General features: G+C 35.4%; 4 protein-coding genes across 5 annotated transcripts in view; 3 read left to right on the top strand and 1 right to left on the bottom strand.

Moving 5' to 3' along the window:
- LOC110685501 (proteasome subunit alpha type-5-like) overlaps window positions 1–6264 on the bottom strand; it is an 11782-nt gene extending 5518 nt beyond the window's left edge. Inside the window, exons 1-8 of one of the 2 annotated variants that reach the window (XM_021862031.1) lie at window positions 6055–6264; window positions 5863–5908; window positions 5671–5752; window positions 5462–5542; window positions 1826–1939; window positions 1626–1727; window positions 246–304; window positions 1–94 (exon numbers count right to left, since the gene is read on the bottom strand). The exon at window positions 1–94 is cut by the window's left edge and continues 9 nt beyond it. In XM_021862031.1, coding sequence (XP_021717723.1) covers window positions 1–94; window positions 246–304; window positions 1626–1727; window positions 1826–1939; window positions 5462–5542; window positions 5671–5752; window positions 5863–5876 — 546 coding nt within the window. In that variant the 5' untranslated portion in view covers window positions 5877–5908; window positions 6055–6264. The remainder of the gene's footprint in view (window positions 95–245; window positions 305–1625; window positions 1728–1825; window positions 1940–5461; window positions 5543–5670; window positions 5753–5862; window positions 5909–6054) is intronic. The other variant, XM_021862032.1, reaches the window with a different exon arrangement.
- Window positions 6265–37668: 31404 nt separating this feature from the next.
- Window positions 37669–39674, top strand: LOC110685578 (protein FAR1-RELATED SEQUENCE 5-like). The gene is made up of 3 exons (XM_021862133.1): window positions 37669–37792; window positions 38404–39511; window positions 39638–39674. Exons 1-3 carry the CDS (start codon window positions 37669–37671, stop codon window positions 39672–39674), a joined length of 1269 nt encoding a protein of 422 aa, XP_021717825.1.
- A 473-nt stretch (window positions 39675–40147) lies between these two features.
- Window positions 40148–41199, top strand: LOC110685577. Its single transcript, XM_021862132.1, has 2 exons — window positions 40148–40639; window positions 40713–41199. Exons 1-2 carry the CDS (start codon window positions 40148–40150, stop codon window positions 40857–40859), a joined length of 639 nt encoding a protein of 212 aa, XP_021717824.1. The 3' UTR covers window positions 40860–41199.
- An 8823-nt stretch (window positions 41200–50022) lies between these two features.
- Window positions 50023–63748, top strand: LOC110685499 (probable serine/threonine-protein kinase CST). Its single transcript, XM_021862029.1, has 6 exons — window positions 50023–50994; window positions 54190–54503; window positions 56590–56725; window positions 59658–59794; window positions 60935–61058; window positions 63071–63748. The coding sequence occupies exons 1-6, from the start codon at window positions 50931–50933 to the stop codon at window positions 63505–63507; spliced, it is 1212 nt and encodes a 403-aa protein (XP_021717721.1). The 5' UTR covers window positions 50023–50930; the 3' UTR covers window positions 63508–63748.
- The last annotated feature ends 8341 nt before the right edge of the window (window positions 63749–72089 follow it).

Genomic DNA, 72089 nt, shown 5'->3' with positions numbered 1-72089 from the left:
TTGCTCCTGCAAATTGCTGTCTGCACCTTCAGAACCAGAACCAATAGCCTTAGCACTGCACTGCCAAAATGTACCAGATGGATCTGTATGATACCTGTATGAGAAAGAGTTTCATCTTACATAAAAAAAAAAAAAAAAAAAAAAAAAAAAAAAAAAAAAAAAAAACCCTAAAAAACAAGTAGATCACATGCCAAAAACTAAGAGATATCCTCTGCATATACAAGATATCCAATAAGTACACTTACAAGCTGGGTCCATTTTCATCATGACCTGCAATGAGAAGAGATACACCAAAAGGACGGGACTGCAAATACATAAAGTTTTACATTAGAAACAAATGGGACAGAAAGATCCCTACAGTAGAGGAAAAATTGACTCTCTGTAACGCAATTATAGGAGTTCATATCACCATAGAAGGGGGGTGAAAGAAACAAGCTGTAGGGTAATGGGAAAGAAGGAAATCAGCAAATGGGCTTCTATGGAAGTAGTAAGATTATATAGCTATTGTGTAGCTGGAGTCAATTGTTCTACTCAGAATAGCACTTGGCACCAAGAAGATGCAGCTTTTTTTGTTAAAGCTTTTGCTGGAACTGCTCTCTACAAACTCAGAATCAAGAAATGACAGTTCACTAAAGTAAGATTCTAAGTAGGTAACATCTCCTGAGAGAGCACTACCCTGTTGCAAAATCCAGGAGTTTCATAATCTTTTTTTTTTTTTTTTTTTTTGACAAAAGGAGTTTCATAATCTAGTCTTTGCAGTAAATGCACTAGAACATACTCATATCTTCCAACTCCCCCGAACACCAAATTTAAGATGAAAAAAAAAAAAAAAAACTTGATTTGTGTGAATTGTTCAGCAACAAAACTAAAAGATATATAATGATTTATGTGGCATCTAGCATCATTGGGGGAATAAAACCCAATGATTTATGTGGCATCTAGCATCATTGGTGGAATAAAACCCAAGTTCTCCACCGTTTATTTAAATAATTTATGTAGTTTTGGGGCAAGAATGAGAAACAACTACAATTTCTATAGTTACTTCAATTTTTCAATTACTTCCTATCTTTACGTTGGGGAGATAGGGAGAAGTGATCCCAATTCGCACATACCCATGACACCCTGGTAATTGGCTTTTTAATGGCTTTTTGGTTAGCTTTTGGCTTTTGGCTTTTTTAGGTGGTCAAACAGTCAAAAAATGTGTTTGGTAATTGGCTTTTTAGTCAGCGAAAAAGCTAGCTTTTAAGCCAAAATGAAAAAGCTGCTTTGAGTAGCTTTTTTGTTGGCTTTTGGCTTGTTGGCCCACAAATTATATGATAAGCAGCCAACAACCACCAATTAATTTACCAAACACTTTTATAAACAGCCAGCTTAAACAGCCAATTTCAAAAGCCATTATAAACAGTCAAACATTCCAGCCGGTCAAACAAGCCAAGTGAACCAGCCAACAGCCATTTGCCAAACAAGGCCACAATCATTTTGAATGCTCGCTTGAATATTTAATACTTGCACTACATCCTAGTTCCATAGATTTATTCAATAATGAAACAATACAGCCTACCTCCTAGCTGCAAATACAAGGGATGAAAGAAGTCAACTAAAGTTTTAAGGAAAAGGCAATTCACCATTGATTCTTCGTCTCCTTCTCCAAAGCGCAATGCTAGATCACACAAAGCTTGTGTGGTAGATTCAACATTCATTGGCTCACCATAAGAGAATCTGTGATTCTGTTGCAAGGAAATGGAACAAAACAATAATATTTCTGCCCATATTGCACTTATAAAATAAGTTCACAATAAACCAATGACTAAAGATGTTAAATTACCTGGGTCTCCACCCTTGCATGCTCAACAAGTGTGCGAGCATCAGCAATCAATCCACTCATAGCACACCCAATATGCTCATCAATTTCCATGATTTTTTCAACACTGCTAGGCTCCTGAAAGAAATTCAAAGACAGTAACACTAAGAATCAATCTTTCACACAATGAAAAAATTGAATCACCATAATTCACAACGTGAACAAGAAAAAAATAATTAATATCAAATCTTTGCCTCCTAAGTTAATATAATTGGCAGGACTAGCATATTACCTAATTGTTCCATGTCAAGGATACCTAGTGGCATTAAGCAATCAAAATTATAAATGTTTAACCAGAAATTTATGCTGGAATTTCACAAAATTTTCAAGCAACTAGCAATCTCTATGATTTCCTAAATCTTCTTCCAAGATGTAAAGAACCTAGGATATTAATGCTTTACTCTTATTGTGAGAATATGGAAGGTCAAAAGGCTCTCATGATGGTCAAAAGACTCAAAGCCCTCTTTCTGTCACTTAAGAATCTAGAAGATGGCTAACAGAAGCCAACTTACTTTTTTGCTTAGCATTTATAATAGATATTCTTCCATAATTAACCCATGGAACTCAGAATAATTGAAAGGTGTGTAACATCAAACAAAGACAGTGGAGCTGTTATTGTTTTGTATCAACACTCTCTATATCATCGCGCAGCCATTAAGGGAAGGAAAGTCAAAAGGACAACAACCTCACAAGTAGAAGTTAAACCTTCACTATGATGAATCCAACACTGTCCTTCATCCTATTTTAGGTCTATATTCTCTTTGCAAGTTATAGTTGTCTAATAGTGTAGGTAATATTTATTCTGGATTCATGCTTACATGGTGTAGCATACTTGGTGACTAAAAATAAAGCCAGCATATATCCATGAAGAAAACGAAAATATCATGAACTCAAGCATATAGTATTTTATCTACAATTTTGACTAAAGTCAAGTATAGCCAAAACCTAACACTTGTCTTTAGCAACACAATAGACTCAAAAGGAAAAGTTGAACTGTCAGCCAAGCAAGAAACCTCTACCCTCAATAATCTGCTGTTTCTTTCAATCCAAGCCCACCGCCAGACTGCCAACATAAACATTATCCACTCATCAGCCATCAAACCTTTCTTCATCCTTCTTTTCCATTCCTCAAGAACACTTTTCACAGAATGAGACTCAACTCATACCAATCAAAATTAAGGATCAGTGACAAAGAAATAGAATCCAAGAATAGAAAGGGATGAGGTTAAGCAACAGACTCTCCTCTTCATTTAAGAAAACAAAGGCAAGCAAGATTGAACTCCAGAACATTATCTATGGGGTCTTTTAATTTTCTTATTCACTCCTACAGTCCTACTATCCATACATAAAAATTTGAGAAGCCTTCATCTTTCAAATTTCATTGGCAAGAAATTCAAGACAAAAATTTCTTAAAAAAACTTTGCAAAAATTCTTGACAGAAAAGGAACCATTCCCATCATATAGCGAACATAGTTTAATTATTTCCATCAGGTTCTCCCTCAAAAGAAAGTATACAGAATCCTTAAGATTGAATCTTTGAAAATAAACAGCCCAATGCTTTTTGATTAATCTTTTATGTTGCCACCTTGTAAGCAATTGCCTCCTTAAGCAACACAATTTTCAATAGATCTGGAAATTAAACCTCTAAGGGGGTGTTTGGTTCACAGAATTTTGGTATATGGTATGGGTTTAGAATGGCTAAAACTCATACCATGTGTGTGTTTGAGAAATTCGTAAATTTGAACCCATACCTCAAACCCTCAAGGTGTGGGGTTTAGAAACCCAAGGAGGGAAGTGGATTTTGCTCATACCAAACCTTAAAATAAAAAATACATAAATAAATAAAAAAATAAAAAAAAATAAACCATTCCAAAATATATTTACCAAACATTTGGTATTAAGGATCAAGGTCCAAACAAATACCCCCATGGTTTCATTCCTTATTCCAAACAGGTAGCAGCTTGTGGACCAAATGCCTATAAAGGCTATTCTACACCAAATGTCATGCCAAAACCATCTTCCCCTTGAAACTATTTAAGTAAATGAAATTTTTAGCAACAGAAAAATAACCACCCTTATCAATGATCTCTAATGCGTTTACTATTCTGGAAAATTACATTCAATATCAACAACAAACTAAATTCAATTTTGAAATTGCTTTCATTTTCAATTAGACCAAACTTCTTGGAAATAAATACACTACACCAGCAAGTTTTCTCTTCTTGAAAAGATGTTTTACAAATTTTCTACTATCTTTATTTCATATTATGTGCTTTATTAAAAATGGATGTTACACATTAAATGCAACAAATGTTTTATTCCCTTTTTAAGTTATCATTTCACTCTCTCTCTTCATCACATGCATCCCTATCTTTCTCTCTCCATTTAATACTCATAAAAAAAATTGCCTAGGAGTCCGTGTAAAGGACTTTGTTGCACATAATACAAAACGGAGGTAGTATAAGTATGTTGCTTGCATTATTGTCTTGAGCATACTGTTAATGTACAATATCTTGCAGCCCAATTCCAAAAAGAGGCTTTTTTTTAGCCTCTTAATTATTCGATCCCAAATAAATTTGCTTTTGAATGGGACACAAGAGGAAGGCCTAAATATAAAGATGTTTTGCCAGACCCAAAAAAAACTGACAAAGAAAGAAATTTTGGAACTTCAACCATCTGTTAAATCCTAAAATTGATTCACTACTCAGTAGAACTGATGTGAAGTAACCCAAGTTTTATAATAAGCGGCCAGAAAGCAAACAAATAAACAATTAACTATGGGAAGAAAATGTCTTTACTGCATACACTTTTGCTTCCAGAAGACCAACATTATTAATAGTATTCACCAATTTTCTCAACAAAGAAGTGTCACTTGTATATGAAAATATAAACTTCCATCTCTAGAGTCCTAAAGACATCCTACATACACAGTACACACGTTTTCCTTATTATTATTGACCAAGAACCAAGTTCAAGTAGCCGTTTTTAATCAAAAGCTATACACTCACACGCCTTATAATTTCTTTCACTCTGCAAAAACATTTTACCAAAAATAAATAAATATAAACAAAATGAAGTACATTTATTGATTTATGCCTTTATGATGCCCGAAAATTCCTCCAGAGCATCTTCAAGTATAGAGTCCTATCGACACCCTACGTGTATACATCTAACTTGAATTTATTGATCGGGAACTAAGTTCAAGAAGCAATTTTCCAATAGCTACGCATTCACCCTTATAACTTCTTTCATCAAGCAAAAACCAAACTATTCAAATCCTATTTAGTCTATCTGGAGGAGAAGCTAGGAGAACTTGGTTCACTTCGGCTTTTGTTGATGCCATGTGAATCGCTAGAAACATGTAAAGTGTTGGCATTCTTGCTATCTCTTGAATGCTTTGATCCATCTATGAATGCTAGTTCATTACAGCTTATATTCAACAAAAAATCACATAAAGGAAGATCCCTTGCAGCAAAAGTTTCCACTTTCTACTTCAGCAAAAGGGGCATACTGACACAGTCAAAATAAATAGGCATGAAAGAGGGTTTAACATTAACATTGTTCTCGATAAATATTAGTAACCATGTAAGTTGAATATACCAGTAATGGAGAGGTGATACGTTTTTCGACAGCAAGCACAACACCTTCATTAGTCCTTATCCCAATTGCAGTTGAACCCAACTGTATTCAGATGAAGATTAGAGAATATGTTAACACTAAAATCGTATCGCATACACCGGGGATGATCCCGGTCACGCCATCCAACAATAATGACACATTAACACACAAAAAATGAACAAAAAAAATACCTTGATAGCTTCAATTGCATATTCAACTTGAAACAATCTCCCTTCAGGAGAAAAGGTGTTGACTCCTCTGTCATACTCAGTCCTTCATTAGCAACAACATGAACAAATAAGAGAATTTGTCAAAAACCCAGAAATGATTCGAAATGAATTACAACATAAATCAATAAATGTTTCAAAACTCAATTTAATTACCTGGTGAGAAACATCCTTACTCAATTATAGCAGAAAAACAAATGTCCTGTCAATCAATCGAGATTCAGTAGGTAATTAATCAATCGATAAAGTAAGGAACAATTAGGGTTAGGGTTTATCATTTTGAATCAGAAATCAATCGAAAATTCTTCAGAAATTGAATCAATTACAATGAGAAAAACAAGATTATACCTACGAAAGATTAAAGAGGACGAACCGATCTTATTGCGAATTGTAGAGCTGAATTAGTGAGAATCCCCCTCTAGTGTTCTTGAGCTACTAATTTTGAGCTTTTAAAATGTGTCCAAAAACTAAGTAATTGTGGACTTAAGAATAAAATTGAAATCTTGTCATGCAAGAAAAAGGAAAAGGGAAAAGCAACAAATGCTACCTCACTTTTACACAGTTGGGTTCACTCTACGGAGTACTATACTTTTTCAGTTGGCAACCAATAGTCCATGGAGGGTAAGCTGGCTAACACAAGTTAACCAACAATCGATGGTCTGTGCTAAGGTGAGCATGGGTCGGGTATCCAATCCATCGTGATTATCGAGTCAAGTACTCCGTATCTAGTAATCAATAACTCTAACTATCATATCCACATCAATACTCAATGAGTCAATATGTGTGGTATCCAAATATGAAAAGATAGACCATAAAATTTAGTTACTTCATTAATAATTGATAATTTTATATCTTCTATTTCTTTTAATTGACACGTTTTGACTTTTGTGCAGTATTCACGTAACTTACTTTGACTTCTATTTTGTGATTCAGTGTTGAGAAAAACATAATTATGTGGGTCTTGTTAGATTAATATCAACTTCCCAAATGTCAACTTTTTATTATGTTTGCTAATACATAGTTAAATATATTTACAATTAAGTATGCGTTGGAAAACATGCCTATATATAATGTGTCAACTAATATGAATTGAACAAAGTACTATTTATTCAAGGAAATTTTGTCTATAGCTACCCCAAATATAGGATCATTTTTTAACCCTCTTTTTTTTTAATTTTTTTAGAACTACCCGCAAGTTTGGAAACGTTTGGGTAACATTACTCAATAATGTTTTCTGTCCAATTAAGACGTTATCGGGGCCCACTTTTTCACTTTCTCACCTAATTAACTCCCCCCCAAACTACTTTATCTCATCATCTCTCCTCCCTAATTAATTTTCCCTCCATTATCGCCCTAAAAATCCGAGAGAAGATAAACTGTAACACCCCCAAAACTCCCTCTACGTAAATACTATATTTATACGTATACAAATACCGTAGAGATAGACTTGGGCGTATTACCGCCACGTGAAAACGTAAGACTTAATTAATTACTCAAACTGCAGCGGAAAAATAACTAACTTATATTAATAATATGAATAATTATAATAACTGCTTCAAAATAAGCTAATAAAAAACTTGTCCATACATAAATAAAATTAATTCCTATTTATGTGATCCCAATCCCGACTCTAGTATGCGTACGAACAACTTCACACCTGAAATCAAGACTGCTTACCAAAATGGTAAACAGGGCGAACCAAAACAAAAAGGAAAACAGATTAGCAAAAGCGCTAAGTACGTATAAATGCAAGGCATGTAAATACTTTTATTAGGCAAACATGCTTTCGAAATAACCATCTAAATTTAAACCTGTCACGATTCACTTTCCAAAATAAAACTTTCCAAAAATAATTAAACCTTCCAAGGGTAGTAATATCCATCAATAAAAACTTTCCAAACCAATAGATTTCCAATTTATAAACTTCTCAATTTTTAATACATTTCTGAACCAATTTTCCTCACCTAAGTGTGCACACCCCCCAAGCAAGTTATACTACACTCGAGGAAAGACCAGATCATACAAAGCTCATGGTCTTACTTAACCAGTCCCGGGTAGAGGGACAATTAAAATATCAAATACTCAGGCTCACAATGAGCTACAAATTAATTAAACCAAGTGATTTATAAATCAAACAACTTTTATTAAATCGATCAACATTTAGAGATCAAACCTTCAAATCATAAAATTATATACTTTACTTAACATGAAAATTGTTAACTTAAATATTCATACGCAACATTTATTCAAACAATCATTAAAACAAACATTATACAAAACACGCATTCAAAATTGTATCAAGGACCTAGCCACCTATACGTACCTTGATCACGAGAAAAAAAAAGGTACGACTACTAAACTTGACCACGATCGGGAGACTCCTCCTACACAAATAAAATAACCTTAATTAATATAAGGTTAACAAAATAACACAAATCCAAAAACACCATTCTATTGTGCATGAACTACCTAAATATTAACCTTTATCAAAATAGTGCTATTAGTATAGTTGGGTGGTCGTTGGTGGCGGATGAGGTGGTTGTTCGGTGGCAACAACTTGGTTATGGGTTGCAGAGTTTATTTAAGCTAGATAGAGTAAGAAGAAGGGGTGATGAGATAGAGAGTAGAGAAGAGGATTTCTGATTTTTGGTGTGAGGAATTTGTGAAGTGTTGAGGGTCTATTTATAGTGTTTAAGGGTGGAAAAGATAGAGTTCAAGAAGGTATAGGATTAGTATGAAAACTAGATAAGTTTGGTTAGTTAAAGGAACTTGAATGTCATTTGGCCTAGGTTAATTTATGTAGAAAAGAAACTAATGAAAGATATTAGGAAAATAAATAAATAAATAAATAAATAAGATAGGTGTTAATAAGATAGGGAGTAGAATAGATTAAGATACTTAACAAAGGTTGTTGAATGGAATTACTCCAATTCTCACGGCCAACCCTTTTTTTTTTTTTTTTTTACATATATATATATATATATAACGAAAATCATTCTTAAATAAATAAAATAATTAGATTTGATAATTAAATCAAGTTAAAATATATAGATAATATCAAAACTAAGATTTGTTGTAACTTATGAGATAATAATTAAGCTAAAGTTGTTAAGTATTATTAAGATAAAATCCGGAAAATAAAATTAAAAACGGCGTATAACGTTAATTAATAAAAATACGGACCGACCAAGATCATAATTTAGAAATTTTAATTAAAGAAATTACTAATTAAGAAAATATTTTCAAAAATTAGGGGTATTACATAATCAAACAATTGAATACAAATTCTTAGTAATTTAGGTAATGATTCACACTTTTCTTTTAATTCATTGTTTCTTGTATATGTGATAAGTGTTATTTATGTCGCTATTTCTTTTTATGTCGCTCCAAACTGTCTGGATGTTTCTGCCTCCCACTGCTACAGTTAGGAGCGCCCGTGCACTAACTTAGGAGAGCCCACTCCTATGCGGAGCTTCCTAGGCAATTTAGTAAGAGATATAAATAGATTTTTTTGGCTCATTTTAGAGGGAGGAATTCATTTCTTCAATAGTTTTTAGATTAGTTTTAGGTTTTTGTAGAGAGAAACTCTCAAATTTAAGAGAGTGAAAGTGAGAAACACAATAGTTTTCATGGATTTTGGACAATCAAAGGAGGAATTTGATGATTTGAAGATCTCCATCTTATATCAATGAGCATTCTTACTTTCTTTTCTCTTTATGTTTTCTTTAATTGCTTTGTTAATCATGTTTGAGTAGGTTTCCTTCTACTAGGTGTTGAGTGAAGCTTTGTAATGGTTAATTGAGTTATTTGAGATAAATTTGATGATAATTGTGTGATTAAATTGATTGAATTGATGATGGCATGTTGTTTGTTTTAGATTGGATTGATCTCCCATGATAGCAAACTTAATTGCATATTAGTTCTAGTTTGACAAGGGATTGTGAATTAGAATTGTTATATTTGATTGCATATTGGGTAAATTTCTTCTATGCACCTAGTCAATGAGGGATCTAGGCTAGGAATTTGAGAGATTGCTCTTGAGTGTAATTAATTCTCATTTTAATTCTTTCTGTGCATGATTGATTTTCAAATGGATTCTCATTAACTTTTTAATTGTTCAAGTGGATCTTTACCCCTAGTAGACTTTATAATATTTTGTTCTTTATATGTGTGTTAGTGTAGTTGTAGTGTCCACTATCCATAAACCGATTTCGGCGTAGCTTAAGCATTAGATCGAGAACAATCTAACATTACTGTTCCTTGTGGTTCGACTCCGAACTTACCACTAGACTTGTTTAGGGGTTAGTTTAGGATTATAATAAATTTTGTTTAGCCGTGAGGAAGTTAGTCAACGACCTAATTTCCCCGCGCTCAATATGTTACAAGTTTTAATTAAATGCAATTAATATAATTAGGGTTTAAATTTAGTAATTTAGATAGGGTTTATGAGTTCAAATAAATTTGAGGGTTTTGGTTTCTAGGGTTTTGGGGTTCAATTGAGTTCTGGGTTTCAGTTATTTTTGCTTTGAGATTGAATTCAATTGCATTTTAATTACTAATTGCCCATTGTAAATGGTAGGATGTCAATCCACTTTGCAATATCATCAAAACAAGTGCAATTTTGGCATTCCACCAAAATTGGACACATCGTGGATTCTTGGCTTATAAATTCTATGATGTTGCATCTGGTAGAAGAGGATGCAAATTTTTCAAATGGATTGATGAAGATATACATGAGTGACAGTGGGTTGTTAGTTGATGAAGAAAATTATTAATTAGGGAGGAAAGAGGAGGAGATCGAGAAGATAGTTGGGGGGAGTTAATTAGGTGGAAAAAGAGGATCAAAACGCGTTTATTGGACGGAAAACGTTACTGGGTAGTGCTACTCAAACGTTTCATAACTTGCGGGTAGTTCTACAGAAATAAAAATAAAATAAATAAATAAACGAGTAGTTATTCACAAATGACCCTATCTTTATAATAGTTCTAGACTAAATTTCCTTTATTTAAACAATAGAAACTGTATAGGAGTTCACGTTTTGGATAAATGTAATTCAGTGGAAAAAAATGCTTATTGAATTTTTTAATAATAATAACTAGTGTTTGACGCTGGTTTTGCTCCGAGGTAATATTCCGAATACTTTCCTTTTTATATTAGACGCTTTGAAAGAACTATGAGGTTTTTTAAATTTTGAGTACATTAGATTACAATGACAATGATAATTATATTTTGGATTTTTTTTTTCTCTATTCTACATTATAATACTTGAGTGTATATATTTTTATATAAATGTGATTTTCATTCAATAATACATGATCTATTTAATAAAAATAAATGTGATTTTCTTCAATGAGGATTGGTGTTCAAACTTTGTATGCATTTTTAGATTTTGATCTCATGGATAAAGATTGTTGAAAAATGAAGTGGCGTGATGCTAAAGATTGTCGTTTGATTGATGATTTGGCGTGATACTGGTGTGAAAAGGAGTACATATTGGGGTTGTCAGAAAAAGTTGTCACGACACGATGACCCGACACGAATGCGACACGAAATAAGCGGGTTTGGGTCAAGAAATCTCAAACCGTTTAAGTAATTAGGTCGACACGAACCTGACACGAAATTTAATGGGTTGGTTTGGGTTTGAATTTTCAACCCGAAACTGACACGCATAACTTGATTATATTAATGGGTTGAATGTAAACCTGATAACTTGAATCTGACATGCTTAACTCGTCTATTGAAGTAGTCAATATAATTGAATCAATGTAAGTCACTCTTACTAACCCTCCTAAGTCATAACTACATACATAATTTGGTAGTGTATGTGTGTGTGTATATATATATATATATTAGTAAAAAAAAATTGTGGGAATTTTTTTTGGTTTTAAGTGGACAAATTTACTACTGTTCGTTTCACTTTAAAGTCTTCTATAATTAATAACATATAAGTGGGTAAAAAGTTCCTCGGTAATCCGTTTAATAAGCGGGTTAGGTTTGGGTCAAGAGTTTTCAACCCGTTTATTAAATGAGCGAGTTAGGTTTGGGTTGAATTAAGGCTTATCAACCTGTTTAATATCGACACGAACGCGAACCTGACACGACACAACTCGTTTGACAGCCCTAGTACACGTGGCACATAGACATGTTTAAGAAAGGAATTGTACAAATTTGTAATAGAGTTTGGTTTTAAGTAGTCACATAAAAAAATTTAAGTTTAATCATTCTTTAAAAAAAAATTAAGTTTAATTTAATCACATAGTAGCTCATGTTAATGATTTATTAGTTACTAGTTATGATCCAGCTCTCATTGTTCAATTGAAGTAGGCTTAGAATTTGTTATATACACTCAGATGTACCGTATACCCGAGGTCATTTGCTCATTCAATCAACAAATGAGCAATACGATATATTTTACTCATTTATTGATTGAATGAGCAAATGACCTCAGGTGTACATAATAGGCTCTTAAGCAGGCTTTCTAATGCATTTTGCATTTACTATCAAGGATCTTGATCAGATAAAATATGGAAAATTTACGAGAAAGGACCTTTTATAGTAACTTGTTTTAAAGAAATGACCTTAAAGAAAAAAAAAATTGGCAAATTGGGACTTGAAATGAAATGCCATGTTCTCTAAAATATGGAAGCATGCAATTGAACTAAGTGCCATTGTCACTTCTCACAATTTGACAGACACACTAAATTGATGATCAATCATGCAAAGAAAGAACAAAATGCGAAATAAACCTCCGTTTTATTATTTAATAAATAAACCCAAAAACCTATTGAATAATGGTCAACCAAAGTCAAAAAATAATGTGCACCACAAGTAGAGGGAGTTTTATACGACCCCCATAAATCACAATGAATTAATTCAAAAAAATGAGTAGCTTTACTATCACTATTTGGAAAAATATCCCTATGTTGTTTGGCTTGAGGACACACACCATGATATGTCCATTTTATATAGTAATTTACCCCTGTCCCTTGGTCATAATTAGTAGTGTTTTTGGCTCTTTCGAGCCACTTTTATTACTAATTTGTGTTTTCTAGTGTTTTCGTAGTCTTTGTTGAGTTTTGTAGGAAATTGCGCCTTTGGAGCATTTTCTCGGGTTTTTCATGGAGCGACTACGGGAATTAGAAGTGCACGACCATCTTTGAAGCCCAAAGCCGGTTAGAGTCGTCGAGCCGGTGATTAAGGGCTCGGTAATTGGGATCCCGAGGCATTTGGACCGAGTATTCAAGACCCGAAGAGGAAATCCGGATTGGGCCGAGAAATCAAGCCCAATCGAAGTCCGAGCCTCAAAGTGGAGCAAGGGCCCGATTGGGCAAGAGGTTGCACGATCGGGCGCGGCGCGGTGTTGGTGCTGTACGTGCTTATAGCGCGCCCGATCGTGCGAGCATCTAGCACGATCGGGCGATGCTGCGGAGAAGGAGCGCGAAGAAAAAGGTGGGCCCGATCAGGCGGCCCTTCGCCCGATCGGGCGCGTGTTTTTATGAAGCCTGATTAGTTTAGTTTTAATCTTCGTTTTAGGAAACGTTTAAGTACGATTTTTGTACGTAATTTTGGATTACCTTCTTTCTTAGACTTTCTCTCTCTACTTAGATTATTTCTCTCTCTTTAATTCTCTCTCAACTTTTGTTCTTAATTATTTCCATTAATTCCAGATTTCTTTTTGGTAACAATTTCTTCTCTTTAAATTTCAGCTATTTTACTTACTTCTTAGTTTATGCTTTTATTTATTTATTTGATTAGTTTAGTTATGATGATGCGTGAGTAGTTTTATTTCTAGGGTTTATGGGGATCTAATAAATGATATGAAGGGGTAATTGTGATTGTTAATTATCAATGCTTGGTTGATTTCCTATTGATTGATTTAATGCTATGCAATTAGGTTTGGCCAGATTTAATTGTTTGAGTTTAGCAATATTAATTCGAGATTCGACAGATGAGAATTGATGTTTAGGCTTAGTTTCAATAGGCGGATTAATTTTTAAATGGTTAAGTCGAGATTCGACAGATGAGATTTAATACCGGTAAATTAACTCTGTGATTATAATACGTAGCGAAATCCCTTTATAATCTGATTAACCAATGCTTGATGATTGCTTATTATGATTTGCCCTGGAATATTGTTTATTAGTGAACCTATTCCCTAGGCCTTTTAGTATTTGATTTTCTCCTTAATTTATTCCCTTCGACCTTATTCTCCGTAGTTTAGATTTTATTCACAAAAATATTGGTTACTTAGATAATTTAGACTATAATAATTAATTAGTAATAGAAAGACCTGTTTCCCTGTGGAGTTCGACCCTACTTCCCTATCTATTTTAGTTAGAGGACTTAGGTAATTATTTTTTATTAGGGGATACGACTTTACCCTGTCGAAATTTGACGCCGTTGCCGGGGAAACGGTTCTATTTTTGTTTTCTGATTTTATTTTTGTAGTCTAAATTATCCCCTTTTGCCTCAGAGAACGTTAGTTCTTTGAGGCAATTCTCATATTTGTCTTTTAGTTCTTTGTTTATGCCCAGGTGTTCCAGATCAGGTTATATCCCATTCGACCCTGAGATCGAGCGCTCTTTTCATAGGCAAAGGAAACTCTATAGACAAATTCTGGTGGGTTTTGAGGAGGACAACAGTCGAAGAGATCCTCCCTCTGATTCTAGTGATACAGATTTTCCTTCAAATTCAGAATCAGAGATGACGGCCCAGAAGAAACTCAGTGACTACTCGTAACCGAAGCTCACAGATTTGCCGCACCTTACTCCCACTCCGGCTCTAGATGGAGTTCAATTCGAGATCAAGCCCAAATTTATCACTATGATAGAGAGGAAGCAATTCAGTGGAGCTAAGGGTGAAAATCCTAATCTTCACGTCGCAGATTTCTGCCAATATTGTAACACCATTAGACAAGCCGGGGTCACGCAAGACCAAATCAGGGAGATTCTTTTTCCTTTTTTATTATGTGGCAAAGCTAAATTATGGTTTAATGGTTTGAATAGAACTGCACTTGGTATTACTGACTGGAAAACTCTTGCTTTGAATTTCTATAATAAATACTATCCTGCAGAGAGAACAGCGGTGCTAAGGAGTGCTATTCAGAACTTCGCTCAAGAGGCCGACGAAACGTTATATGAGGCTTGGGAGAAGTTCAAGGATCTATAGAGAGAGTGCCCCCACCACAATCTAGCACAATGGCAATTGATCCAAGCATTCTATAATGGTCTTGGAAATTCTTCAAGATCAATGCTAGATTCTGCAGCTAGTGGGAGGTTCATAAATTTAAATGTGGACGATGCAGGACAGGTTATCGAAGACATGGAAATACACAATTCCCAATATGGGAATCCGAGAGGATTTGCAAATAAACGAAAACATAATGTCGATTCTGTATCCTTTTTGCAAGCTTAATTAACGTCTATTTGTCAAAAATTAGATAATCTTACTGCTGCTCCTAACTCTGTAGCTAATGTTTCTGCTGTTGCTAACAATGAAGCTTTTTGTGAAAATTGTGGAATTGTAGGTCTTTGGGAGCAAGATTGTAGGAGCTCTATGGAACAAGTTAATGTCTTTCAAACCTATAGGTAGAATAACCCCTATTCTAATTCTTACAATGCCGGTTATAAAAATCATCCTTATCTTTCATACCGGAGCACCAATGTACAAAACCCTCCACCTCCACAACAACTACAACAGCAAACCCCACCACAGCAAAAATATTATCATCCTAATTCCGGCCAGAAATGCTAAGCATCACCCTCATCATCTTCCGACCCTGCCATGACAGAAATTAGAGCAATACTTGCTAATATGCAAAAGCACATGGAGAGTAGGGACGCGCAAATTGATTCTATCCTAGCCCATAATAAAATCATGGACAATCAAATTGCACAACTTTCATCTACCCTACAATCCCGTCAGCAGGGAGCTCTACCATCACAACCTATCCATCCTACAGATCATGCCAATGCAATCACTCTAAGGAGTGGTTCACACTATGATGGACCTCCTATGACAAAAGAAGATAGACCAGTTCCTGATCTAGATTCCTCTATACCAAACGTTAATCCTGCTAGCCCTATAGGGCTACAAATAGATACTAACCCTACTAATGTTTCTGTGCAGGGTAAATTGCAGGATAAGGGAGGAGATGTGCAGAGCCCGGTTATCAAACTTCCATTCCCTAATAGACAACTGAAGAGTAAGTTTGATAAACAATTCGGTAAGTTTTTAGAGGTTGTGAAAAACCTACAGGTAACGGTTCCTTTACTGACTTAATCACTCAAGTTCCTGCTTATGCTAAATTTATGAAAGACATTCTGACTAGGAAAAGGGCCTTTAATGAATTAGAAACTGTAGCTTTCACAGAGGAGTGTAGCGCTTTATTGTAAAACAAATCCCCTCCTAAATTAAAGGATCCCGGTAGTTTTTCTATCCCTTGTCATATTGGGAATGTTTTTATTGATAAAGCTTTATGTGATTTGGGTGCTAGTGTCAGTGTCATGCCATCGTATGTCTGCGCTAAGCTTAATATGGGAGAATTAAAAGTTACTAATATAACTTTGCAAATGGCAGACCGTTCGGTAAAATACCCCTTAGGTATTTTAGAGGACGTACCTGTCAGAGTTGGTAAATTTTTTATTCCTGTTGATTTTGTTGTTTTAGACATGGCAGAGGACACACAAATACCCATTATATTAGGTAGGCCTTTCCTCCATACTGCAGGAGCAATCATTGATGTTAAAAATGGTAAACTAACCCTTTTTGTAGGTGACGATAATGTTACTTTTAATTTAGGGAAGGTTTTGAAAGGGCCTATGTTAGAGGAAAATTGTTGCTACATTGATATAATTGATATAATGGATGATATTTGTGATGATAACTTGCCACAGGTTCTTGCGAAAGATCCCCTAGAGGAAGTTCTCTGCGGGAATTTATCTAGAGACAATGCAAGCGTTTGGGGTAATGAGGTACAAGATATTGAAAAGGCTTTTTCCTTAAAAGAGTTAAGCCCTAAGGAAACAATGAAGGTAGTAAATTTAGTTCAGGAATCAAAACCTACAGAGGTCAAGAAACCTGAGCTAAAAACTCTCCCTTCTCATTTAAAATATATTTTTCTGGATGAACAGGAACTACACCACGTGATCATCAGTACTGCACTTACTGACCTACAAACTTCCCAACTTCTAGGGGTTCTCAAAACCCATAAGAAGGCTATTGGGTACAGTATTGATGATCTCAAGGGTATTAGCCCTGACTTTTGTATGCACAGGATACATCTAGAGGAAAATTACAAGCCCTGCATTCAACCCCAACGAAGATTAAATCCCAACATACAAGAAGTAGTCAAGAAGGAGGTTATGAAATTACTTGATGCAGGTATTATCTATCCTATTTCTGACTCCAAATGGGTAAGTCCTGTGCAGGTAGTGCCAAAGAAGGGTGGGATGACTGTGATAACAAATGAAAATAATGAATTAATTCCCACTAAAACTGTAACAGGGCGGCGTATGTGCATTAACTATCGTAGATTAAATATCGCCACTAAAAAGGACCACTTACCCCTTCCCTTTATAGATTAAATGCTTGAGAGGTTAGCCAATCATAAAATCTTTTTCTATTTGGATGGGTATTCAGGTTTTTTCCAAATTCCGATTCACCCTAAAGATCAGGAAAAGACCACTTTTACATGCCCTTATGGCACTTTTGCATATCGTAGAATGCCCTTTAGTTTATGTAATGCACCCGCTACCTTTCAACGTTGTATGATGAGCATTTTTTTAGATTTCATAGAGTATATTATGGAGGTCTTTATGGATGATTTTAGCGTATATGATTCTTCATTTGATTCATGCTTAATTAACCTCGCTAAAATTTTGAAAAGATGTGAAGAGTGCAACTTAGCTCTTAATTGGGAAAAATGTCACTTTATGGTGACAAAGGGAGTAGTCCTAGGTCATATCGTATCTGATAAGGGCATACAAGTAGACAAAGCTAAAATATCAGTGATTGAGCAATTACCTCCCCCAGTTAATGTTAAGGGAGTTAGAAGTTTCTTGGATCATGCGGGGTTTTATCGCCGCTTTATCAAAGATTTTTCTAAAATTGCTAAACCACTGACATAGCTTTTGCTCAAGGATACCCCTTTTATTTTTACTGACGAGTGTCTTGCGACTTTCAACAGGATTAAGTAGGCTTTGATATCGACACCCATCATATGTGCTCCCGATTGGAACCTTCCTTCCGAGATCATGTGTGATGCAAGTGACTTTGCGCTAGGAGCCGTGCTCGGACAGAGAAAGAACAAGGTTTTGCATGCTATTTATTATGCAAGCAAAACCTTGGATGAAGCTTAAGTCAACTATGCCACTACGGAAAAGGAGTTCCTTGCTGTTATTTATGCTTTAGAAAAATTTAGATCATATCTTGTTGGTTCTAAAGTTATTGTTTTTACTGATCATGCAACATTGAAGTATTTGATAGCTAAGGCAGAATCAAAGCCAAGGCTACTCCGATGGGTTCTTTTGCTCCAAGACTTCAACATAGAAATAAAAGATAAAAAGGGAGCAGAGAACGTAGTGGCAGATCACTTGTCACGTATCAGGTATGATGAGGGTAAGGATTCTTTACCTATAGATGATTCTTTTCCTGATGACAACCTTTATGCAGTTGTAGAGCAACACCCATGGTATGCGGATTTTGCTAATTATTTAGTGGGTGGTACTCTACCTCTTGACTTGTCCTACCAACAAAAAAAGAAATTCCTTTATGATGTTAAACATTATTTTTGGGATGATCCTTTTTTGTTTCGTGAGTGTGCAGATGGATTATTTCGCAGGTGTGTTCCCGAATGGGAAGTCCACGGTGTGCTTACTAGTTGCCACACCTCACCATATGGAGGACATCATGGCCCCACTAAAACGGTGACCAAGATTAATGAGTCAGGTTTTTATTGGCATACGATGTTTAAGGATGCTAACATTTTTGTCCAGGCTTGTGACTCTTGCCAGAGGACTGGCAACATCTCGCGGAGGCATGAGATGTCCCAAACAGGAATTTTAGAAGTTGAAATTTTTGACGTTTGGGGTGTTGATTACATGGGACCGTCCCCTTCTTCAAAAGGGAACCGTTATATTCTTGTCGCCGTAGATTATGTATCCAAGTGGGTCGAGGCCATCGCCACTCCTACCAATGACGCCAAGGTTGTCCACAAGATTTTCAAGAAGACCATCTTTCCAAGATTTGGTGTACCCAGAGCTATAATAAGTGACGGAGGATCTCACTTTCATGAACGGAAGTTGGACACCCTCCTCAAAAAGTATGGTGTCTACCATATGATAGGTTTAGCCTACCACCCCTAAACTAGTGGCCAAGTTGAGGTTTCCAACCGTGAGATCAAGGCCATTCTAGAGAAGGTGGTGGAAAAATCAAGGAAATATTGGAGCGACAAGTTGGATGACACTCTTTGGGCATACAGAACTGCATTCAAGACCCCTATAGGTACTACTCTGTATAGACTCGTGTACGGAAAATCATGTCATCTCCCGGTCGAATTGGAATATAAGGCATATTGGGCTATAAAGGAGCTCAATCTAGATGCCAAACTAGCAGGAGAAAAGAGGTTACTTCAACTTAATCAACTCGATGAGTTTAGGTTGATGGCCTATGATAGTGCTCGAGTCTACAAAGAGAAGACGAAGAAGTGGCACGACAAGATGATCCTTCCGAGAGAATTCAAGGAGGGTGATAAGGTGTTACTATTCAAATCACGACTTAAACGTTTCCCAGGAAAGTTAAGGTCAAGGTGGTCGAGTCCTTTTATCGTAAAAAAGGCCAACAAATTCGGTTCTGTGGAAGTTTTCAACGAACATGGTAACGAATTCAAGGTTAATGGCCAAAGACTCAAGCTATATCATGAGGGGGCTACAATTGGTGCAGTTGATATACTTCACCTAAGTGGTTCCGATTCACTCTGAGTTTCACTGTGGTAAGAGGGTCGTGCGGGACCTAGATAAACCAGCGCTTTGCGGGAGGCAACCCGTATTTCTTGCTTTCTAGACTAGTTTTCCTTTTTTCTCTAATTTTATTTTTTTTATTTTAGAGAGGCGAGGAGAGTGAAATTTTACCGTTTATAAGAGTTTTTTTTACAGGTATAGGTTTAAGAGGTCAAAAGACTTAGAAAAATTTAAGGACGAAGAAAAAGCTAAGGACATCAGACTGGGCACGGGCCCAATCGGGCGAAGTTCGCCCGATCGGGCGCGCAACCAAGGGAAAATTTCAGCTTTAATTTCGCCCGATCAGGCGTGGGTGCCCGATCGGGCGCGAAAGGAGAGTTGGAAATCGGAGCTAAATTAGCCCGATCGGGCGAGGTTGCCCGATCGAGCGCGCAAGTGCAGTCAGAAACTCGAGCAAATTTCGCCCGATCGGGCGCAAATCGAGTGAAGGAAAAGAAATGTCGGGCGAAGCTCGCCCGACCGGGCGAGTGAACGAGCGAAATTTTCGTCCGTGTTCGCGCCCGATCGGGCGCGCAACTATGGTTCTGGGTTTAAGCATTATCCGCCCGATCGGGCGAGGCTTGCCCGATCGGGCGCGCCTTATTTGGTCGTCCCCTATATTCTTTTCCCCTTCTTTCTTTCCTCACTTTCTTCTTATTTCATCTTCTTCTCCATTACTTTCTCTCTCTAAAACCTCCATTTTTACACCTTCAAACTCACTTATTTTCAAGATCTTCTCCAATCCTTCCATCAAAACTCAAATTTTTTTGCATATTTTTAATCCTTTCATCTTTCTCTACAATCTACACCTAATTTCTACCACTTTCTCTCAATTTTCTCTAAACCCTAAGAGAGAGAAAGTCTTCAATTCCTATCTTTTCTACTCACAAATGGCTCTCAAGAGATCAAGAATTGTAAGGGGGAAAGCTCAAGGCAGCAAGAGGCCAGAGTTGACCTGAATTTGCAAGTTCCAGGATGGGAGAGGGTGGTCATCACCAACCAAGAGCAAAAACAAAGGATGATCAACCTCACCCTAAGGCAGGTAATTTCCACTCGTTTTATTCATCACCCCACCCTTATTAGATTAGGAATTGATAAGCATGTAGAAAAGTTGTTCAAGGGAGTTGGCATGAGTGGTTTCTTTAACATGCATTATGATACCTATGGTTACTTAACCTTATAATTCGTTTATAGTTTTAATGTCATAAAATCTAATGCTTTAATTTCTCATGTTCAATTTCGGTTATTCAATAATGATGTTAGATTGACATTGAAAGAATTTGGTAAACTTTTTGAGTTAAAATCGGATAGGCCACTTGAACCGCCCCAAGACAACATTGTCGTTGTCTATCAATCCCTTACGGGGAATCCTAATTTGAACCTCCAACATGCCAAGGGCACTTGGATACAACATCCCGTGCCAAAGCTTTGGCAACAGTTTGTTGGCCTTACCATTTTTGGAAGGCATGAACCCGCCAATGTTAGGCGGGATGAGCTTGAATTGCTAGGGTCATACATGATCCCTAGGAGTGAAAAGCTCAACATAGTCCACAAAATGGCCAACCACTTCCAACAGGTGACCAATGCGGCCGAGGCGAGTAGGTCTAGGGTACCCATTTATTTTGGTGGCCTAGTTACACACATAGCGGTCAAACACCTTAACTTTGTCCCTAACGATGATAGTAAGGTAGCCGGCCCAACTATTATGGACCTACCCTATTTAGGTGGCCTTAATTGGATTAATGTCATGGGAGGTGAGACTTGGTGGGTGATTCAATGGGAATCGGGTAGGAGGGATAATTCTTTCACATTACCCAACCCCACCTTGACCAAATTTGAGAAGGGGAAGCCTTCTTACACTTTCGAGATTAACGGTCAAGGTTAGGTTCAACCACCTCACCCTTCACCTCAACCCCACCAATCTCCCATAGACCACTCACCTCATCACCATTCACCACACTACCCACCACCTCCACCCTTTACATATGATATTCCCACTTCCTCAACCAACTACAACATTGACCCCAACGCCCCTTATGACTTCTCGGCTTTTAGGAGCCAATTAGATAGGATTGAGAGGGGCAAGGGAGAGTTGAGGGTATGGTTAGGGACTTGGACACTAGAGTAGGGTCTCTAGATAGAAGGGTGGGGTATGTGGAGAGGAACCTAGGGAGGGGTTTATACCCCATGTATGATGATTATGCCCGTCGGGGGGCTATTCCCCCCGATTCACTTGTCCCCGATTGGTTCCAATATTCGCAAGGTGGATATACGAACCCAAGTGCCTACGGTACCTATGTCGACTACTCATCGGTCCATGGTTATGGGACCGATGTACCTTTTGGTGGGCTTGGGGGGAATGTGGACCCTAACTACTTTGCAGGTGGTTCGGGTTATGGAGGTGGTGGCTCTAGCCATGGAGGAGCCGGTTCTAGCCACGGAGGGGGATATTCGAGGATGGATGAGGATGAGGAGTAGGCTACACTCCCAAGTCAATGAGGACATTTCTTGATTTGGCTTGGGGGGGTGTTCTTTCGCTTGGTAATTCTCTTCCTTTTCTCTTTTTATTTGCTTTCTAGTATATTTTTTATTGCTTTCCTAGTGTAGTTTTTATTGCTTTCTTATATATGAAAATACAAAAAAAATTGAAAAATAAAAAAAAATCAAAAATACGTTCCAATGAATTGTAAATCATGCTTCCCTGTGCCCCATACTTGAGAAAATTTGTTTTGATTCTTGGTTATTGATAATGAGCATTATGGATTTGTTGGTTATGATTTGAAGTTTAATTGCTTGGATTCCTAAACATGAGTCAATTTTGCCAACTATTTGTGAATATAGTGCTTGACTAGTTGATTTGGTTAGGAAATATGTGATAGTTCCATAATTCCTGGTATGCCAACGAATTTGAGTATTGATTTGCAACTATGAGTAGTGTTTCATGACTTATTATTATGCACATGAGGAGGACGAAGGCGTTCATTCTTTTAGGTAGCCTTTAGAGTATTAGATACATTTGTTCCCTTCTTGTTACCCATGTTGTTGCTTGTGCCCTTTTATTGTTTATTTAGCCACATTACAAGCCTATATGATCCCCATTGGTTACTAGTCCCAAGCTTGGCTTGGGGGAGCTATTAGTTGGTGAGGTGAGGGAGTTGTGGTGTGCACATTATTTGCACAATGTGGGAATAAAAGAAGAGTTATTGTTCTTTGATTTTTGATTGGAAAATATTGATGTTGTGTTTCAAAGTTGAAATTTCCAATATGAGTTAAAAAGAAAAAAAAGAGCAAAAGAAAAAATTAATGCTCAAATGTTCTATTTGAAGGTTGTTCAAAGAAAAAAAAAAGAAAAAAATTCAAGTTGAAAAAGAAAAAAAAAAAGAAAAAGGAATGAGTTCAAAGTTTGTTTTTCACTCAAAGTTCTACATTATCATATTTTTATGAGTGATTATTGTAAGTGTTGTCAATTGTTTATGATGATTGGAGTTGTATTTGGTGGTTTTTGTTGGAGTTAGTTATGTTGATGGAGATGTATGATCATCATTTATTTTGATCATGGGTTTATTAGGATTTGGCTCCCTTAATGCATAGCTTTTCTCTCACATACTCCCAAATTTATCCTACCCTTTACCCTAGCCTTACATTACAAACTTTAAAGACCTTCCGACCTTGTGCATAGAAGTTATGTAAATGTGAAAGTGTTGTTTATCAATGCAAGTTATGACTTGGCATATTTCGAGTCGACTAGTAGGATGAGCGTACATTGTTTTTATACACACGAGAGTGTGAGTTGGGAGGGCATTGTTCACATTAAAGGGTTTGGTTGGAGAGCGATCGAGTACATCTTTTACTTGCCACATAAATGAGAGTTGAGTGTGTGAGCACTAGTCTTGAATTCTATATGCTCTTGTGGTTTGCTCTACTTGACAATTGTTGGGGAGAAAGGGTGATTAGATGAATAAGATTGATTGATGTTGAAGCATGTTCATTAGATTTTCCTTGAATCGTTGGTGCTTGATTTGTTTATTGGGGTGAAGTATGTTTTATATGTTCATTGATGAGCTCTTTGCTTAGGGACTAGCAAAGGTTTGGCTTGGGGGAGTTTGATATGTCCATTTTATATAGTAATTTACCCTCATCCCTTGGTCATAATTAGTAGTGTTTTTGGCTCTTCCAAGCCACTTTTATTACTAATTTGTGTTTTCTAGTGTTTTCGTAGTCTTTGTTGAGTTTTGTAGGAAATTGCGCCTTTGGAGCATTTTCTCGGGTTTTTCATGGAGCGACTACGGGAATTAGAAGTGCACGACCATCTTTGAACCCCAAGGTCGGTTAGAGTCATCGAGCTTGTTATTAAGGGCTTGGTAATTGGGATCTTGAGGCATTTGGAACGAGTATTCAAGACCCGAAGAGGAAATCCGGATTGGGCCGAGAAATCAAGCCCAATCGAAGTCCGAGCCTCAAAGTGGAGCAAGGGCCCGATCGGGCAAGAGGTTGCACGATCGGGCGCGGCGCGGCGTTGGTGTTGTGCGTGCTTATAGCGCACCCGATCATGCGAGCGTCTAGCACGATCGGGCGATGCTGCGGAGAAAGAGCGCAAAGAAAAAGGCGGGCCCGATCGGGCGCGTGTTTTTATGAAGCCTGATTAGTTTAATTTTAATCTTCGTTTTAGAAAACATTTAAGTATGATTTTTGTACGTAATTTTGGATTACCTTCTTTCTTAGACTTTCTCTCTCTACTTAGAATATTTCTCTCTCTTTAATTCTCTCTCAACTTTTGTTCTTAATTATTTCCATTAATTCCAGATTTCTTTTTGGTAACAATTTCTTCTCTTTTAATTTCAGCTATTTTACTTACTTCTTAGTTTATGCTTTTATTTATTTATTTGATTAGTTTAGTTATGATGATGCGTGAGTAGTTTTATTTCTAGGGTTTTTGGGGATCTAATAAATGATATGAAGGGGTAATTTTGTGATTGTTAATTATCAATGCTTGGTTGATTTCCTATTGATTGATTTAATGCTATGCAATTAGGTTTGGCCAGATTTAATTGTATGAGTTTAGCAATATTAATTCGAGATTCGACAGATGAGAATTGATGTTTAGGCTTAGTTTCAATAGGCAGATTAATGTATAAATGGTTAAGTCGAGATTCGACAAATGAGATTTAATACCGGTAAATTAACTCTGTGATTATAATACGTAGCGAAAGCCCTTTATAATCTGATTAACCAATGCTTGATGATTGCTTATTATGATTTGCCCTAGAATATTGTTTATTAGTGAACCTATGTCCTAGGCCTTTAAGTATTTGATTTTCTCCCTACTTTATTCCTTTCGACCTTATTCTCCGTAGTTTAGATTTTATTCACAAAAATATTGGTTACTTAGATGATTTAGACTATAATAATTAATTAGGAATAGAAAGACCTGTTTCCCAGTGGAGTTCGACCCAACTTCCCAATCTACTTTAGTTAGAGGACTTAGGTAATTATTTTTTATTAGGGTATACGACTTTACCCTGTCACACCACAAGCTTTATTCAAAAATTTATTTGCAGAACTACTACGAAGAGGTGGAATCAACTTAACCACTCTCTCCGACGGATGCCCAAGTCTTCTATGCCACAACTCAAATTCTGACAATGCAGGAATTGCACCGCACATACTGTAGGAATTCGTCGAAAAAAGTAGAGTCCGTCTTCCGTTCACCGGCTCCAATCAGGCTCCCTGAACATTGGTCCTGTATAGCAGACAAAGAATCAGTGAATTGTACAAAACAATTTGAATAATCAATCATTTTAGACACCGATATTAAATTTCATTGTAAATTCGAAACAAATAAAACATGCTCCAAGGTTATGGCGTCTGCCAAAATAACTGACAGGGTATTGTCGCATCACCTAGTCAAAAGTAATTCCTAAATCCTTTAACTAAATCAGATAGGGAGGTAGGGTCGAATCCACAGAGAAACGGATCTTTCTATTCCCAATGAACTAATATAATCTAGATTATGAAGTAACCAATATTTATAATTGAATGATAAACTAAATTACGAAGATCAAGAATAAGGAGAAAATAATATATAAAAGGATCTAGGACATAGGTTCACCAATAAATAATATTCCTGGGTTGAATATAATAATCATTCATCAATGCAAATATTAATCAGATTATAAAGGGCTTTCGCTACGTATTATAATCACCGGTATTAAATCTCATCTTTCGAATCTCGACCTAACCATTTATAAATTAACCTGCCTATTGAAACTAGACCTAAATATTAATTCTCATCTGTCGAATCTCGAATCAATATTGTTAAACTCATGCATAAAAGATCTGCGCAAATCTAGTCACAGAGCATTAAATCAATCAATAGGAAATTAATCTAACATTGACAATTAACAATAATAAATTACCCCTTCATATTATTTACGGATCCCCACAAACCCTAGAAATAAAATTACTCAGACATAATTAAATATAAAATAAACAAAGCAATTAAAGGAGGCATGATTAAAGGAATAGAATGAATAACTAAGATTAAGAGAAGAGAAATAGTTACCAAAGGAAATCTGTATTAATGAAAATAATTAAGAACAAGAGTTGAGAGAAAAGTTAAGAGAGAGAAAAATCCTAAGTAGAGAGAGAAAATCTAAGAAAAGAAGGTAATCCAAAATTACGTACAAATCTCGTACTTAAACGTTCCCTAAAACAAAAATTAAAACTAACTAATCAGGTCTTGAGAAAACACGCGCCTGATCGGGCGAAGGGCCGCCCGATCGGGCCCGCCTTTTTCTTCACACTCTATCTGGGCAGCTGCGCCCGATCGAGCTAACGCTCACCCGATCGGGCGCGCCTTCTTGCTGGTGCTCTTCTATGCGCGCCCGCCCGAACGGGCGCAAGCTTGCCCGATCGGGCCCGGTCTTCTTCTTCGAGGCTCGGATTTCGATTGGGCTCGATTCCTCGGCCGAATCTAAGTTTCCTCATCAGGTCTTGATTAAACGATCCATTAGCCTCGATGTCTCATATCGAGCCCTTAATCATCGGCTCTCACCGATCCTGGGCTTCAAAAGTGGTCGTGTCCTTCTAGCTTCCGTAGTTGATCTATAAAGCCCGGGAAAATGCTCCAAGAATGCAATTTCCTGTAAAATACAACTAAAACTACGAAAACACTAGAAAACAAAAATTAGTAATAAAAGTGGCTTGAAAGAGCCAAAAACACTACTAATTATGACCAAGGGACGGGGGTAAATTACTATTTAAAATGGACATATCAAACTTCCCCAAGCCAAACCTTTGCTTGTCCCTAAGCAAAGATCTCATCAATGAAACAATAAATATGCTTCACCCCAAAAGTAAAAATCAAGCACAAGCGATCAATGTAAATCAAATAAACATGCTTCAAAATCAACCAATCAAATCCATCTAATTACCAATCTTCCCTAACAATTGCCAAACAGAGCAAACCACAAGAGCATATAGAATTCAAGACTAGTGCTCACGCACTCAACTCTCATTTTTGTGCCGAGTAAAAGATGTACTCGATCGCTCTCCAACCAACCCCTTTAATGTGAACAATGCCCTCCCATCTCACACTCTCGTGCGTATAAAACAATGAACGCTCAATCCTACTAGTCGACTCGAAATATGTCAAATCATGACTTGCATTGATAAGCAACACTTTCACATTCATACAATTCTATGCACAAAGGTCGGAAGATCTTTAAAGCTTGTAGTGTAAGGCTAGGGTAAAGGGTAAGAATCATTTGGGAAAAAGTGAGAGAAAAGCTATGCTTAAGGGAGCAAATCCTATCAAAACCCATGCTCAAAATAAATAATGATCAACATCTCCTACATAACCAACTCTAACATCAACCAAATATACTCCAATCATAATAAACAATCCCATCTCTTACATATCACTCATAAGATATAATAATGAAGAAATGGAGTGAATAAACAAACTTTATTTCCAAACTTGAATTTTTTTCATTGAAGCTCTATTATTTTTCTTTTGATCAACCTCCAACTAGAACATTTGAACATTGAACACTTTTCTTTTCTTTTGAAGTTCACTTATTTTTCACACTTATTTTTTTTTCTTGAACTTATTTTTTTTCATAACATCATGCTTTATTTTTTTTCCAAGAAAATATAACTCTCAAACTCATCAAAAAAAAATAAACATGATAAACAACAACACAACTTCTCAAAAGCCCACCCAAGCTGTGCAAATAATAAGCACACTACAAACTCCCTCACCTCACTCACTAATAGCTCCCCCAAGCCAAGATTGGGACTAGTAACCAATAGGGCAAAATAGGCTTGAATGTGGCTAATAAAACAACAAAAAGTCAAGGCAACAACATGGGTAGCAAGAAGGGAACACATGTATCTACAATATCTGGAGACTACCTAAAAGAACAAATGTCTTCGTCCTCCACAATGTGCATAATAATGAATCATATAAATATTACTAATAGTTGCAAACCAATAATCAAATTCATTGAAACACCAGGAACTATGGAACTATCACACATTCCTAACCAAATCAACTAGTCAAGCACTATATTCACAAGTAGTTGGACAAAATTAACGCATGTTAAGGTTTCAAGGCAATCATACATCAAATCATGATTAACTAATCCACAATGCCTATCATCAAATACCGAGAACCAAAACAATTTTCTCAAGTAAGGGGCACAGGGAAGCATAATTTACAATTCATTGGAACGTATTTTTGGATTTTTTTATTTTTCAATTTTTTTTGTATTTTTCATATATAAGAAACCAATAAAAACTACACTAGGAAAGCAATGAAGAAAGAAAAAAGAAACAAAGTTACCATATATACAAGAAATCTCCCCCCAAGCCAAATCAAGCAATGCCCTCATTGACTTGGGAGGGTAGCTAGAAGGAGCTACTCCTCATCGTCATCCATCCTCTCATATCCTCCTCCATGGCTCGAGCTGGCACCACCCTAGCTCGGTCCAGCACCACCATAACCCGAACCACCCGCGAAGTAGTTAGGGTCCACATTCCCCCCATACCCCCAAAAGGAGCATCACCCCCATAACCATGGACTGAAGAGTAGTCCACATAGGTACCATACGCACCGGGGTGAGAATACCCTCCTTGGGGGTATTAGAACCAATCGGGAACAAGTGAATCGGAGGGAATAGCCCCCCGACGTGCATAATCATCATACATGGGGCACAAACCCCTCCCGACGTTCCTCTCCAAATACCCCACCCGCCTATCTAGAGACCCAACCCTAGTGTCCAAGTCCCTAACCATACTCTCGAATCTCCCTTGCCCCATCTCGATCCTATCCAATTGGCTCCTAAAAGCCAAAAAGTCATAAGGGGCGTTGGGGTCAATGTTGTAGTTGGTTGAGGAAGTGGGAATGTCATATGTGAAGGGTGGAGGTGGTGGGTAGTGTGGTGAATGGTGATGAGGTGAGTGGTCTATGGGAGATTGGTGGGGTTGAGGTGAAGGGTGAGGTGGTTGAACCTCACCTTGACCGTTAATCTCGAAAGTATAAGAAGGCTTCCCCTTCTCAAATTTGGTCAAGGCGGGGTTGGGTAAGGTGAAGGCTTGGTCCCTCCTACCCGATTGTCGGTGGACTATCCACCAAGTTTCACCCCCACGGGTTGCACCCAGTTTAGACTCCCTAGATAGGCTAGGTCCATGAGGTTTGATCCTATAACTTTCCTATGCCCATCCAGGTTCCAACCTAGGTGTTTTTTGGCAATGTGGGTCACTAACCCCCCAAAATAAATAGGTGCCCTAGACCTACTAGCCTCGGCCGCATTGGGCGCCCTTTGGAAGTGATTGGCTATCCTATGAGGTATGTTCAATTTTTTGGCGTTAGGAATTACATAGGATGCCAAAAGTTCCAATTCATCTCTCCCAACATTTGTCGGTTAATTCCTCCCAAAAATAGTGAGGCCGGCAAATCTTTGCCAAAATTTTGGGACGGGATGTTGAATCCACGTCCCTTTGGCATGTTGGAGGTTAACCAAATCCTCCCCAGTTAGCCTCTTATAGACCACAGCGGTGTGGTCTTGAGAGGGTTCAATCGGTTTATCCGATTTCAAATCAAACAACTTTCCGAATTCTTTAAGAGTTAGTCTCACATCGTTATTTAATAATCGGAATTGTACATGAGTGATTAGTGCATTCATTTTAATAACATTAAAACTTGAAATAAATTCTAATGTTAAATAGTCATATGTATCATGGCACATTTGAAAGAAACCACTCATGCCTATACCTTTGAACAATTTTTCCACATATTTATCTAAACCTAGTCTAGCTAGTGTGGGATGATGAATAAAACGGGTTGAGATTACTTGTCGATCAATGAGGTTCAACATCCTAGCCCGTTGCTCTTCCGAGGTGATGACAACCTCCTCCCATCCCGGAATTTGAAGGTCCGGGTTGACCGTTGGTTGTGGTGCCCTCTAATTTTCACCCCTTTGAGTCCTTGAAAGTTTTGAAGCCATTATATGTGGAAAAATTTGATGTTTGAAGCTTTCTCTCTCTAAGGGTTTGAAGGAAATATGAGAGAAAGTGGGAGAAAATAGGTGGGAAATGTAGAGGAAGATGTGAGGATTAAGAATATGTAAGAAATTTGAGGTTTTGATGGGTGAAATTGAGGAGATCTTGGATTGAAGGTGTAATTAAAGGTGTGAAAATGGAGGTTTTAGAGAGAGAAAGTGTGAAGGAGAAAGAAGAATTAAGAAAGAAAAAGAAAGGAGAAAGGGAGAAAGGGGTTAACGGATAAAAAAGGCGCGCCCGATCGGGCGAAGGTGTTCAATGCCAATTTGCAAAGTGCGCGCCCGATCGGGCGCGAACTCGAACATGGAAATTGCCCTTTGCTCGCCCGATCGGGCAAACTTCGCCCGATATATCTTTTTGCGGCACTCGATTTCTCAAAAATTCCGCCCGATCGGGCGGATTCGCCTGATCGGGCGAAATTTCCCTTAATTTCTTCCCTCACTTGCGTGCCGATCGGGACTCCTTGCCCGATCGGGCGAAATTAAGCTCCCATAAAATCAATATTGCGCGCCCGATTGGGCGTCTTTGCCCGATCGGGCGAAATTAACTCGATCTCTACCCCTTAGGTGCGCGCCCAATCGGGCGAGCCTTGCCCGATCGGGCCCGTACCCAGACCTGGAGCTTCTCTTTCTTCTCCTAACTTTTCTTCTCTTGAAAACTCCGTGCTATGGGATCTAAACCTGTACAAAAACACTCATGAAAGGTAAAATTCACTCTCCTCGCCTCTCTTAAATAAAAATAAAAGATAGAGAAAAAGGAAAACTAGTCTAGAAAGCAAGAAATATGGGTTGCCTCCCGCAAAGCGCTGGTTTATCTAGGTCCCGCACGACCCTCTTACCACATTATAATAACTAGGATCTGTGGCCTAACGCTTGATCGGGTGGTTTCTCACCCAGTCTAGCGGTGTTTAGGCTAAGACGCGGTTTCCTAACATGCCCTGTGGGACGCCAATTCACCTTATCGGGTGGATCCTCCTTGACTTGGGTAAGGGGTTCTTCAACGCTACGCACCAAAGATCCTTCTTTGATCGAAGGTTGCTTCAAATTGTCATTGCATTCAACACTTGCAACTCGATCTGGCGGAACACTTACCGAGGCTCAAATCGCACAACTTGCTTAATCGGTTCCACCTTTTCATCCTCAAAACCAAGACCAACATTGTAGAGTGCTCTTTCTATTGCATAAACTTCCTTCTGCCATTTGTGTATCTCATCTGAAAGGGATGCAGCACAAGATACCGCCTCCAAGGGATCTTTTTCAAGAGCTTGGGGATTGTTAGAATAATTCTCAACCACATTAACACTGAAACATTTTTCCTCAGTCATTGAGCTTTTAGGGGTATTATTAAGATTGAAAATAACTTTATCATCCCCTACTGATAGTGTTAACTTAACACTTCTTACATCTATGATTGCTCTTGCAGTGTTAAGGAATGGTCTACCCAAAATAATTGGGGTTTGCATATCCTCAGCCATATCAAGAACAACAAAATCTACAGGTATATAAAATTTACCTACTCTAACGGGGACATCCTCTAAAACACCTAAGGGGTATTTGAAAGAACGGTCGGCCATTTGTAGAGTTATATTGGTAGTTTTTAATTTACCCATATTCAACTTAGAACACACAGATAATGGCATGACGCTAACACTAACACCCAAATCACATAATGCATTATCAATCAAGAGATTGCCAATATGACAAGGGATAGAAAAACTACCCGAATCTTTTAATTTAGGTGGAGACTTATTTTGAAGTACGGCACTACACTCTGCAGTGAAAGCTACTGTCTCTACCTCACTAATAGACCTTTTCCTCGTCAATATTTCTTTCATAAATTTTGCATACGAGGGGATTTGTGTGATTAATTTAGTGAAGGGAACTGTTACATTCAAATCTTTTACCACCTCCAAGAACTTACCAAACTGCTTATCCAAGTTTGTCTTCAATTGACGATTGGGGAATGGAAGTTTGATAATTGTCTTTGGAGCATTATTGCTCTTATCTGGAGTATCCACCTTCTCTGGAGTCGTACCCTGCAATGTAGAATTAGATATGTTAGTACTATCCTTTAGCCCTGCAGGGCTATTAACTACATTGTTTGGTTTAACAGAATCAAGATTAACATTATTTAATAAAACAGGTTTATCAACTCTGGGCATAGGGGGCCCTTCATAGTTTGAACCACTCCTTAGAGTAATTGCAAATGCTTGATCCGTAGGCCTGGTCGGCTGTGCCGACAGAGCTCCCTGTTGGCGGGCTTGTAGAGTAGCAGAAAGTTGCGCAATTTGATTATCTACAATTTTATTATGTGCTAGAATTTGATCAATTGTCGCATCTCTACTCTCCATGTGCTTTTGCATATTAACCAACATTGCTCTAATTTCCACCAGAGAAGGGTCAGAAGATGAGGAGGGTTGTTGTGGTTGGTTCTTCTGGCTAGCATTGGGATGGTATTATTTCTGCTGCTGTTGTTGTGGCGCCTGTGGTTTTTGTTAGGGGTGAGCATGGGACGGGTACCCGTACCATTAGTACTAACGATTTGGGTACTCGATAACCAATATCACTAAAAGTGATATCCATAACCCGAACTGATAAGTTCGGGTACCCGGATTTTTGGAACGGTTATCGGGTACCTAATAAAGTATCCAATAGTGATAATTAAACTTAAAAAAATAGTTATTATGATATTTTTTTTAACACTAATTAACAATAATACCACATGATCTTGACCAAATTATTAATAACATTACTAATTATTGATATTATATAGTGATTATGAAGTAACGTAAGAGTTTAAATATTGAAAAGATAGATTTAAGTAGGAAAAAAAACATAATAATTGCTTATCGGAACGGAACAGGTAACCGTTAATTTTAAAATGATACCCAAAAACCATACCCGATAACAAATTATCGGAACGGGTACCCGAACCGTTATGGTTATCGGATCGGGTACCCTAATTTTCGGAACGGTAACGGAACGGGTTTTTGGTTTTCCGGGTAGTTTTGCTCAGCCCTAGTACTTCTTGTGGTGGTGGATTTTGAACATTAGTACTCCGGTAGGAAAGGTACGGATGGTTCCGATACCCAGGATTGTAGGTGTTGGAGTATGGGTTATTCTGCCTATAAGCTTGAAAGGCATTAACTTGCTCCACGGAACTCCTGCAATCTTGTTCCCAATGACCTAAAATATCACAATTTTCACAGAAAGCCTCGTTAGAATTATTATTAATTGCATAAACATTAGCTACATTAGCAGTGCTCAGATTATCTAATTTTTGGCAAATAGAGGTTAGTTGAGCTTGCAAAAAGGATACAGAGTCAACACTATGCTTCCCCTTGTTAGAAAATCCTCTAGGATTCCCATTTTGGGAATTTTGTATCGCCATGTCTTCAATAACCTGACCTGCATCTTCAACATCAAGATTCATAAATCTCCCACTAGCTGCAGAATCTAAAATTATTCGAGAGGAATTTCCAAGGCCATTATAAAAGGCTTGGATTAACTGCCATTGTGCTAAATTATGGTGAGGGCAGTCTCTTTGTAGATCCTTGAACCTCTCCCAAGCCTCATATAAAGATTCATCGGCTTCTTGGGCAAAGTTCTGGATCGCACTCCGTAGTACGGATGTTCTCTCTGCAGGAATACTTGTTATAAAAATTCAAAACAAGAGTTTCCCAGTTAGTTATACCAAGTGCAGTTCTATTTAAGCCATTAAACCACGATTTAGCTTTTCCAGTTAAAGAGAAGGGAAAGAGAATCTCCCTGATTTGGTCTTAAGTGACCCCGGCTTGCCTGATGGTGTTACAATATTGACAATAGTCGGCAATGTGAAGATTTGGGTCTTCACCCTTGGCTCCACTGAATTGCTTCCTCTCTATCATCGTTATAAATTGAGGTTTAATTTTGAATTGAACCCCATCAAGAGCCGGAGTAGGGGTGAGATGTGGAAAATCTGTAAGCTTTGGTTGTGAGTAATCACTAAGCTTCTTTGGAACCGCCATCTCTGATTCTGCGTCTAATGATGTCTCTGAATCGCTATAACCAATTGGAGGATCGCGATGATTATTATTATCACCAGAATCCGCCAGAATTTGCTTGTAGAGATTTTTCTGTCTATGGAAGGAACGTTCGATCTCAGGATCGAATGGGATGTACCCTGATTTGGAACACCTGGGCATAAACAAAAACTAGAAGCAAATATGAGATTTGTTTCAGAGAACTAACGCTCTCTGAGCCAAAAGGAAAATAATCTAGACTACAAAAACAATCAGAAATAAAAATAAAACCATTTCCCTGGCAACGACGCCAAATTTTGATAGGGTTTAGTCGTATCACCTAGTCAAAAGTAATTCCTAAATCCTCTAACTAAAGCAGATATGGAGGTAGGGTCAAATCCACAGAGAAACGGATCTTTCTATTCCCAATTAACTAATATAATCTAGATTATGAAGTAACCAATATTTATAATTGAATGATAAACTAAATTACGGAGATCAAGAATAAGGAGAAAATGATATATAAAAGGATCTAGGGCATAGGTTCACCAATACATAATATTCCAGGGTTGAATATAATAATCATTCATCAATGCAAATATTAATCAGATTATAAAGGGCTTTTGCTACGTATTATAATCACACAATTAATTTACCGGTATTAAATCTCATCTTTCGAATCTCGACCTAACCATTTATAAATTAACCTGCCTATTGAAACTAGACCTAAACATTAATTCTCATATGTCGAATCTCAAATCAATATTGTTAAACTCATGCATAAAAGATCTGTGCAAATCTAGTCACAGAGCATTAAATCAATCAATAGGAAATTAATCTAACATTGACAATTAACAACAATAAATTACCCCTTCATATTATTTATGGATCCCCACAAACCCTAGAAATAAGACTACTCAGACATAATTAAATATAAAATAAACAAAGCAATTAAAGGAGGCATGATTAAAGGAATAGAATGAATAACTAAGATTAAGAGAAGAGAAATAGTTACCAAAGGAAATCTGTATTAATGAAAATAATTAAGAACAAGAGTTGAGAGAAAAGTTAAGAGAGAGAAAAATCCTAAGTAGAGAGAGAAAATCTAAGAAAAGAAGGTAATCCAAAATTACGTACAAATCTCGTACTTAAACGTTCCCTAAAACAAAAATTAAAACTAACTAATCAGGTCTTGAGAAAACACGCGCCCGATCGGGCCCGCCTTTTTCTTCACACACTATTTGGGTAGACGCGCCCGATCAAGCTAACGCTCACCCGATCGGGCGCGCCTTCTTACTGGTGCTCTTCTATGCGCGCCCACCCGATCGGGCGCAAGCTTGCCCGATCGGGCCCGGTCTTCTTCTTCGAGGCTCGGATTTCAATTGGGCTCGATTCCTCGACCCAATCTAAGTTTCCTCATCGGGTCTTGATTAAACGATCCACTAGCCTCGGTGTCTCATACCGAGCCCTTAATCATCGGCTCTCACCGATCCTGGGCTTCAAAAGTGGTCGTGTCCTTCTAGCTTCCGTAGTTAATCCATAAAGCCTGGGAAAATGCTCCAAGAATGCAATTTCCTGTAAAATACAACTAAAACTACGAAAACACTAGAAAACACAAATTAGTAATAAAAGTGGCTTGAAAGAGCCAAAAACACTACTAATTATGACCAAGGGACGGGGGTAAATTACTATATAAAATGGACATATCAATAACTCGTCCCTTCTTCAAGGCAATTGCTTGATCCCCATTCGGAAGTCCAACAGGACACACAGAAATCATACGAACATCCACCAAGCAAGATTCATTTCCGATGATATGATGTGATGCCCCCTTATCAATAATCCAAGAGGACAAGAGCTCACCTTGCATACAGTGTTGTTGAAGAGAAGCCATATTTAAAAAAAACCCAAATGTCCTCGGGTTTGAGATCATTTAGGGAGATATTATCCCCACTTCCAGAGGTTGCCCCTGTCGAAGCATCCACCCCTATCACGGCATTGGCACGAGCACCAGCAGGTGGCTTCCTAGAGCTCGAATTAGATTATGAGGCAGTAGGGGGCGTGGAAGAAGTGCGAGTAGACCCCGTCCAACGCTTGAATTCATGCCACCAGTCAAGGTACCCGTGAAGAACAAAGCATCCCTCTACATCGTGGCCTGTTTTCTTGAAATGCGAGCAAGATAACTTCGATTTATCTCGACGATCCACGGCTCCCTTCGAACGCATGCAGATACGGCAAAAGCATGAGCATCTTTCACTGCCTTGTTGTGAGCCCTGCCTTGAGCAATGCCCCATGATTATTCTTCTTAGAGAAGGGCTTGATAAGCCCGAGTCAAGTCAACTGGAGGCCGCTGGGATAAGAGGTTCGTGCACACAACAACATACTTCGAGTTATCCACGCCAATTAAAAATTGGTGCAGCACTTCCTCCTCCCTATCTTTTTGCGATTTTTCCCGCAACATTGCAAGTGCAAAGCCCACATTCACAACCATGTAAGGGTTTGATTCTCGTGAGATCATCAAACAAGCACATCAAAGTGTTATAATAGTCCTCAATCGACATACTAGCAGTTTTTCGACAATTAGTAAGTTTCGACCTCAGTTGCTGCAACCTTGGTCCATTAGAGACACAAAACCTCTGTTCCAGATAAGTCCACAAGAATTTTTCTTCTTCAAAATAGGGTAGTGATGCCACTAGTTTAGGTTCCATAGACCTCAAAATCCACGAGACGATCATGGAATTAACCGTATTCCAATTCAAGAGCTTCTTCTTTTCAGTCGGTTTCATGATTGTTCCATCAACGAATCCAAATTTCCGACGAGAGCGGAGAGACAACGTGATTGCCCTCAACCAAGCTAAGTAGTTGTCGCCTTTCAAGACCACGTGAGTGATCATGTTTCCCGGTTGATCTCCAGCACCGAGATAGAAAGGAGAGGAAGGATTGAGTATCCCGTCTTCCATGGTTGATGCGTGAGCAACAAAAGAGAGAAATCAATGTTTAGGATTTAATTTTTTAGTTAGGCCTAACACCATGTCAAGAATGCGCATTCTTAGTTTGTATTGAGTGTTAATAAGGTATATATACAACCTAAGCCAAGGGCCTAAACTTATCCTGTTAACCAACTAACTACAACACAATATATACTATATTTTTTTGCCTAGACTCTAGGGTAGCTAGCTTCTCCTACACCCCCATGCTACTACGTCGTTTTATATTGAATCATTCTGCAATTTTGTTTTTTTTTTCTTCATCTTTTATCATTTTTGTTAACTTTCTATTCAAGCAACTATATAATGATTTTCTTAACCTAATTTCTATTTTATTTCTCTCTTTTTTTACTTATTTCATTTTCTCTCTCCTGCATTTTTTATTTTCCCCCCAATTTTTCTCTTTCTTCTTCCATGGAAATTTCTAGCTCAATTGTGTTTGATCGTGACTGTGATTCTAGCTTAATTGCTTTTGATCGTGACTGTGATTCTATTTTTCCTGCTGGAGTTGGTTTAGTCGACTCGTTTTCGAAACAATGTGAGTAATTTTTCCCTCAATCATTCGATTTTGATTATGCTCTGTTTTCGCCTGTAATAGTTCGATTTTGATTTTTGATTTCATAGTTTTGCTAATTGTATGAACTATAGTTTATATAATGCTCAATTATAATTTTTGGTTTTGTAGTTTTGCTTATTGTATGAATTAAAATCAAAATTATGGTCGATTATAATTTTTGATTTCATTTTTATTTATGATTTTTTTAATTTATAGTTTGTGATGTATTGTTGTGATTTTATTGTTTTTCTTTGTAATGTTGTTATTCGATTGATGTTTTTTCCAGTTTTCTGCATTTTAATGATTGGCTATAGTTTTATAAAATTTGACATTCAATTAATGCTCATGTATGTTAGATTATATGTACATTTACGTTAACATAGGTGTAATTACTGTAATTTATATTTATCTATGTAATCATAAATGTTCATTTATATGTTTTATTATCATTTTGATATATGTTCATTTATGTAATGATAAATGATCATTAACAGTTTACATATGGTTATTGTACTGTAATTTATTAAAATCAATATTGTAATTGTACATTATTGCTATTATTTGTGTTTATTTGTTACATTTTAATATTGCAGTGGAAAAAAAGAATGCTATTGTATTTGAGGAAGCAGCTAGTTCTGAATTTTATGGGAAACAATTTCCTTCTGAAGATGTGGCTTATGAAATGTTTAATGAATATACATTTAGAAAGGGCTTTGGAATTAGAATTGGAAAAAGTAAGAGGCGAAGAGATGATTCATTCTCTATGAAAAGATTTGTTTGTACAAATGAGGGTTTTAAAGATGATAAGTGCAGGAATAATAGGCTGTATGAGAGACTTAACATAAGGACTGGTTGCTTTGCTTTTGTGCAGTTTAGTATTGACCGTTCAGGTGTATATACATGTACAAGACATGAGATGGTTCATAATCATGAAATGATTCCTGTTGACAAGAGACATTTAATAAGGTCTCAAAGGGATATTTCTAAGGAACATATTAATTTCATTTCTACACTTAGATTGAGTGGAGTTAAAGTTTCTGATTCTTTGAGAGCTTTGAAGAAGGAGGTTGGAAGGTCTCCTAACCTTTGTTTTACAGCTCCTGATGCTTATAATGCTATTTCTGTTGAAAAGAGAGCTAAACTTGAGGGAGGTGACAGCAATCAACTAATCAAATTTTTTGCTAAGAGACAAATTGATGAAGCAGATTTCTATTTTGATGTTGAACAAGATGAAAATGGTGCATTGGTTAATTTCTTTTGGAGAGATGGAAGGATGATGAGAGATTATCATTACTTTGGTGATTTTTTAGTTTTTTATACTACTTATAGGACTAACAAATATGGTATGATTTGTGCTCCATTTGTGGGTATGAATCTTCATGCAAATAATGTGATGTTTGGCATGGGATTTATACTTAATGAAAGAACAGAATCATTTGAGTGGTTATTTGATACTTTTCTAACTTCTATGGGAAGGAGAAGTCTTATTACTATTATGACTGATCAAGCTCAAGCAATTGCAACAGGGATAAGAAATATTTTCCCCAAAGGTGTTCATCATAGATTATGTGTGTGGCATATTGAACAAAATTCTAAGAAACACATTAGGGCGTTGAGAGCTTTGGATGGTTTCACTGATTTATTTGGTTATTTACTGAAGTATTGTGAAACTCCACCAGAATTTGAGCATTATTGGAAAAGGTACTTCTGCTTTATATTTGTTTAGCTTCTTAAATAATTTTTACAGAAATGAACATTTAGTTTTTTATAAATGTTTATTTCTAATGATCATAACTGTTATGCTTAATGATCATGTTTCATTTACAGAATGTTGTTGAAATATGACTGTGCAAATGTTGATTGATTGAATGATTTGTATAAAATCAAAGAGATGTGGTGTCCAGCTTTTTCAAAGAAATATTGGTCAAGAGGTGTGCTTTCATCTCGACGTAGTGAGACAACTAACAAATCAGTTTCTCAAAGGCTTAACAAGACACAAGGTCTATGTGATTTCTATCAAGTGTTTCTCGATGTGGTTCAAGAGTGGAGAAGCAAAGAAAAAGGGAGAGATTATAATATAATCAGAGGTAATCGTCATTTGGCCTTTGCATACATTGGGATTCTTGTTCATGCTAGATCATTGTATACTATTCAAGCTTATGTGCTTTTTGAGGAAGAGTTCATTAAGGGTACTGCTTGTGATCATAAGGATGCTGTGTGAATTTTCCTGAATATTATTATCATTTGTGGAGACCTGGGAAAGATATGATCAAGCACGAGGTTGTTTTTAATAAAGAAACACATGCAATATGTTGTACATGCATGTTGTTTAGTGAAATGGGTTTGCTTTGGTCTCATGCTCTTCGAATTTATTATATGAATTGTGTTCATAAGATTCCAGATGACTATATATGTAAGAGGTGGACTAAGGCTGCTATGTGTAGTCATGGCCTTGATGAACCTACAATGAAAACCAATGTAGTATCTACAAGTGTTTGGAGGACACAAACACTAAGGAAATTGGTTAAGTTGGTAACAAGTTGTCAACACTCTTTGAATGCTAGAGCAGAGGTTGAATGTTATTTCAATCTTTTAAAAGAAAAGATTGAGAGTGTTACTGGTACTATTGATTTTAATGAACCGGTTGAAGGTATTGAAATTGTTGATCATGAAGTTAAGAATCCGGCAAAATCAAGACCTATTGGAGAGAGGAATTATAGGCCTAAGAGTAATTTAGAGAAGGCTTATAACAAAGCCAGGGGTCAGTGGATGAAGAAAAAGTCAGTATACACTCCTTATAAAAGATCTAAAGGTCAAGCAGTAGTTCAGGTAATAATGCACATTTATGTTTTTGTTATTGATCATTTATGTTCAAGAATTGAACATTTTTGTTTTGCCTTAGGAATTGGACGAGAATGGGTGTCCTATATCTTATGCTAATTCTTTGGCTGATCCTAATGAGTTAATTGTGATTGAAGATCCAAGTGCTCAGGTAAAAACTTATTTTCTTTTTTTTTTATCTGTTTTTATCAAATTCTTTAGAATATAAAACATTTTTACTTTTAATTTTTTTTCAAGGTTGGTAATAAAAAGACTGCCATTGTAGAAGATATCCCTTCAGATTATAGTGTTTCAAATGACTTTGAACAGGTATTATGTAAATGATTATGTATGTAATTTTAGTTGTTCATTTCAGTAGTTTAAGTTCTGATTATAATGTTTTTATAATTTTCATTTTATTATAGGAATATGGATATATCTCTATGCAATCAAACGTTACTGTTGATCCAGACATATCTTCTATTGTTAAGGTGAAATATTAATCATCTACCTTTTAATTTTGTATAAGGTCATTATGAATTTTGAATTTGATCATTAATTATTTTAATTTTGATCATTAGGATAAAACAGCTGCAATTGCTCATGATGTTGATAATGTTCCAACAAGTTCTCAATTGCCACCAAAGAAACCAAGAAATGTACAATTTCCTACAGTTGTGCATGCTCAAATCAATGCTCAAGCTCCTTCTAAAGTTTCTAGCATTGTTCAAAATCCTCCAAAAGCTCCAAGAAATGTTCAAGTTCGTTCTAGTGTTCCGAAGAAAGTTCAAGCTCCTTCTAATGTTCCAAGAAGTACTCAAGGCTGTTCTCGGAATGTTCAAGTTGATCCTAGTATTTCAAGAAATGTGCATGATGTTCCTAATGTTCCAAGAAGTACTCAAGGAAATTCAAGGAATGTGCAAGTTTCTCCTAGTGTTTCAAGGAATGTTCTAGTTTCTCCTAGTGTTTCAAGGAATGTTCAAGGATCTCCTACTGTTTCAAGAAGTACTCAAGGCGGTTCTCCACAGATGTCAACCAAATATGATAGGTTATTAGCGTTTTTTTTATACTAGTGTGGCTAAGAGATTGGCTACAAATGGTAAATAAGATAGTAAATCAATATGCAATTATGTTTTGGTGTTTAACTATCAACATTTTTAGTTGTCTCAACTTTATAGAGATTCAAGTGCTCTAAGTTTTTTATATTTTGATTTATTAAGTAATTTGAATCCTTTTTTTTCAAACTATTCTTAAATGTTCTATAAATGATTATTTTTGCTTTTGGAAGTGATCATTTACTATTTTAAATAGTAAGAACCATTATTAAATTGGAATAATTATATTAGATGATTTAAAACTGGCAATTATAATGTAACACTTTACTATTTGTAAATATTAAAAAGATAATTAATTTTGTCTTTACTTGAACAACAACAAAAACTTATGTCCATACAAATACTGAAAGCAAGTATGATCATATATATGTCTATATATGAACATATTGTATTAAGCTTGTGCAAATCTTCTTGCTGCTCTTCTATTGTTCTGTGACTGCCTGTTTCCTTCATTCAGCATTAGTTGAGCAGTGTATTGTACTCTGAGCTTTCTGATTTGGTTCACCTGTTTCAGGAAAATAATTTATTATAAACATGAACATTAATGGGATATACATGATCATTATGTATTATAAAGTGATCATGAAGTATATTTTTTTTGTTTTGTTGAAATTTACTTACATTGTTTGGTTTTAGGTCACAAACCCATTCTTCATTGGGATCAGCAGTGAAAGTTTCCATATGTTTCATAATGTAAACTCCACAGTTGGTGTAATCTTCGTTGCTCCTCCACTTCATTTTTTGCAAAACCACCTTATATTTCTCAAAAGAATCTTCATCTTCAATTCATACCCCAACCCTTTCAAGTATTCTGCATATCCTTTTAACTGCAACATATACAAAAAAAAAATTCAAAGGATCATATTAATATTGATCATTTTGTATAAACAAACTGATCATTTATATATCTATTAAACAATATACTTACCACCAATTGGGGTTGGTTTTCATACTTTGTTGCAATTGTTTGATGTTTTGGCAGTTTCCTGTTGTCAATTATATGCATTGTCTCATTGACATGATCAATGCATAGAAGATAGAAATGTGCATATATGGCCACTGGAAAAAAAATCTGTACATAGTACACAATATTATTATATATACACATTAATGTAAATGAACATATTATAATTCCATATTGTTCATTAATACCTGTTGATATCCAACTGCACTCTTGATTTTGTATAACCTCAATTCATTTGTTATTCTTTCTCTGAAGTATGCAATTCTAAGCTCCATTGATGATCCTTCAGGACACACTGTATTTGCATACATAATTTGCTGCAAATAATGCACAGGATCATTTTAATATTCATAATGATCATCTAGTATAAGTGAATTGATCATTTTAGTACACCAATGTATACATGTGTAATTTCAATAAAGACTTACATGTGGAAATGTTGAAAAGTATAACTTGTTCTTTGACCTTTTTTGATTCAGAAGTAATGCCCATGAATCGATCACATTGTTAACTACTAATGTATCCCCTTCAAGAGTTTTCATCTCTGCCCTATTGATCAAATTCACTCCATCATAGTATAGTAGCTCACTGCAAAAATATCAATTTTTTAAATTTTATGAGTTTACAACAAACATAATATTAAAGTTTTAATGAAGTAAGTGATGTATACCTTTGATCTGTTCCACTATAAGCATAGTCTGTCACAAGTTTGTTCATTGTGTCTTCATCTTTGAACAAATCCTTGTACTTGACCATGTATGGAGATCGGAAAGCAAGAGGAACATTTGGGATTTCCCTTTGTGGCCTAGTTAATGTGACCATATATTAATACAAATATGAATTTTTTAATAATGAACAATTAATTTATATAAAGAACAAATAGTAATACCTTATCTCTTTTTCCTTTGCAATCTCAGTTTTTGCCTTCTCAGCTTCTCTTGATTTTTTTTCTTTCCAAAGTCTTCTCTCTGTCACTGAATAAATATTGAATTATGAATGATCATTTAGTATATTGATAATGAACGTTATAAATCTATACACATGTAAAGACCATTTACCTTTGTCCTATTGTGTTTTTGGAAATTTGAATCTTCTCTGCTTCAATTTCTTTTGAATCCTTTTTTGTCTCATTGAATATAAATATAGTATAAATGATTATTCAGTTTAATGAAAAAGAACATGTATATGTGGAATGATCATTTACCTTTCCTTCACATTTGAAGCATATAACTGTTTCTTCTTGTCTTCTCTGAAATATTAATCATTGTTAGTAATGAAGAGTAATTAAAATAAAAAAAATATTATTCTCCTTTTTTGAACCATAAACACTTAAAATATTACTAAGACATTTAAATTAAAATACATAATTTACATATCTTAAATTGTGCATTCCTACCCTAAAGTAAAATATTCCCTTCTGATTTTATAATATATATCCATTATTAACTTCATAAACAAAAACTGTCCAAAATAATTACACTTTATAACCAAATTTATTCTACATGTCCATTCAAAATTCTATATTTTCTAACAAGATAGGTCTTCCATGTTTACCCCATGCTTCCTCCTTTCTTGTTTGATTTATCAAGGACATCTTCCATACTTGAACATGCTGGAGATTTCAAGAATGTAGAAATATCTCGAGCAGCTTCCCTATTTTCAGTTGGTGTCTTGGGATCACCAACTTTTGAATCAGATGCTGTAAACAAAATACATGAAAGAAATTTTATATAACTAGAAATGAACATTATACTTAATAATTTGATCATTTATTTGTAATGTGTGAACATTGTACCACTCTTTGAATTTCCTTCAACATTTTCTTCTAATGCTTCAGATTTTGAACCTTCACCTTTGTTTAATGCTTTTTGTATTAATTTGCATTCACACATATATAGACTTAGTATCATTAAAGAAGAATATTTTACAATCACAAATGTTCATTTATTACTATATAAGTGAACATTTTACCTTTTTTGAATTTCCTCCATCTTGTGGTTCTTCAGAATTTGAACCTCCAACTCTTTTTGTTGATTTAAAATATATGAAATTGTTAATGTAAATGAACATTTGTTATTCTGAATATATATTTTTTTGAATATTTAGACTAAACAAACTTATTATTTTATAAATGAACATTATATTTTTCATAATTGTACATAGATATTAAAGCTTTACCCTTTTCTGGCTTATAAGAAACATTTGCATCAGTTGTTGTTGAAGTTGTGGCTGCAACATTAATCTGTGCTTCTGTGTTCAAATAAATTAAAATTTAATTATTTAATTATATTATACTCTTTAAGTAAGGATATTCAAATTAATGACAGTTTTTAATTAAGCATATTTACCAGTTGTTGGAGTTGGGGGAGTTAAGTTGCAACCCAAACTGAATGCCTTCCTTATATCATATTCCTTCTCATTTCTTGTTTTCTTTTTTTCTGCTTCACTTGCCTCCATCAGTTCCTTCTCAATTTGTGCTATGGCATTCAAAAAATCCTCTGATCCAAATATTTCTTCATCTTGGCTGAGAATTGATGGTTCTCTTGCCATCTTTCCCAACACTTCATCTACCTTCTTCACCAACTGATTCTCAGGGAAGAGTTCTTTTGCCTTAACCAATTTGGTAGAAAGTCTTGCCAAAGATGCACCAACTTCTTGTACCATTGATGCAAATTCATTCATAAAGACCTGTCATTTATAGAACATATAAAAAAATCATATAAGACATTATGTGTTTTGATATTGAACATTTCATAATTCATAAATGATCATTTTGTACCTTAGGATTGTCTTCAGCCTTTTCTTCTATTCTTGGAAGGACTTTTCCATATCCATAGTTCAAATCATTTTCTGTTTTTATCCTTTCAAGTGACATATCCCTTGTCCAACAAGAAATTATTGGAATTGTTCTTGGTTGTTTTTTGTTCAATCTTTGAACTCTGTCAAAGTAGAACAGCTGCACCAAAACCCATTATTATAAATGAACATATAATATAATACAAATGAACAATTAATATAAAAGATTAAAATTTTAGACGAAATAGATATTTAACATTTTGTTAATGAACATTCATTGTTACTAAAATGAACATTTTATAATTTACTATTGTGTTTTGTAAACTTACCATCAGAAATTGCAGTGGTCCATTGTAGAATCCTTTTCCTCCACTCTTTCTCCATGTCACATGGCAACTGATGAGAGAGTCAAACACGTGCTGACACCAATTCAAGTTTTTTATTTTTTCTTTGTCCATCATAGAAAACAGAAACTTGAAATGGCATTGGTTGTTTGAAATACACTTCATCAAACAATTCACAGCAACTACCAAAAAGTTGGTGAGAAAATCTTCTTCTGCTGGCCTTTGGTTTTTGAATTTATCACTCGTATATTGAGCAATAATTTGGTTTACAGATGGTGTTTTGCCTTGCCATTTTGACCTCCAATTTTTCATAAATACACAAAAATCTTCACTTGCTCTGTCTGATTTGGCTTCAACAATGGGAATGTCTCCCATTGGCAAACCATAAACAATTCTCTTATCTTCCACCTCAATTTCAATTTTCTCACCTTTAGGCAGCTCAAAACTACAACTACTGACTTCAAAGCTATCTAAAACCCAATGGCTGAATTGTTTGTCAAGCTGAGGAAGTCCTATATCCAACAACGGCCCCAATCCTATTTCATGCACTAATTTCTTCTGTGTATCACTCATTTTCTTAACCCAATGCATGAATTTGACATGGCCTCCTCTTGTCGAACTTTCAACTTCCTCTTCAGTCTTTTCTTCCTCCTCTTCTTTCTTTTTAGCCACTGAAAGTTCAGTTTTCCTCTTCACAATCTTTTTTATTGGTTCCCTCTCATATAGAACCATTCTTTTTTCTTCAGCTTTTGGTTTTTTCAATGTTGTTTTCTTTTCCAGAACTACTTCCACCTCCTCACTTTCTTCATCTTCTTCTTTTTCAGCATCAAAAGCTGGATCCTCACTGTCTGATCCACTATCAGTATCACTTTTCTCATCTTCTTCATTTTCCTCCTCTGATTGTTCTTCAATGATTTTTGTTTTCTTCAAAGGGCCTTTAGCTGATGCAGCAGGCCTCTTCTGGCCACCTAAACATTTGATCAATTATAATATGTAAAATGAACGTATATATGAAAGTGTAAATTGCTAGTTTGTATTTGAACATTTAACTTTATTAATATGTACATTACCTTTTTGTTCTACTTTTTTAAGAATTTTCTTTTCTGCAGTAGCAGAACTTGTTGCAGGGACTTCTTCTTGTTCTTCATCCTCTGATGGTTCAGGCACTTGATCTATGACTTTTCTTTTTTTTGCAGGACCTTTGGCTGATGCAACAGGTCTTTTCTGACCACCTAATTATTTGATCAATTATATTAAGTAAAATAAACATTTTCAAACTGTAAGATTGTAATTGAACATTTATTGTTTTAGATATGTTCTTTTACCTTTTTGGCCTGCTTTCCCAATAACTGCAGCCCTTGTACGCCCTGTTTTCTCAACAGGTTTCTCTGCAACTGCAGCCCTTGGACGCCCAGGTTTTTTGGGTGTTGTTGCTGCTGGTAGGTTTTCAGCAATTGTTGCAGCAGCTGTTGCTATAGCTGATATGCTAGGCAACTTAACATCTGCAAATAAACATTATTATATAAATATTAATATAGTTGTAATATTTTATTTAATATGATCATTGTTATATTAGAAATTGTACATTTTATTTACCTTGTGATTTACTTCTTGTTCTTCTTGCTGGTGATTGTTCATCTTCCTGTTTTTTCTGATTTTCTTCCAATTCTTTTTTCTTTTGATTTTTCCTTGCAACCATTTTCCTTCTTGGTTGCTTTGAATTTTGTGAAGATTCTTCACTCTTTTGAGACAAATTTAACTCTTCAACAGGTTTTATACCTCTCAATATTCTTGCCAACTCCTCATCCCTTTGCAATTCTTCTTGTCTTTGTCTTTCCAATTCTTCTTCTGTTTCATCCTCAATCTCAATTTCTTCACCACCTATACATTTTGATCATTTACAAATTGGTAAATGAACATTTTCAGTATAAGTGTTATTGATAAAAAAAAATTTAATATTTAATTTAACAATTATGTACATTACCTAATAGGATTTTTTTAATTTCAGCAGGGGCCTTCTATTGTGCATTGGCAGAACTTGCTGCATGGGATTTTTCTGCAGCAGAGGACTTTTCAGTAGTTGTAGCTGGGGCCATTTCAGCAGCAGTGGCTTTTCCAGCAGTATCAACAGTTGTAGCAGGGGCCTTTTTAGCAGCAATGGCCTTGCTAACAGGAGCAGTTTTCCAGTTTTTGGTCAATTTTTTTAGTATTCCCTGAGTTGACACTTTTATTTTTTTTCCTGGCAATAGATAATTTATGATCAATAATATTGTAAATGTGGAATATAAACATTTAATAAGTTATATATGTTCATACTTTTGCATTATGTATGAATGTGTTTCTTCAACTGCTGCTGGAGGCTCATCCTCTTTTGGAGGCTCTTCCTCTGCTGGAGGCTCATCCTATTCTATAGCCTTCACTTGTGGTGCAGGCTGATCCTTTGTTGTAGTCTCTTTTGGAGGCTCATCTTCAGTTGATTCATTTCTGAAAATTAAAAATTGAAAATGATTAAAAATGTTTATCAACTAATATGAAAATGAACATTAGTTGATCAAATACCCTGCTGCATCCTTTTTTGGTTGTAGTTGTTCAACCTCTCTTGTGTCTTTCTTAGGTGATTGATTTCTAAAAATCAATTAATTTCAAATGATTAAAAATGTTTATTAAGTAATATGAAAATGAACATTATGGGAATCAAATACCCTGTATTCACTAATTCTGATCCAGCTTTTTCTTGTTGTAGGTGATTAGTTTTTGCTTCCTCTTCAGTTGTTTTTTTTTTTTCTGAGAATGCAAATCATTAGATTATGTATGACAACTAAGAAATAAATTAACATTAAACACATTGAGGTAGAATATACCCTTGATTTGTTGATGCATCATCTATTTTTGAAGTTTCCTTCTCTTGTTCACTGAATTTTTTTTGAATGTTAATACATAAAAGTATGATTATGTAACTGTATAAAAATAAATTATTGAATTTTTATTAAGTATTTATACCTTATTGATTGATTTTTCTCTGGCCTTGATCTTGACATTATAAATTTCACTTTCAACTTTTTTGGTTCACTAAAATTTTACAAATTATGTCAATTATGAGATTAAGTATTGAAAATGATTGTACATTAAATATTACATATATGAATATTTGTAAGTACATCAACTTACTTGGGATGTAGGTTGTCTCCTAATAAATAGGGTTCCCACTTTTTTATAACTTCATTTCTATCCAATTTGTTGTCTATTTCAGAACATTCTTTTCTCTCATGAATTATAGGATAAGGATTGAACATTCCATTGTCAAATTGCATCAAGTGTATCACTTTAAATGGTACATCACTACAATGTAAATTTATATTGTAAATCATAAAAATTGACATGATGTTTCTATGTTAGACAAATGTACAGAATAGTTCATATAAATGATCAATATAGTTGTAGCAATGAACATTTGTATACACATATATGGATATATATAACATAATATGAATTTTGACCACATAGTGTTTTGTAAATGTTCATTTTACTACACAGATGAATAAAGTATATGTTTTCTACTTGTACAAAATAAAATTTAGAAATGAACAATTAATATGTCAGTAAATGTATACACATAAATTTAGAAACAAACAATTTAGAAACAAACATAAATTGCATGTTGTACACATACTATACAAATTTGAACATATGTACACGTATATATATGCACACATATATGCACACAATCCAATTTGAACATATACTATTTTGTATTTGTTCATTATATTTCACAATACTATACGTTATATTTTTTTTTCCACAGTTCGTTTTTTTTGTATATTTTATATAGTTTTTGGTTGATCATTTAATCAAAATTATGCATACATTCCAATATTAACAGTAACTTGTTTAAATTTTTATTATCGTATCAGAAATAGAGGAAAATTATGTTTATATTGAAATTAAACAATAACTTGTTTAAATATGAGCAAATTTAAATAAAATTATGCTTATAATTCCAAAAAAATTAGTAATAATTACTTTGATCGTTCTGGAACTCCAGGATTTTCAATTTTTATCCTGAAACATCATCAAAAAGAAAAAATACCAAAAAATTAGGGTTTGTTTCGCAATTTTCAATTAATTTTACACTAAACATGTAAAACATACTTACTCATTAGATTTTTGGTTTGTTCTTGTTGAAATTTGTCGAGATTGTGCAATTTCGTCTCTTATGTCGGACATTTTAGACGATTTTACTTGCTAATTGCATGTACGAAAATGGAGTAGAGAGAGAAAATGGAGGTTGAGTGAGAAATTGGAGAAAGAGGATGAGAGAGAAAATGCAGAGTAAATGTGATCATTTGAAAAGTTTTTTTTTTTTTAATTATATATATATATGGGTGGGGTAGTGGGAAGTTACTGGCGGTTTTAGAGGGAAGTTACTGTGGGGTAGGTTGGGATGTGTGGGGGTAGTGGTACGCGTCGTTTAGGGGGGTGTAGGGATAAATGGCTAAACTAGAGTCTAGCCATAAATAATTAAATATATACCGGCTTAACTAAGGCCAAATCACTCACTAAAGGGAACCGCTATTTATTTAATAAATATATTTAATAAATAGCGGTTCCCTTTAGACCCCCATAAACAAAGGCTATTTATTTACCAAAAATGGCTAACCAAATTCGTTGACTTAGTAATTGTTCTTCTCCTTCTTCTCCAACAACACTTAAACTGTTTATATTCCACGTCTTCTCCTTAATTTTTTTTCAAGTCCCCAATATTTTCTTTCTCCCTTCATAATCTAAACCCAAAACAAGTCCATATATAAAATAAAGCTTGTTCTTGTTTTATTTGTAAATTAAAGAAAATTATAAAGAAGACTTTATCAATATTAGGAAAGAACCTCGAATATTCAAAACGTAAAGTTTTCTCATTTTTGCTGCTTCTTTTCTGCTTCCTTTTTTTTTTTTGTTTGTTTAAGTATTAGTATCAGATTTTGGGGGAGCATTACTCTTGTATTATTATAGGAAAATAATTACAAGAAGTCGATATTTTGGTTAATTTAAGTTGCTATTTTCGCCGTAACTTTGAAGAGACAAAGATGGGGAATTGCTTATGGGGGTCTAATGAAGAAGTTAGCAATCCCATTATTAATAATCCTCGAGGTTAGTATATACATTAATTAATACATATATTACTTTAAATATCTTTTTCTTTAACTGGAGTAGCCCACGCGCGCGTGGAGTGGCTAGTTGTTGTAGTGAATCTTTTAGCTTGTGTTACAGTGGCCACACAAAAGCAATGGATTGGTAATCATTTTGTTTCTGACAAAGATTGGTAATCAATTTAGAAATTAGAACATTTTAACTTGAGAAGCATATAATTTGTTTTCAGTGCTCGTGAACTAATTGCTTGTGATTTAGAAATAAGAACATCTTCACTTGAGAAGCATATAATTAGAATTGTACATGCAATATCATGCTTTCCTCACTTTTAATTTGACATCATCAATCGATATAATCCCCTAATCTATCAAAAGATCAGCAAATAAGCGAAATCAGACAACTCAAAGTTAGATAATTCATATATTGAAGTTCTTATTCCTCACATACAGAGTACCTTGTAAACAGCATCTCGGCAAATCAAAATAAAGCAAAGGAGAGAGATGAATCTTGAGTCTAGCATATACACAAAAGGCAAGTGAAATATTGAAATTTTTTATTGAATTTTTTGATCCTTTTAATAAACAGCAGAAAATTAATGCATTCACAAATCTAAGTGAAGCTATCCCATTAAACTTCCTAGAATCCTAGATGTTAAAGGAATACATTAACCCATCTCTAATACCAAATAATTAGTAATTGAAACAGTTTATTAATTCTATTTACATCAATTATAAAAGAACTACCAAACATGCTAATAGTGAACTTGATATCCTTTGTTAGCACAATATAATCACCAATGAGAACTGAAATTGATAGTAAATAATGCTAAAGATGCCCCTCACCTCAGAAATTTGAACTTGTCTATACCTCTTTGAAGGTAAAAATACAATTCATCCATAAATGCCTCTGGAAGAAGTAGCATTAAAAAAATAATAATAAACAGCCATATAGCATAAATTACAGTATACATAATTACTCCATAAGGATTTTGGTTGCAGTATGGTAATATACACTTCCATATGAAGTATATACCTGAAATTTCGTAAAGGTAAAAAACTAAAAGTCATACCAATTTCATCATACATTTCAAACATTATTATTCCATTTAATTTCAAATTAATTGAGTAGATGTTTCAAATTCATCCACCTAATTTCTCTTTTGTCTAAGGGTGTTTTGGCATTAAAAAAAAGTAAAAATAAAATATGGGGTAAAAACGTAAATAAACATTTTGAAGGTTATAACCGTTCATGCACTATTCATAAGTGTAATCTTACACTTTTTATAAGGTAGGGATAGGGATTTGGTTATTTGTATTCCTTTTTTTTTTTTTCTCTGGTTTCAATTGTTAGTACATTTTTTTTAGATCATCAAGAAAGATGATTTATATATTAACATGTTGATAAAATGATATAAGTGGTAGTTTAATCCTTAGTTTCTAAACCATTAAAAGGAATTAAAACAAATTTATCAATAAATTAAGTAACTTTTGAGCTTTGATTATGTAAATATATGAATATTAAAATGTTGTGCATATGTTCATAAAATCATAAAGTATGGGCTTTGTCAAAAGGAAAAATTGCCCGCAATAATCCGACCTTTTGACCGTCCGCTGAAAATAATCCCACCTATGGATTATTTTTAAATAATCCCACCTTTATACCCACTCCGCTATAAATGGTCCCAACCGGTCATGCATGTAACCTGTTATATCAAGTTACTTGACACGTGGCGGCCTGTGATTGGTCTAAAAAATAAAAATAAAATAAAATAAAATAAATTTATAACAAAATATTAATATTAAAATTAATATTTTTTATAAAAACAAAAAAAAAACCCACCCCAGCACCGCCTGAGTCCCCACCTCCGCGGCTCCGGTCACCAGAACCCACCCCAGCGCCGGCATCGGGGTCCAACCCCAACCCACTCCAGCGCGGCTCCAACCCCCGACTCCAGCCCCAACCCAAACCCAACCCCAGCACGACTCCAATCCCACCGCAGCGCCGGCGACCTCCTTCCCCCTCCCCCGAACCACAACCCACTCCAGCGCGACTCCAACCCCAGCACCGACTCCGAACCCAACACCTTGCAAACTCTCTAAAACCCTCGATCTCAGCCCCTTTGCCCTTTTCCGTCCCTTTTCCGGCTACCTCCCTTCCCCACGCCCCAATTTCGACCCTCAATTTATGGTTTGTGGTGGATTAGTGGCGATGGAAAGGGGTAGGGAGGGTCGGAGAATGGCGCGCGAGGGTCTTCGGTGTGGCTGGCTTCTCCGGGCCTCGTCTGGTAGGGTTGGCGAGGTGGCTGGTTTTTTTTTATAATTTTATTTATTTTAAATTGTTAATTAATGTTAATTAACTGTTAATTATTAATCAATTCTTAAAATCAAAGTTAAAATTAAAACTTTTTTTTGACCAATCACGTTGTGACACGTGTAAATAAAACTTAAAAAAAAAATTACCTCCTCAACCGGTCACAGGTCACTTGGGACCATTGAGAACGGATTAGCTATAAAGGTTGGATTATTTAAAAATAATCCAAAGGTGGGATTATTTTGGGAGGACGGCCCAAAGGTGGGATTATTCCGGACAATTTTTCCTTGTCAAAAATGGTGGCTTACCTTTTTCCAATGATTGGAAATAACTATTTTTTTTTATTTCGATCTTGCTAACGAACGCCCCGGGACGTTAGATAAGGATAAATTATATTGGTTGAAATGGTATTAAGTTAGGAATTCATGACAAAATCACGCGTCGTTCGGTGTAATTAATGTTAATTTTACTCTAATATTTGCACTTTAATTCTCTTATCTAACGTCCTGGGGGCGCTCATTAGCTTTTGCCTTTTTATTTTTATGATTTGGTTTGCCTTGAAGTTTTTGTGGACGTTGGTATTTTAAAATAAGATATTTTGTAGGTGGAAGCATTAATGTTTTTCCTGTGCTCATACATGTTAAATTTTTATAATTTTCTACATTTGGTGATTATTGTTATGAATTTTGTTTCACAAGACAATTTTTCATAATAATCATAGTGAATCTTTTGGTGAAAAAAAAAAAAACCTTGAATGACCTTTTTTAATTGAAACATTTTACACTAAACTATCCCTATAATATTTATATGATAAAATACTCACATATATAGTTTAACCGTATCTAAAACTTACATGAACTTTACTTTGTATATGTGATTATGTAGAGTTCAACAACTTTAACCAGCCAGGTATGATGCGTAACAACGTTAATGGTGTTGGAGGTGGAGCAAGAGTACATGGACCGGTGGTAGGACGAATAATAAAACCAGACTTGAAAATATACACATTTATAGAATTAAAAAGCGCAACAAGAAACTTTAGACCGGATTCCGTGTTAAGTGAAGGAGGGTTTGGGAGGGTGTACAAAGGATGGATTGATAAAACAACATTGGCACCTTCTAAAGTTGGTGTTGGTATTCCTGTTGCAATCAAGAAATGCAATGCTGATAGTGAACAACAAGGTCTAAAAGAATGGAAGGTAAGTTTTCATTTCTTCTTTTTGTCCCTTTTTTTTAAAGTGTGGAAATTTTAAATCAAAATGGAAAAAAAAAAACACTCTTCTACTACTATAGTCTATAAAAGTACTAAATCGACTTCCCATTACTTGCATTAGTTTGAATTTTAACATTATTCAAATACCTTTTATCAATTTTGACCGTATTTTCTTATTTACAAGTAAAATCAAATGTTGTACTACTATAAGCATTAGTTCTATATACCTATTTAACTTATTTAATTTAAACTTATCTTACCTTGTTTTTAACTTCAAAATATATTACACCTTATTAGTAAAAATTATTTTAGTTGTAAATTGAACTTGAATAGCCCTTAACAAATCTTACCTTGTTTTTAACTTCACATTAGTGCAAACAAGATGAACTAAAAAGTGTCTAAGTGGAATACTTATTGGATTATTCTCAACTTGTATTTTACAATAAATACTGTTACTACTCTATATCAAATTTCCTACAATCATCACTATATATATTTATTAGTGTTCTCCATTAGAGTTGTCAAAAGCTGACCCGACCCGAGATTCCGACCCTAACCCGACCTATTAACCGACTCGTTTAAACCCGAAAAAAATGGTGACCCGAACCCGACCTAAAACCAACCCTAGACCCGAGTATTTGAGACCCGAACCCGAACATTAACCGATCTAGAGACGACCCGACCCGAATGTAACCCGTAAATTATTGACCTGAATCGAAATTGACCTAAACCCGTTTTAACCCGTCAAAACCCGAATTCAACCAGACCTGTTCCTAACCCGACCCGAATTCAACTCGACCTGTTCCTAACCCGACCCAAATTTAACCCGACCTGCTACAAACCCGACACAAATTTTAACCCGACCTGTTACAAACCCGACCAGAATCAACCTGACATCTTATTGACCCGACCCAAATTCAACCCAACTTGTTATTAAATCAATATGTATAGGTCGACAGACCGTTATCTCATGTTGGTATTGGAACGAAAATTGAATCCTAACTCTATTCCTTCAATATTTCACTTTGAATTTTAAGAGGTTAGTTTCACAACATGTTTTTAAGGACGAATTTCAAGAACAAAACATGTTTTCCGCAAATTATTGACTTGAACCGAACCTGACTTGAACCCGAGAATGACCTGACTTGGAAATAACCCTACTTAGCTTGATTATAACCCACAAATTATTGACTTGAACCGAACCAGACTTGAACCCGAAAATGACCCGACCTGATTATAACCTGTAAATAATTGACTTGACCCAAACCCGACTCGAACCCGTAAATGACCCTAACTCGTTTAAACCCGTAAAAACCCGAATTTAACCCGACCTATTTTTCACCCGACCCGAATGTGACTCGACCTTTTACTAACCCAACCTAAACCCGACCCAAACCCGATAAAGTGTATGACCTGACGTGACCCAACTCAAGCATGACCCAACCCGAACCCGACCCGCATATGTTATGAAATTAACTCGTATTGACCCGACCCACACAAACCCGACTCGTTTACCCGAATTGACAGCTCTACTCTCCACTACTTAATATTTTTGGTACGCCAGGCCAGTCTACCATACATATTCTCGCCTGCTCTTATAATTTCATTTCCAACTTCAATATATTATGGCACGATGTTACAATTTTGTCGAATAGGAATCAATAATTTTTAAGTTATTTATTTATTTTTGACGGAAAAAAAGCGTTATCTAAATATTATATTGACCTTTAAAATTTTTTTTTCTTAAAAATGTTGACCTTTAATCGATTACTTTATCATCAATTTATATAATAAGTTATTCATTTATTTTTTTTGGAAAAAATAAGTAACACCTTAAATCAATAAAATGACATACAAAGTATATACATCCAGTGATTTGTAAACTATAGACCTTCAAATACGAGTTGATTTTTTTGTTATATATTAATCCGTATTTGATACGGAGTAATAATGTTTCGTTCTTTAACATTATTTATACACGAATAACATAGACTCATATATATTAATCCGTATTCGATAATAATTTTTCATTTTTCTAATTCATGAAAGTTGTTTATTCGATGGTGATGCAGACAGAGGTCAATTTCTTGGGGAAGTTTTCACACCCAAACCTTGTGAAATTAATTGGTTATTGCTGGGAAGATAAGGAGCTTCTTCTTGTATATGAGCAGTTAAATAAAGGAAGTCTTGAAAACCATCTTTTTCAAAGTAAGCATTCACTTCTTCTTCTTTTTTTTTCCCCATATGTACGGCTACTCTTTAAGTTTCTAGAAATTAGTTCGACTCAATTATTTATAAACTAGCTCATTTTCCATGAAAATGTTTTATGTCATATATGTGTGTGTTTCTAGAAATTAGTTCGACTCAATTATTTATAAAATAGCTCATTTTCCATGAAAATGTTTTATGTCATATATATATATATATATATATATATATATATATATATATATATATATATATATATATATATTTCCTTCGTTATGTTAATATTGTAACAAGGAGGAAATTACGCATCCCAAAACAAATTTTATATGCTAAATATCTATAATTGTGTAAGAGTAAAAATTATAAAAAGTTGATATTGTGAAAGTATTTTATGAGACGAATCCAACAAGATCTCACTTGACTATATTTTACTTAACGTATAACTCATATTATATGGTCAAACAAGAGTGATGAATAGTGCAAAAAGTCCATTGTTGCAATATTAATAGAATAGAGAAGTATATATATATATATATATATATATATATATATATATATATATATATATATATATATATATATATACACACGGGGTGATTCCGCTGAAAACAAGGTTTATGCTGAAAACAAGGCTTATACTGAAAACAACAAATCTCAACCATTCATTATTAGCACAAAATATTATACGGTTCAAAATCCCCAACCTTACATGTAATCAATTTAATCGTTTTAAAGGTCACTAAATACTAAATAAAGGTAATTTTTTCTAAATTGACGACATTTAGATAGAGTCACTATATATATAAAAATAACGTAACTATATCAATTTTGAGTTTTTGACGATAATTACATAGAGGTCACTATATATAAAAATAAGGTAATTATTTCAAGTTATATTAATTTTGGCGATATTTACTCATACATAGTATATAAAAACATTACCACTGTTGCCGATTTTCAATTTTGACGACGCTTGCATTGCACAATCAAATAATAAAGACATTACCACTGTTGCCGATTTTCAATTTGACTAACCTCTACACCACCATTGTTATACCTCCATTGGAAAAGCAATTTCAATCACACTTACCACCATTTTTTCTTCATTTTCAACCCCCCCTTAAAAAATTTATACTTAATTCATCAACAATCCACACCATTTTTCCAATTAATTGCACAGACTCATAGTTCTAACACCTCTAATTTTGTAATCAACACAATATATTCTAGGTTTTTTTTTTAATTTAATCGAAATCACAATTGTATCAATTTCATTTCCCCAAAAAAATCGTAGAATATAGCAAATTAAACACAAATCATAAATGAGGAACTCACTTTTTTAAAGCTAACGTCGAAATCGATGAAGATTGAACCAAATCTCTATGTATTTTGACGAATTTTAGCATTGATTTTGAGTTGGGAAGGAGAGAGGAGGGAGATGGAGGAGAGAGAAAATAGAATATATAAAAATAAAGGAGAGATAATGGATTGTCAAAAACACTTAAATGCACCAGATCTGATCTAATTCGTTGGATGAAATTTCAATGGTCCAGATTACCTGTTTTTAGTTTTCAGCTTTAGACTTGTTTTCACCTGATCCATTCCATATATATATATATATATATATATATATATATATATATATATGGAAAAATTAGAAATAATAATCTCAACTTTCATCGATTTTGGAAGAATAATCTCAACTTTTGATTATTCTGGAATAATCCGAACTTTGGGAGTTCCTCTTTTTCTTCAATCCCAAACCGGTCAATGACCTATTTTTAAGGTCACTTGACACATGTCAAGTCTTGATTGGTCAAAAACTTAAAAAAAAATAAAAAAAACATACAAAAAAACAAAAAAAAAATAAAAAAAACCATCAGCCTCCCATTCCCCCACCAGCCTATGCCGCCTTCGCCACCACTTCCCCCCACCAGTCGTACGCCGTCGAGTCTCCCCTCCCACACAGAACCGTCGCATCATCCCTTGCCACCTAGGACCGCCGAATCGACGTTTTCCCCCCTCCCCGAAATCCCCTCCCACAACCCCACATAACCACCAATGAAACCCTTCCCCACTGCCAAAAATCCCAAATTACTCCTCCCACCACCTCGAAACCCTAGCGGCTAGAGTTTTCGATGGTGGGGGATGGGTTTTTGGTGATTTTCGAGGGTAGGGGAGGTGGTTTGAAGGGGTTTTCGAATGGAGGAGGAAGAAATTTAATTTCAAGGGAAAGAGTGGTTGCCGGAAAACAAGAAAGGGAGAAGGAGGGAGGTTGGGGGATCGCAACACCGGCTCATAAGGAAGGGAAACCGGCGGAAAAGAGGGGAATCAGCGACGCAGGGGGCGGGTAATAGCAGCAGCCGATGGTTTTGGGGTTTAGCTGGTGGCTGAATCTGGGTTTGGGTTTTATTGGTGGTCGGGGTTGGGTTTGCAGGGAGAAGTTTTATTGGTAGTTGCGTAGGGTTTTGGAGATGGTGGTGTAGAGTGGACGCCGGAGCGGCTACTCTGCTAGTGGGGGAGAGACGGCGGTCGGCGAGGGAGGTGGCTGGCTGGGCAGGTTACCTAACTGGCTGGGTTTCAAAATGGGTGTTTTTTTTTTTTTTTTTTTTTTTTTTGTATTTTAACCAATTAAATCGCGACACGTGTCACTTAAATACAAAAAAAAAAAAAATTCAACCCATTCAACCGGTATTTGGGATTGAAGAAAAAAGAAGACCCACAAAGTTCGGATTATTCTAGAATAATCGAAAGTTGGGATTATTCTTCCAAAATTGATGAAAGTTGGGATTATTATTTCTAATTTTTCATATATATATATATAGTCAAAATGTAAATTGGATGGATTATAAATTGTTGGCAACTTTTTAAAAAAATGTTGGCCTACTAAACAAAAAAAATCTTATACAGTGTATATATGTATGTTGTACAGACAAAGTAGAGTCCCTATCATGGACAACAAGAATAAACATAGCATTGGACGCAGCTCGAGGCCTTGATTTCTTGCATACATCAGAGAATACTGTTATTTATCGAGATTTTAAAGCTGCTAGCATTTTGTTAGATGAGGTATGTACTAATTTACCTTTTTTATAGGCCAGTTTTTAGAGCTGGTTTACTAACTTCTACTCCGTAACTTTTAAGCGTGAAATTAAAAAGGGCTAGAGGGCCGAATCTCATTAAACACATTATGGGTGCCTTAAAGATGGACCTTCTCCTTACCATTTACCAATAATTTTTTAAAAAACTTAACCTCTACTGCTATAATGTTATTTTAATTCTTATTTTTGTAGGTATGAAATTTTTCTATGGAGGCGGATGCACGATGCTCCGTGCATCCGTTTTCTCTTTAAAAACGCGGAATGAACATTCCGTTGTTCAGTAAAGAACATACATTTATTTTGTAAAGACCATATATCTTTTTCATAAAGAACATCACATATAACTGTACTGTAATGAATATATAGTTGTTTTATAAAGAACATATACCTATTTTGTAAAAAAAAAACATCCAACTTCATGTTCTTTATATATATCTAAAGAACATCCGTAATATTAATTAAAAAGATGATAATTAGAGGTGATCAACTTTGGCCCGACCAGACCCGATCCGATCCAACCCGAAAATAGGGCAGGTTTAGACAAGCCTAAAAATGCATTTTTAGTTTAAAAAATCCAAACTCGGTCCAAAAAAAGCCGAAAAGCCCACTACATTTTTCGGGTTTTTTGGACACGAGATATTATGTTATAGCCCAGCCTGACCCGAATTTTTTATCACCTTTAATGATAATATAATGTAATGAACATTATTTTTATTCAACCGCCATAATCTAAAGACAAAATTCAAAGAACATTTCAAATTAAACAATTAACATATGTCACAAATAAAAGTACATTATTCTGACAATCAAAGAACATGAAGATAAAGAACATTATTTAACTGCACGTTATATTCTTTACAATTTTATAAAATGTTCTTTGTATTTTAACGGAATGTTCTTTACATTTCTGTATAATGTTCTTTACAATTCTATAATATGTTCTTTTCACTTAAACTAAATGTTCTTTATATTTCTATACAATGTTCTTTCCGCTTTTTTTTTGGAAGAGATGCACCATGTGGATCGTGCATCCGCCTGCACGAACCATGCATTGGTACTAAATCAAATAATAATAGTATGGTTTGAATGTTCCGTGTATTTGACTCAGAATTTTGGAGCGAAGCTTTCAGACTTTAGTCTTGCAAGAATAGGCCCACCGGTTGATGAATCTCATGTCACCACCCAAGTTGTGGGCACGTATGGTTTTGCTGCTCCTGAATATATTAATACTGGTAATTAACCAATATCCTTCTTTCTTTACTAAATAAAGTTTATAATACTATTATCATAATTAACCAATACTGGTCATTACTCATTAACCAATATCCTTCTTTTCTTTTTCTTTCTTTACTAATGAAAATGTTTATACTATTATCATAATGTTTTTTTAACACAAAAAGAAGCATATATATTACTTGGGCAAAGCCCTAATAATAATTACAACATAATAATCAAAGTAGTGCGAATTGCAAAATGCACACTTTGAATACCATCATTACCCAAGCTTAGTAGTACATAAACATTAGAAAGTGTCCAGGAAAGCAAAAGCAAAAGCAAAAGATTAGACATAACATTCAGAAGGCTAGGGGGCAGGGCGATCTTCCAATCCCTTGAGATCCTCTTCATAAGCAGCAACAGCACTAGTAGGAACAACATAGTGAGGAGTATGGCCCAAGCTCATAGTCATAGCATACTTGGCCAAGTAATGGGCTAAGGAATTAAGTTCCCTAGTTATAGTGTTAAGGACAATGACCATTTTGCTGTTATTGAGGGCTCTAGCAACATCAATGAGGACTGCAGCCAATTCATTATGCATATTATCACCCTCCCTATTAAGAAGATTCTTAATGTTTTGCGCATCCGTCTCCACCTCCAAAAATTGAAGAGGCATAGCTTGAGCAAAGTTAAGACCCTCCCTAAGAGCATAAAGTTCTGCCCCCAAAGAATTAGGAGCATTATATTTGCTCGAGTAACCAAAGAACCATTCACCCTTATCATTTCTGAACACACCTCCACCTCCTCCCTCATCCTTTAAGATCCAAGCTCCATCAGTATTAAGTTTCATCCAGCCACGGATTGGAGGTCTCCAGCAAGGAACTCTGACAACTGAGGGTCCTGCTGCATCAGAAGCTTTGTTCTTGCATCCTCTAGTTCCCTGTAAAACAAAGGAGTTGATCTGGTAATCTATACTGAATCTGTTGAACACAGAGTGACAGTTATAGACTTCATCCTTAAAAATGAATCTATTTCTCAACTTCCATATGTGCCAAAGTCCCATGATGAAAATTGACTTCCATTTTGGAGTTTGAGACAAGTTAAAAAGGAGCCAATCATTCCAACTCGAATTCATAAAGATGGAATAGTTGAAATACAAAGGAGGTTTAATTTTGTGGAAAATCATCTTCCAGAGAATGCTAGAAGAGTAACAGTCTCTGAAAAGATGAATGAAAGATTCCTGAGCTGAAGAGCACCTAGTGCAAATGGGATTAAAACCAGGGAATCTAGAAGAGAGAAGATAAGCAAAGGGAAGAATAATACAGTTCCACATGAACATTTTATATTTGAATGGTACTCCAAGCTTCCAAAAGGAATTCCAACTAAAGGAGAAAGGGATAGAATAAGGAACATGATTTTTCTGGAGAAAATAAGCTGATTTGATAGTGAAAGAACCAGAATCATGATATTCCCACCTAACCTGATCAGGAGAAGAAGCAGGGCCATTGATGGAAAAAGGAGTACTAAGAATAAGGGTACAGATATAATGTTTCTACTTCTTAATTCTATAACAGTTGTACAATTCTCCCTTTTGTATGAGAGAGGTGATATTTTCTACCGGATCAAAATCTCTCATAGATCCTTCCGATTCAAGTTATCGGGTTAGGCATTTTGGGAGTAGGGGGAAGGGTAAGGGAATCCCCACCCCAAAGTGCCTCTAGTGGGATTTGATTGCACAACCTCATGATTGTAAGATACAAACTTTACCATTAGATCAGGCTATGCTTGGTACATGTACAGATCAATATGGTTTTAGTTTATCGTAACAAAATTTAAACAAATGTGAATACATTAAGACAGACGAAATATTAGTTTTTTGGAAAGAAACAACACAATTACTGTTTATGAAGAAATAGTATAGCTTCAATATTGTTTGTCTTTTTATACCATGGACCAACATAATTAACTTAAACATGTAGAATTTCTTGAAAAAAATAATTGATGTTTAATGTTGAATATTGTTGTGTAGGTCACTTATACGTAAGGAGTGACGTGTACAGCTTCGGAGTTGTATTATTGGAGATATTAACGGCCTTTAGGGCCTACGACTTAAATAGGCCCACTGGACAGACAAGCTTAGTGGACTGGTCCAAGCCCATGCTAAGTGAAAAGTCCAAAGTGAAGAAGATAATTGACCCAAGAATGGACGATTACCCACCCGAAGGTGCAAACAAGTTGGCCCAACTCATATTAAGATGTCTTCAAAACGATCCAAAAAACAGGCCACCGATGTCCGAGGTCGTTATAATATTAGAAAGGATAAGTACCATTAGGATGAACCCAAAAGGCTCCAAGCCCGGTTCTTCTAAGACCAAAAGGCCCCATAGTTATCACCCTTCTCCGGCCCAACGTCAAAATGGTTTAGGTGGAGGCTCCAGCCCAAGACCCAGACCTGTTACCAAGTAGCCTGTCTTTGGCGAATCGCGACACTTGTAGAAATTAGGTTTGTAAAACATGTATGATTGTGTGATGGAAATTTTTTTTAGAACGATTTCCATAAATAATGCTTCATGTATATTATTATTATACTTAGTTTTGAAAATGTTTGAAAATGAAATTAAGAGTTTTACTCAACCAGAATTGAAATGGGAATACATTTTATTTTTCTAGATGGTAAAACTCCATAATGTATCGGCAGTTTTCTCTATTAATGTACATTAGCCTGCTTTAGTGGAGAAGAATGGAAGAGAATTCCTTGACTGACATTAACGTCTACTCCGCATTTGATTGTTTGGAATTTTTTTGATTGTTTGTCACTCTAACTTTCCAGGATTTCCAAATTTTCTTACGTTGTAGAGGGGTACCCCATTCGTCCATTTATAATATTTGGTGTTTATGTTCTTCACCAAACTTACTGAATTGCGTATTTTCTTCGATTTGTTTGATAAAAGCATGAATTAGTTAGTATATTTTCTGAATTTATTATATTGATTTGTTACAAATAATTCAGTACAGGACTACCTTATAGAATTTGTTACACCATTAATGAATAATTAGTACTCCTTAGTAATAGTTTATAGGAAGGAAACTTCTAAAATATTTGAAAGGGCATCACAAATTAATATTCTACCATCGATCATCTCAACGCACTTGTAAGATAATATGTTAAATCATTAAAGTTTATTGATTAGTCTCACTTTTATACAACTAAGTTACTTAATTAGTAATATAGGGATTAACTCTATTAGCATAATATGAGTTACTTTGTCAGTGTTATATGAGTTACTTCATTTTTTTACAAGCAGACACACGGTGTCACGGTGTGACTAGCCGCACAGAATAAATCATGCACTCGATTAACTTAATAAATATTCCATCGATTTCTAGCCAAGTATATTGATAAATATAATACGAAGCATATAGTATAAAAATCAATCATGAACTTCAACTACCAACTGAAATAATTCTTTTCCTATCAAAGTAGTATATCAATTAAAGGCTATGGGGAGACCCATATTACATCCATATTTTAATTCGTAAGATTTAATTTGAGAGGACGTGATAACTTAAATAAACAAATCTTATGTTTTAGGATTCGTTTGGCATCGCTGTGGTTTTCTGTTTTTATTTTATTTTATTTTTTATTATTTTTATTTTTCAAACTTATATGATATGTCATATACTACATCCGGATCATGTTATATGCAACTTTGAATTTTTTTATATCTTACAAATAATACCCCAAAGTTGCATATAATACGATCCGGAGGTAGTATTTTTTTTGAGGAAAATATGATATATATGTCATCTAATGAAACAAAAATTATACAACCTTATTAAAATCATGATATTTTTTAAAACAGACAATAAAAAAGTGGAAATACCTTTTTCTTGTTTCTTTTTTTTTTTTTTTTTTTTTTTTGGTAAAAAAACAGAAAATTGAAAACAAAAAACAATGTCAAACAAGCCCTTAACCATCCGTTTAAATTTATATGGTGTTGGTCCTTTGACATTTTTTTTTTAATTAATGGGGAAACTTACTATAGTCTCCATAAATGTAAAGTCTAACTTATGTTATTTATGCATGTTTAGCCAGCCTTCTAGTTTTTTCACAAAAGAAATTAGCCCTTGTCTTCCCAACGACCCTAACTAGTCTGAAGCTAGCTAATAAGCAACACCATATGATAAAGTATATATAAAACATAATCTTTGATCTCAACCATCAGCTTAACTTTTTAGTCAAATTTATTCTTTAACCTGATATACGAATAATCGATCAATAACATGACACAAATATCACAGGTAGGTTCAAATCTCACCAATCCCTCATTTAATCATTTTAAAGTGAAATTATTTTGCGTTGGATATGAGAAGGTCTAAGTTGCATCTACAGTGTAGCATCAGGTAATCATTTGCATTTTTTATTTTGATAAGTTTTGCACGAATAACAATTTTCAAAATTTAGAGCACCAAACTCCCAATAACTCTTATTATTGCACTGTCTCCTTCATACTTCATGTTTGGGTCCTCATGCATTACAACTCAATGAATTAAACTCTAATATAAGGCAAACAACCTATTACAATATAAGACTCTAACTCAAGTTCCTCAACAAACTTGAGTTCCCCTTTAACCGATCCCTTAATCAGTTGAACGCTCAAAACTCTCTCTATCTCCTTGCTTTACTCAAAGCAATAGACACTCTAGAGTTCACTCAAACTCTTACCCCATACAACTCAATGAATTAAACTCTAATATAAATCACAAGGATACTTTTAGACTCAAGTGGAATAAGTAAGAATAAATATGCTAGAATGCTCAAATGTATTTTTGCAAACTGAGGAAAGCGTTATTTATAGAGTTAGAAATGCATCCACTAAACAGTTAGTTAGTTCCACTAACTCCACGTTCCTCAAATTGGGGAGCACGTAGAAGTGAAATGCTTGTGCTGCAAGTGAACGCAACTAACCCACGATTTTTTCAAACTCTAAAACTGCTTTCTTAATTTTCTCAACCAATTTGACCGATTAAAACCCACGTAAAATATTTTCCAAAAAAAAAATCCTTTTCTAAAAAATAAAACCAAATCAGTTAAAAGATATTTTAGAAAGATATTTCCTTCAAATGATATTTTCCAAAAGATAATTACTTACTTAAATTATATCTAATTGAAATCTAGGAAAATATAATTAATTAAAATAAGATGACTATTCCACTTGACTCCTACTAATGTCAATATAATTTATACGTACAAGAATCTAAAAAGATAACCTATTAACTTTAAAAACTCCTTGCAATCTCTGAGGATTCTTCGACTCTGAAGTTTCCACGCTTTAATTCCCTCGAGGATAATGTCTTGCTTTCTTGATTTTATCTTCTCGCTTAGTCTTAAGTCCCTTTGTCTTCTAGTATGCTCGTTCCTCCTCCGGTACATCATCACATACTTCAGTTTCCTCCTCGAAACCTAAGACTCACAACACTTAAAGACACACACTTGTTAAAACGTGTAAGTTTGCTTGAGTTATCATCAAAATACATAAGGGTCAACGGGGTCCAATTAAGCCTAATTGGGCCTGGTCCATAAATGATTCAATCAAAGCCCAAGGTCAAGGTCCAAGTCTCCAATCCATGCCAAGTCAAGTCAGTGGCCTGGTCAACGTGGTCAGCCCACTTGGCCTCAAGCCCATTTCTCCTCATTATGCTAAGATATAAAAGCCTTCAATTGCACCATTTTACATTCATATTCACATATAGCCTCAAGCAATTAATTCTCTTGCATAGTGTAGGGAATATTTCAAGCGTTAATCCCTAGCTTGAACCCCACTGTGATCATACACTAAAGTACGGTGGCGTCCAAAGGGAAAGAAGATAGAGCAAAAGAGTCGCCAACAAGGTTTTTTAGGAACTTGTAAACCGTTCATGAGGTGAAGGTTACACCCCTTAACGATACAAGAGATCGTTAACTCCAATAGGTCTTGAACCATGACTGGTAGTTCGGGGATGAAGGTACAAATCCAACCTAAAAGAGATTGAACCTGCCCTAATAATAGGCCTCTACTTTATTCTGATCGTATTCATGTGCGCTTTTGGACTAACATGCAATCAATAGGTTAACCCTAAACCTGTTTATCTATGTTGGTTGAATATTAATGCACAAATAAATCTATTATTGGCGATCACTTGAATTATAATCATATTAACCCTAAACAAGATTATTAATTATCTTATCAAGCATAATTACAAGTACTAAATCCCTTTAAGCATGCATAAAAGGCGTGATCAAGCAATAACAATAAATATCAAGCAACATAATAAATCATCATATATAATAATCATAACAATCATATATAATTATAATCATGATCATAATAATCATCATAAACATGTTAAAGCATAATAAACATAGCAAGATCCTAAGCATGATACTAACAAGATTAATAACAAACCCTATCATGTCACTAAACATCAAAGATCAAATATATTTAGCCCTAACATGATACTAACGATCATAAATATTAGGAAGAAAATAAAAGGCATCATACTTTTAATCATACTTAGTATTAAATTTACCCTAGACATGATACTAGGAATATCATAAAAACAACCTAAGCATGAGCTCTATATCATAACATCAATATAAACCATTAAAGAACTTAATTTGATGCCTCGTACCTCATTCTAATAACAAAATACACACGTTCAAGGAAAATAATAAAAACAACAATTAAATTAAATAATTGAAATAAAGATTTGGGACCAAACCCTCAGAAATTAAAACCTTTCACGTCTAGGGCGAAGGCAACTTCGAATATGGCTAGGTGTGTCTAAATCTAATGAATGCGAAATTTTTATATTTGAGAGAAGGCTAGTTTAGAAAAGAGAGAGAGAGTAAACAAGAGAACTTGATGAGAGTTGGTGAATCAAAACGAAGTTTTTACGACGTTATTTATAGAGAAAATCAGCCAAAAAGATAAAACATCAAAAACAGAGTTCTGACGCAAAAGGCCAAGTTAGCGCCAAACGCTGACCTTCGCGCCAGACGCTAAGACTAGCGCCAGGCGCCAAGCGTAGCGTCAGACACTACAACTGGTGTTTGGCGCTGACTCAGAAATTCACGTGTTTTCTTAAAATCAGATAGAAATTGCCGTACAGGAGGATAAAATCGTATTTTCCTCAAAAACGTTCTTTGATTCTGATTAAAACTCTAAAAAGTCAACAAAAAGTCAATTTATCAATGCTAATTGAATTAGAAATGATAAATCCATATTAGGCCCTCCTCTGGATCATTGGGCCGCATATAAGGCTCAAACCAGGCCCAGTTTAGTAATTTGGCCATAACTTCCTCATTATTCATCGGAATTGGGCTTATAATATATCGTTGGAAAGGTCTTTTCAAGCCCCATCCAGCTACACCATTATTGTACCCATATCATGGACCAAACCAAACTGGAATGCACGTTTTTCAAAAATAAGGTAAGAAAAGAAATATTTTCAAAAACAGAAAGAAGAGATATTTTAATAAAAACATCCTCATCACTAGACTTTTCACACTTTCGCTTTATTCGATAATCAAATGACATGAAAGGTATTCATCACTGGGTTTGGTTTTGGGGAGACACAAATGGGTGTCTAGAGAAGCCCCCACTTTGACTGAGTTTGGAGAAACACAAGTTTCGAAAACAAAAGTCAAAGTATAGATAAGGACGGAGAATGATTCAGAACGTTCTGCGATCCTAAATCATTCTTGTAACGCCGATACCTGCAAACTAGCGTTAGTTAAACATATAAGAGAGTTAAGAAACACGTATCTTGCACCGTCGAGCACACGTCTCTGAAAGTAACCGATTTGCTGCTGCTTTTTCTGTTTTGATGACCTCCTGCAAGTCAGAGAATGCCATTCTACTTGAAGACTGCTACGCTTGCAACTACTGCCTCCAATTTCTGCCTTGATAATCTTCTACAAGCCAGGGAACACTATCGAAGATTGCTTCGCTTGAAACGATCCTCTTCCTCTTTATGACCATCCTCCACATCTTAGGGAACACGATCGAAGACAAACTTCGCTTGAAATTACCTTCAGTTGTTTGTGACAACTCTCCACAATCTAGGGAACGCCATCTTGCTGTTTCGATGTTCACTCGTCTCTGAACAAAGAGCTTCTTTTTTTTGGATATGTTCACGCGCCTCTGAACAAAGAGCTTCTTTTTTTTTTAATATGTTCACACGTCTCTGAACAATAGAGCTTGAAAGGATTGTCCACGCGTCTCTGAACAAAAGAGCTTGAAAGGATTGTCCACGCGTCTATGAACAAAAGATCTTGAAAGGATTGTCCACGCGTCAAACCAACTACTTAATCATGTCAAATTGCTTATAGGGGCTAACTAGCGTACCAAGGAACCTGAAATTGCTGTATGAGGTCGAAATCACCTTTCTGAGAGGCTTTGAGCTCTGTCGCTGCTGAAATATCTCTGGCGCCAAGAATTGACTCTGTCGCCAGACGATGTGATCTAGCGCCAGGCGCTAAAAACTATTGCCAAACGCTAGATGTTTTCGTCTGGCGCTGGAGTAGGGTCTTCCCTATTCTGCTGCACCTGTATTTATTTTTGACTATAGAACTTTGCTAATCTCTTTAATTATCTTAGGGTTGACCTAAGGTTTAGCGTTGCTTGACTCATTGACTTGACACGGCTCAAGGTATAAACTTGACTCGCTGTGATTGACTCGAGGTTGACTCGACTCAAAGTTTTTGACACATGTGTTAGACTCAAATCAAGGTGATATGACACAACATGACTCAATGTGTACATGACTCGTGTGTGTATTGTAATGTGATCGTGCGACTCAAAAAGGCAAAAAAAAGAAAAAAATTTCCGCCATTTTTGTGGAGGGTACCGACTTTCTCCCGAAAAAGAAAGATGCAAAAAAGAAAGAAGCGAAGTTTTTGAAGGGGCATGTTGAATGAGCTTAGCCAAATGTTGTTTGATACTATCTCTCAAGGTGCAAGGATTAATCCATCATAGGGTATCTCAATGGTTGACTCAATGATGAAATTATTTGGGTAACTTAGGCACGGAGGCTAAGAACTTCATACTTCGTGATGCAATGACAACTATGATTGATGAGTGATTTTGATATGACAAGGCATGCTTCAGTGTTATGTTAAGATTTCATGACAAAGGGTTCCTAAGGGAAAGTATATTTGGTCATGTATCTGTGATGTGTGTGAAAGTGATACTAAATTTAGGCCGCAAGGGCTAAGTGTGTGGAAAGATATTATTATTAGAAGAGTCAAATAATGGTGACTCTTTGGCTAGGTAAGCTAATGATGTAAGGATAAAGCCCCCAAGTCAAGCTCTAAGTATATAGGGATGAGCATAGGAGATCCCTTGATATGATCATAGTGTGTGAATGTGAATTTGAATATGAATGCATTTTTATTACGGCCGCACCTCAACATGAGGTTGCTTACGTATCCGTTAGGAATCAGGCCGAACGTAGCTCTAGCCGAACCTCGCACAAGCGTGTGTATACCTCAAAAAGGTCTTTTTAAGGGTTGTAACGTGGTTAGGATAAAGGCTTGAAGAAGAAGGGAAGGGAATAAAGGCTCAAGACCCTCGATAAGCCCCCAAGGTGTGCAACCTCGCTTTTGAATCTTTGTATTATATTTTTTTATGCTTGAGTTTCTACTATTTTTTAGCTCTTTTTTGCTTTAGCATTTATTTTATTTTTATAAGTGTGGACAATCCCGATCATGCGGTCTATCACTCACTTGGCATTCATGTTTCTCAGGCACGGTACCGAGCACTCGATAAGAGACGCAATCTGAGACTTGTTCTTATCAAAGATATTTTCATATCAAAGACATTGGAACACTTACCCTTTTGTACACATTTATTTATTTGCTTATTTTTTGCTATTTTAATCTCTGGCTTTTTATGAAATTGAAAATTGCATAAGTTGCACACTATCCATCCCAAGATTAGATAGATATGGGTTAAAAAAATGAAAGGTCTATCGTTAGACGAGGCTGAAAGTGGTTTATCAAAAAAAGATTGCATATTTGAAGGGTGAAAGGTAATATGATGTGGCTACAAGAGGTGCCTCAAATCATTGGTATACCTTGTGCTTAATTCGACATGGATTTTTTTTTTTAATGCAATATAATGAAATGATCATATGCAAGAGAATAAATGCTCATTTTTATTAAAAGGGGAAAAGAAAGAATCTACAAAATTAATCTAAGAGAAAAGAAAGGTGCCTATGCTAGACTTATTGGGGAAAAGATAAAAAAAAAAAAAGGTCACGATTTCTTGTCGTTGAAGCTCGCCTTTGTTGTTTGCTTTATCATCACTCTCTCTTCTTGTTAACTGGAGGCATGGGAAGCTTGTTATTATCAATCAAATGCTGGATAGCCTCCTTTAGCTTCCAACAGCTCTCAGTGGCATGACCCCTACCTTGATGGTACTTGCAGCGCACATTTGGATTCCAACTAGGCAACCTCTTCTCAAGCCGGGGATCTTGAAGAGGTCCAATAGGAGTAATGAGTCTCTTGGCATGGAGTCGATCGAAAGCGTCATCGTAGCTAATTCCAATAGGGGTAAAATCCTTTTTTTGTTGCTTTCTAAATCCTCGATTATCCATGGCTAAGATCTCATTAAGGTCAAAAGTACCAAAACTGTCACTAGAGTAGGTGTTTTCGGAAGAAGAAGGATAGTCGTTCTTCTTCCCTTTACATCCACTGTTACTATCGTTACTAATCTTGGCCTTCTTTTCGCGCGGAGGAACATGAAGGAGATTTGAATCAATGAAGTCTTGAACACGATCCTTGAGAGCGAGACACTTTTCAGTAGTGTGATCGCAACTTCTATGGTATCGACAATAGGAATTTGGATCCCAATTGGGAAAACGTTTTTCAGGTGGAGGGTCTTGATTGGGACCAATGGAGTGAATATGACCTTGATCATGAAGACAATCAAAAGCTTCATTGTAAGTCATTCCTATTGGTGTGCATTCTTCAATGGTCCGTTTTGCCCATGGCTTAGGAGCAT

Source organism: Chenopodium quinoa, unplaced genomic scaffold, assembly GCF_001683475.1.
Source record: "Chenopodium quinoa cultivar QQ74 unplaced genomic scaffold, ASM168347v1, whole genome shotgun sequence".
NCBI lineage: Eukaryota > Viridiplantae > Streptophyta > Magnoliopsida > Caryophyllales > Amaranthaceae > Chenopodium > Chenopodium quinoa.
Note: the sequence above shows the minus strand (reverse complement) of the source record. Positions and strands in the feature narration are given on the sequence as shown.

Coding starts and splice junctions, on each gene's coding strand:
- LOC110685578 (XM_021862133.1), top strand. CDS start 37,669: ATGGAAATTTCTAGCTCAATTGTGTTTGATCGTGACTGTGATTCTAGC. Junction 37,793..38,403: donor CGACTCGTTTTCGAAACAAT/GTGAGTAATTTT, acceptor TTAATATTGCAG/TGGAAAAAAAGAATGCTATT. Junction 39,512..39,637: donor TTTGAGCATTATTGGAAAAG/GTACTTCTGCTT, acceptor TTTCATTTACAG/AATGTTGTTGAAATATGACT.
- LOC110685577 (XM_021862132.1), top strand. CDS start 40,148: ATGGGTTTGCTTTGGTCTCATGCTCTTCGAATTTATTATATGAATTGT. Junction 40,640..40,712: donor AAGGTCAAGCAGTAGTTCAG/GTAATAATGCAC, acceptor GTTTTGCCTTAG/GAATTGGACGAGAATGGGTG.
- LOC110685499 (XM_021862029.1), top strand. CDS start 50,931: ATGGGGAATTGCTTATGGGGGTCTAATGAAGAAGTTAGCAATCCCATT. Junction 50,995..54,189: donor CATTATTAATAATCCTCGAG/GTTAGTATATAC, acceptor GTGATTATGTAG/AGTTCAACAACTTTAACCAG. Junction 54,504..56,589: donor AAGGTCTAAAAGAATGGAAG/GTAAGTTTTCAT, acceptor ATGGTGATGCAG/ACAGAGGTCAATTTCTTGGG.